This window comes from Tamandua tetradactyla, chromosome 24 (assembly GCF_023851605.1).
Source record: "Tamandua tetradactyla isolate mTamTet1 chromosome 24, mTamTet1.pri, whole genome shotgun sequence".
In the NCBI taxonomy this organism is placed as follows: domain Eukaryota; kingdom Metazoa; phylum Chordata; class Mammalia; order Pilosa; family Myrmecophagidae; genus Tamandua; species Tamandua tetradactyla.
In genome coordinates this window covers 25,517,570-25,589,658 of record NC_135350.1, presented here as the reverse complement: position 1 = coordinate 25,589,658, position 72,089 = coordinate 25,517,570, and the positions used below count along the sequence as shown (strand labels likewise).

Genomic DNA, 72,089 nt, shown 5'->3' with positions numbered 1-72,089 from the left:
AAAGGCATTTCTTGGATCCACCATCTTATTATTTTTTTGAATTTTATTTGTGAAAACTATATATTCTTTTCCCTCTTTCTGTTTTTATCCTTTAAATTGCCCTTATTGGCCCTCATCCATAATTCCCTCTCCTGTCGTTTTTTCAGCTGGCAGAACTCTTTTTAGTGTTTCTTGTAGGGCCAGTCACTTTTTGACAAATTCTTTCAGAACCTATTTGTCTGTGAGAACTTATAATCTCTCCCTCAGTTTTGAAGGACTGTTTGGCTGGGTACAGAATTCCCGCCTGGAAGTTTTTCTCTTTCAGGGTATTGAAAATATAATTCCACTGTCTTCTCATCTCCATGGTGCTGGTTGAGTAATCAGAGCTCAGTCTATTTTGGTCTCCCTTGTATGTAGTAGATTGTTTTTCTCTTGCAACTTTCAGGCTTTTCTGCTTCTCTTCAACATTTGACAGACTAATTACCATGTGCCTTGGGGAAAGCCTATTTGGATTTATTCTGTTTGGAGTTCATTGGGTTTCTTGGCTTGTATATTTATATCCTTTATGAGGGTTAGGAAGTTTCCCCCCATTGTGTCCTCAACTACTCTTCCTAGCACTTTTCTCCTCTCTTCTCCTTCTGGAACACCAGTGATTCTTATATTTGTGCACTTTGTTTTGTTAATCATTTCTCTGAGATCCAATTCAAATTATTCAATCTTTTTTACCATTTGCTGTTTTGAGTCTTCAAAGTCTGTTATCCTGTCCTTCATATTGTTTATTCTTTCTTCTGTCTCTTCAAATCTGGTGCTGTGTGCCTCTCATGTGTTTTTATTTGGTCCACAAAGTCATAAATCTCCATGAGATCTGTTATTTTTCTATTTATTGTTTCAAATTCCTCTTTATGCTCTTCTTCTGTCTTCTTAATCTCCTTTATGTGATTTGCGATCCCACTTGATTAATTAAGTAGATTTGTATGAACATCTTTGATTAATTGCTCCAAAATTTGCATCTCCTCTCGTGTTATAATTTGGTCATTAATCAGGGCTATATCTGTCTGCATTGTGATATTCTTAGTGATCTTCTGTTGTTTTCATTGCATGTAAATATCCTGATTGATTTACACTGGGAGTTGATTTCTTTCAGTGATCTAGTGCCTTGTGTTTTGTAGGATGGTTGTGTTGCATAGAGCACAATACTGGGTGGGCGCTCCATGAAGTGATTTGTTTCAGGGAAAGTGTAGGCCCAGGTTGAGGATGTTATGCTGATGCTTGTGAACATGGGTGCCCATGGCCAGGGAGGATATAGCTATGTGGGTACACTGGTCTGGGGGGTGTAACCCTGGTGTGCACTGGTCTAAAGCGTGGGACACTTCATGTGCATGTGTAGAGCTGTGGCAGCAGGTCAGCATTTACCTTCATCGGTAGAGGGCAGATGTTATCCAGCAGCAAAGGTTGATAACACTTCAGCCCTTTTTCAGAGCTAGAAAATGTGGCTGAGGGCTGTACACACACACACAGTTCTAGGACTGCTATAAATGGAAATTCCCAGGGTGAAATGAAGGGATTAGATGCCTGAGCGCATGCACGGCTCTAGGTGTGTTGTAAACTTAGGTGGCCAGAGCTGAAGGACAAGACTGGTAGTGGTGGGCATGTGCAGGAATAGGAGAGTTGTAAACTGATAGGCAGAGCAGAGGGTGGGACAGAGTGTTGCTGTGCGACACTCCAGGGTAGCCTGGGAATGGAGGTCAGTGCCTGCAGCCTTTATACACTGGCAGCAGCCTGCAGGAAACAGGGAGGGGGAACTAGTGCTCAGAAAGGGTACAGGAGAGGTAGGTTGTTCTGCACTTTGGGTTGGTTTGTGGGGCAATTACATGCACTGTGGTTGGTGGGGCAGGGGTGCCCAAGCATGGGGAGTGGGAGCAGGTGATGTGGTTCAGGTGCATGGGGTGTGGGATGAGTCGCTGGTCACTGGGCTGTGCTGGTGAGGGCAGCATGCCCAAGGGACTTGGCCTGGCTCAATTCCTTGTCCCCAGCTCCCTTCCTAGCACTCCCGTTGGCTCCATGCCTCTGTGCCAGCTCCAGCTTTTGGCCTCTCAGTTCCTCGGCTCTGCTTATTGGCCATTTTTAAAAATGTTTGTTTATTATATTCATATTAAGAAAACTCTCTTTCTTAATAATATGTCTTCCCAATATTTCAAAAAATACGTTCAGTATATTGTTAAACTCTATATCCCTCTTTGAGACATTTGATTTAAATATCTCATGAGAAGTAAGGAAGTAAAGCAACAGATTTTCACACGCTATGAACATTTTGAACCTTGTCCCTTCACCCTGGTCTCTTGCTCCCGTAATTCTTTTTTCAACATTTATGACATTTGTCCAGCTCTGCCCTTAAGCTTTGGAAATTAATGATTACCGACATAGCCAATAATTTGGGTGCTGGAATATCTTTTTAAATAAAAATATATGCTCTGAGATTGACCTCTCATCAATAGTTAGCAACAGATTAGGCTTCATGTATAAAACTTCAGGGAACTCAATTCTCTGAAGACTATCCCAAGACACGGAGCAGTGGTAACTTTGTTAAAGTCTTGGAAGACTGAACTTGGAACAAGTTCAGCCACACCTGGACTTTGACCTGCAGAGACTGTGAGATAATAAATGGCTAATGTTCTAAGCTGCTAATTTTGTAGTAATTTGTGTGTAGCAATAGAAAACTAATCCTATGTATACTTCATTTTCATAGTTTCTCCTGCTACACCAGCTTGGAATGATCAAGAATCTCCTCTGACATCTCAGACCCGAAGTCCCATGGTTGCTTGATGGATATCTGTTCAATGACCACGTCTTGTTAAAAATCCATATTTTGAATACCTGATCAAATTGTTTTCCTTTTGAAAAATTTTCTTTTGATGTTGTGCCTATGTCAATAGTGTTTTCTTCCTCAATTCTTCAATGACCTGCAGAACTATGGACATCTTCAACTCCTCTCATGTGACAGGCACCAATGTTGATGATTCTTACTTGATGGATTTTTGCTTTTAATTTTGTTCTTAGGTCTGGACATCCCTTTAACTGATGTCTCATGGAAATTTTTTTCCTTGTTGGACTCTGCCCAGCCAGTTTATAAACCTTTACTTTTATTCTAATTTTCCAAAAAGGCACATATGCTACAACCTCTATGGTCTTGTATGGAGGAGAGAACAATATCCTGAACTGAAATTCTCCCAAGTCTGGCAACTCTCCTTGTCAATCATATCTCCTCTTTTTCAAGGAACTTTACTCGCAGTTCCACAGATAATAGTGTGAACACTTCTTTAGGATTTTAACCATTGCCATCTCCATCACTGAAATGCCCCTACTTTTTGTACTTTATTTATATTCTAAATTTTCTTCAAAGCCTTATCACATTTTTTCTCCCCCTTAGAGTCACTTGGACCAAACTGTGGATCTCCTTTCTTACACTCCTCAGAATCTTCTATACTTACCACTATAGTACTTGGTTGATTGTTATCCCAATAGATTGCAATCTCCATGAAACCAGTTATCTTGTCATCGATCTTTTTATTCCTCAGAATGAAAAATGTACTTTGTATATACATACATTACTTAAATGTTTATCAATGATCATTAGGTTATTAGGCAGTGAAGAAGAATGACAGAAAATAATCTTTTTTCAAACATATTCTGCATGACATAGCATGGGTGACCATATTTTCTAGACTATTGTGGTAATCTCAGCATCATTTTAGACTATTAAGCAGGAAAGTACAAATCATTAAGGGAAAAATAATATTTGCAATATAATTTCATCTAGAATACAAAATGAAATCTCCATGCATATTTTTCTTGTTAAAATCACCATTAATATTTTGTTGCCAAATTCAGCAAATTTTATTTTTGTGCTCACATACTTCTATGAAGTGTTTGTCCCTGGTGAGCATAGTTTCATTTTGAAAATATTTGTCCTTGAGTGTCATCTCTCTTTCTTCTCCTGTTACTTTTTAGATCATTTGCATTTCCTTGTCTCTCTTTTTTATTTTAATTTTTTTAAATATCAAAAAAAAACAAACGCAAACATTCTTAACTTTTGTTCATTCTCTTCTACATGTATAATCAGTAATTTACAATATCATCACATAGTTGTATATTCATCATCAAGATAATTTCTTGGGACATTTGCATCTATTCAGAAAAAGGAAACAGAAAAAAATTCGTACATACCATATCACTTACCCTTCCCTTTCGTTGAGCACTAGAATTTCAATCTGAATTTATTTTATCATTTGTTCCCCCTATTATTTATTTTTATTCCATATGTTTTACTCATTTGTTGATAAAATAGATAAATGAGTATCAGACACAATTTTTTCACCATCACACAGTCACATTGTAAAAAGTATATCATTATATAATCATCTTCAAGAAACATGGCTACTGGAACACAGCTCTACATTTTCAGGCACTTCCCTCCAGCCTCTACATTATATCTCGACTAACAATGTGATATCTATTTAATGCATAAGAATAACCTCCAGGATAACCCCTCAATTCTATTTGGAATCTCCCAGCCATTGACACTTTATTTTGTCCCATTTCTCTCTTCCCCCTTTTGGCTGAGAAGGTTTTCTCAATCCTTGATTCTGAGTCTCAGATCATTCTAGGATTTCTGTCCCATGTTGCCAGGAAGGTCCACACCCCTGGGAATCATGTCCCTTGTAGACAGAGGAAAGGTGGTGAATTTGCTGGTTCTGTTGGCTGGAGAGAGAGGCCACATCTGTGCAACAAAAGACGTTCTCCTGGGGGTGATTCTCACCCCTAATTTTAGGTAGCCTTGACCTATCCTTTGTAGGGTTAATTTTCATATGAACATACCCCAAGATTGGGGGCTCAGCCTATAGCTTTGGTTGTCTGCACTGCTTGTGAGAATATCAATAATTCTACTTGGGAAAGTTGAGTTTCCCCATCCTTTTTGATGAGATGTCCTCCAACTATTCCGATCTATCTTCTGAATTCTTCTTCCAAGCTAAAATACTCTCACCTTGGACAATTTATGAATGTCCAGGTTTTCAGTGACACCTGGTAGTGTTCAAAGTTCACTATTACAAAGAACATAGTCTTCCAAACTGATTTGCCCAAAGTGATATACTGAAGGATGTATGTTGTGCTGGTTTGAAATGATGTATATCCCCTAGAAAAGCCATGTTTTAATTATAATCCCATTTTGTTAAGGCAGCCATTTCTCCTAATCCCTATTCAGTATTGTATGTTCGAAACTGTAATTAGGTCTTTTCCCTGGAGATGTAATTTAATCAAAGTGATTGTTAAAATGGATTAGGTAGAGGCATGTCTCCACCCATTTGGGTAGGTCTTGATTAGTTTCTGGTGTCCAATAAAAGAGGAAACATTTTAGAGAATGAGAGATTCAGAGATAGCAGAGAATGCTGCAGCATGTCGAAGGAGAGAGTCCACCAAGCAGCACTTTGGAGATGAAGAAGGAAAATGCATCCCTGGGAACTTCATGAAACCAGAAGCCATGAGAGAAAGCTAGCAATTGACACCGTTTTGCCATGTGTCCTTCCAGGTGAGAGAGAAACTCTGACTGTGTTTGCCATGTGCCTTCTCACTTGAGAGAGAAACCTTGAACTTCATCTGCTTTCCTGAACCAAGTTATCTTTCCAAGGATGCCTTTGATTGGACGTTTCTATAGACCTGCTTTAATTGGGACATTGTTTCAGCCTTAGAACTGCAAATGAGCAAGTTATTAAATTTCCCTTTTAAAAACCATTCCATTTCTGGTATGTTGCATTCCAGCAGCTAGCAAACTAGAACATATATGTAGCTCACAGAATCTCTGAGAGAGTTGATATAACAGTCTGAACTGAAATTTGAAGAATAGAAGTCAGCACCTGGTATGCCGAGTGACCTCAAGATTGATTACTGGACTGCTCTTGATAGCATCTGTCTCAGCAGAATGGCGGCTCTATCCCTCACTTATTCCAGACAAGAATGGTTCTGCATCATGTTCTCTCATGGGTGTATTTGATGGGAGGATTTAAATGACCCTTTGGTCTTGGGAGCTTTTGTTTTGCATTTCACTGTTAGGAAAACAGGATTTACACTATGCAGAATTATCAGTTTCAGAATGATTCAAAATCTATATATTTGATCAAAAAGTATTGCTTGGCTCTATACTTTGTATAGAAAGCTCATTTAAACAATAAAAAAAGTGATTTCAAATTTATCATTTTCTATGTTTAGATTAACATATTCATTCTCATTTAGCTCCCAAATTGGTAAATGTATCTATCATCTTGCCCCAGTGGTTTGGATAAACTTAGAAGAATAAGACTCATTTCCTTCAACTCCTTCTTGTCCATGTCACTCATATGATCTTTATGCTAAATCAAATTTGTGCATATCCAAGAATGCCTCATAGATCTACTGGTCTTCTTGCTCATCAACATTGCTCTAATTCGGACTGAATTCTCTCCTGCCTTACTGAGCTAATACCTCATCACACTCTGTGTTTGTTCCCTCACCTCTAGAGCAAAAACCCCCAGTGCTGAAAGAATGTGTATGAAAGTTAACAATCTGATGATACTACTAATTTTCTCAAAAAAAAAAAATTAACAATACTCACATTCCCCAGGGGATAAAATCTAAATAATGTGCATGGAATTCAGGAATCATTTACCTTAGCCCAGAAATTTCTCATCATACAGTTTATGTTGCACCAGTACCAAATGCTGACAATTTTCTAAACACAATCTGTGCCTTCTTGAGGGGCCTAGTATATCCTCCCCCAATTTACTTCTGTCAGACTCCTCCTCGACTTATAAAATTAGGCATACATCTCCATTTGTAGGTAGTAATCAACATAATCACAGAATTCCAGGTAAAAATTTAGATTTTCCCATTCAGTTGTTAAATTTAGATGTAATTGTTCATTTTTCTGCTACTTCTACATTGCCATTTTTTCTAAGAATATTGAAGATGAAGACTTTTATTATAGATGTTGTAGATTTATAGGAAAATCAGGCATAAAATACAGTGTTTCAACATCCCTTCTTATTGTTAACACCTTGCATCAATGAGGCATATTTGTAAATTCATGAAAGAATATTTTAAAAATTATACTATTAACTATAATCTATCCTTTATGGCAGGATTTTTATCTATGTTGTTCAGCCCTATGTTTTCATTCTGTTTGATTTTAGAATCAAAAATAGAACAAAAAAATTTCACTTAATCCTATTCATATATATAATCTAGTGCTGTTCATTACATTCAGACAATCGTACTTTGTGTATCCACAGTCTAGCAGCAGTGTCCCAACTGAGAGATGCTTGCCCTGCCTCAGGTTGCCTCTTCCTACAGAGGGTAAAGCCTTGAGTCCTCTGCATGCAGCTCTACTTTGCTAAAATATGTGTAGTAAAATTTCCATCTATTCATTATCAAAACTTACAACCAAGTCAAGTAGAATCCATGTAGAGTAAGCATTACTCCACTTTCTGTAACCACACCTTGTCCCCTGGTAAACTATATTCTAGATTGTGACTCTATAAGCTCACTTATTCTAATTATTTCATTTTCATGAAATCATGCAATATTTATCCTTTTCTGTCTGGCTTATGACATTATGAATGATGTCTTCAAGATTCACCCATTTTGTTGCGTACATCAAAAGTTCATTCCTTATTCAGGCTGTGTGCGTGAATTAATTTTTAATTAATGGTAATACTTACATACAATGTTTTGTACTTACATACAATGTTTTATTTATTCATTCATTGCTTGATGGAGAGTTGGGCTTGCTCTGCCTTTTGGCAATTGTGACTAATGCAGCTATGGATACTGGAAGTGCAAATATCTACTGGAGTACTTACAAGTCTTTGTGGCATATACTTAGAACTGGGATTGCCCCGTCATATGGTAATTCTATATATAACTTTCTGTAGAACTTTCAAACTGTCTTCCATAGCAGCTGCATCATTTCACATTCTCACCAATAGTAAATAATTATTGGTATTTGTCCACATCCTCTCCAATCAGGTCTTTTTTGATGGATTCTGGATTACTGTCTTCTTCCTTTGGATGGGCCATCAATTCATGTTTCTTTGTCTTGTACTCTGTTGTTGCATAATGCACATTTAGAATTTTAAAGTGTTGACTCTGAAATTAAGTTCCTGGGCTACCCCTTAAATTTGTATCCAACTAGATATAACTGAGATGTTCAAAAGAAAAAAATACAAGAAAGGAGATTCTTTTACTCTCTGAAAATTGCCCTGTTTTGGCTGGTATTCTCCTCAGAGCTTAGCCTTCCTACCAAGCAGATCAGCTCAAGGTAAATGGGATATGCAGGTTCCTCCCAAGGTCTTATCTGAACTTGCTTGGAGTGGGAGCTGTTGGGGCTGACTCTTCTCCTGGGCCAGTGCTTGAGAGATGCCTAGGAATTCCTCATGTATAGCTCATAGGAGTACAGGTGACTTTCTCTTTATTGCATTTTGAAAAGAGCTCCTAAGCCTCCTGGATGGTCTTTGCAGTGATTTAATGCAGTCAGTCCTTTGACCCATGCCTTTTTCAACTTAATCGTCTCTCACACTGTGGCAGCTCTTGGCACACAGCTTCACAGCCTTCACGTCAAACTCTAGGAAGGCTATCAGAGTCAGGATTGATGGCTCAGTCTCCCAGATACCCCCAGTGCACACACAAGGGCCATTTGACTCCCTGTGCATAACGTCAGAGACCTACGAGGCAACCACATGTTTCACAGACCCATGTGGTAGAGAAGGTGAGAAGGGGGCCAAAAATTGTCCCAGGAATTTCTATAGCTTTTGCAGCTCAATTTTCTTAACTGACCATGTGTCCAGTCAATGCAGCCCTTTTACTTTTTTTCTGTAGTTTGAGGAATGTTACTCTCTTTAAAATTCCTCTGTAGCCTTTGCTAAAGTGGGTTCTGAATAATGGCCCCTCTCAGAACCAGCCCCCAGCAATCTGAAGTAGCTGATGAAAGTACAGACACAACATCCCCAGTGTTGGGATGATGAGATCTTTAAGTCCCAACCTGGCACAAAGAAGATGAGCCAGGAGCCAGATGTCTAGTCAGCACTGCTGTCAGCCATAGGGCTGGGGGAGGGAGTAGTTCGCTGGTGTAGGAAACATAAAAGTCACAGGCCTTTAAGACAATTTGCCAGCCTCTTCCTTTTCCTCATCCCTGGGTGTGTACTATGTTCCCATAGACTCCAGAATTTCAAAGTGTTTGGTTCAGATAGTTCCTTCCAGTTCAATAGCTGTTTTTGCAGAGGGACTGATTCTAGGGGCTTCCCAATCTTCCATCTTCTCACATTGCTTGTAATCAGTATACTAAGTGTCCTGCTTTTGGATTGTTCAAAAGGGAGGAAGAGGAAGTGAGTTGAAAATAAATGGTCAACAACTACTCTGAACCCTTCCTGCAGTTCATTACATTTTAAAATTTTGTAAAAATAAAACCAAATGCCTTCAATTTTTCCTTCTATTAATAAAAGAATTCCCTTCATCCCAGCTTTTCCTTGATAATCAGTCTCCAGAAACTTGAATTCAGAAAAACTGTCTTGAAAGCTGTTCTAGTATGCTAGCAGCAGGAATGCAGCATACCAGTAATGGAATGGCTTTTGAAAAGGGAAATTTAATAAGTTTCAAGTTAACTGTTTTTAGGCCATGGAAATGTCCCAATTAAAGCAAGTCTATAGAAATGTCCAATCTAAGGCATCCAGGGAAGGATACCTTGGTTGAAGAAGGCTGATGAAATTCAAGGCTTTCTCTCTCAAGTGCAAAGACACGTGGCAAACACAGCATCATCTTGTAGCTTCTTCTCCAGGCTTCCTGTTTCATGAAGCTCCCTGGGAGGCATTTTCCTTCTTCATCTCCACATGTCGCTGGCTTGTGGACCCTCTACTCCTTGTGGCTATGTCCTTCTCTGCTTTTACAGACTCACTTGCTTTCTCCAAGATGTTTCCCCTTTTATAGGATTCCAATACACTAATCAAGACCCACCTTAATGGGTCTTAACAACCACTCTTGATTGAGTCATATCTCCAGGGAGATGATCTAATTACAGATTCCACGATACAGGACTGAATAGGGATTAGAAGCAACGACTGCCTTTACAAAATGGGATTAGCATTAAAACATGGCTTTTCTATGGTACATACATCCTTTCAAACCAATACAAAGATCTTTCTCTCTTCTCTCTTCCACCCCACCTGCAGTATGGTGTCACAGATAGGATATTTATTATGATCACTTAGGAAAAAATATATTGAGAACATTATAGATTTCTTCTTTCTGGGTGAGTGGTAGTTTTCAAATGTTGTAATTAAATAAGAAATATCTGGGGCTCTTCTGACTTGCTTTCTTTCATCCTAAGTGTACCAAGTTTCTTTTTTTGACTGCTACCAACCAAAGGACAAGTCTGGGTAAGGACGCTAGATATTTTTTCCTATTTAGTAAACTTTGTGTGTAGGTAGTAAAGAGTGTCTGAGCATTTTTGATGTTTGTAATATTGCTTTGGAAATGGTTTTCTGCACCATGAGTCCTGAGTGAATGAATTGATCAAACCAATTCCTTGTAACTGGCCTTTAATCTTATCAAAAGTGTGTTTCATCCCACCTATAGTTCTCATTCTATTTCCATTTTATTTTTGTCCCACAAACTTTGGCATCTCTTTTTAATGCAATAGTCCACTCCCAAATATTGTGAGGCATTTGATGGGCAAAAGAAATTAATTCACATCAATATAATTGTTACTTTAATACCTTCAGAGGATACTGAGGAACTATTGCACTAGTATTTTGTGTAATAATAATTTGTTAATTAACTAAATGCTAGATGTTTTGGTATCTGACTATCAAATATAGATTTTTTCCCACCCTTTAGCACAATTTCTGACTACCTTTTTACTGATTCTCCCAACCTGACTTTGTTTTCTAATCCTAGAGAAGTTTCTGTGATTTGTAAAGTTGCCAAGGTCAGTCCAGAGTTTTCCTGTATTTTTATTCCTTGTTTATTTACCATTGCTATTATTATTGGAATTTAGCCAATGTGTCAGACCTGTTAGTTAAACTATCAACCTGAAATACTTAATCTTCACACTTTGAAAATTTTATTTTTTCTGGCTAAGTTTTCCAATGACTGCTAAGAGTGCAAGCTTTATGTACATTCACAGAGTTACATATTTTGGGGGTACACTGGTAAATATGAAAGTTCTTGTTTCTTGAATGAAATAGAAGTTACAAAATAGAATAAAATTTCTGGGAGTTACTAAGATACCCTGCCCATATATGCCATTATAGGCTATTCTTAATATAAGCCACTCTGGAGTTCCCCTTTTTCTTTGACTTTAATCTGCCTCCTTCCCCAACAATGTTAATGACAATGGAGAGCCATGTTTGAGTTCAGAAAGCTCCTGTGCCCTCTGTCTACACCCCATGTAGGCCTTTGTGAAAAATCTGTGAGAACACTGACAGTGTTCACTCCCTACAATCAAGAGGGAGGTGGGTTGAAGCTGGATGCAGCCTGTGTGCAACCAGAGGGATGTTATGTCCACTCTTGTCATGTGCATTTAGAAAATCTCTTCTTTCCTCTGGATCTTACACCATTAACACAAATATAAAATTCGTGTAGATCTCAACAGCAGGCAGCCAGCCAAGCTTACTTTCAAGGGAATTCCTAAGGCTACCAGGACCCTCAATATATTCTTCATATCTTTGACAACATAATTAAACTGTTCCCAAATTTAAATGGTGCTTTGTGTTTATACCACCCTTCCACCATCATCATCTCCATAATCTTAATAAAGTTGTACTGGGTTGGTGGAAAACAGAGGCTAAAACAGGCTGAGAATGGTTGAGTTACTTACTGATGGTCACACAGTAAATAGTATATCATTTTTACTAAGTCTGAAGTCCACTCAACAACATCACATAGATAGGAGATAAGGCAACAAATAGTATATTTGGAAACAAATACATAACTATAAATAAGCTTTCATGACATCGTAAAGGTAAAGTTCAAAATGCACATCATCACTGAAAGTGGGTAAACAATGTCAAAAAACTACCTTAAGTTCTATATCTTTAAATCAGCCAACTAACTCCAGGGTTATAGAATGATGCAAGACATGGTGGTAGTCTATAGATTGAAATTATAACAATGTGCATCTGTGTATGATTTATATTATGTGCATCAGATGTTTTGTCATTTCTTGGTAACTCATTTTTCATGATGAATTTACAGAGGTTTCAGTATTATCCCTGTACTTCAAGCCACCCCCAGTTCTTAGCTACTTTTAATCAGAAAGACTAATTAATCAATTAATCTCTTAATGAGCAAAGCATATTATTATTTTGAGTCTGATGCTAATAGTTTAGCTTTTTCTTTAATATCTGAACCTCATTTTATCACATGTTGAACAAAAACTGCTTGTATTTTAAGGGAAAATTCTATATTCACTACAGGTATAAAAATTAAAAAACAATTCCCTTCAATCATGGAAATGGGTGGTATTTCCCTGAAGTTACTAAAAATTTCCTGCATTTATAAGATCTGGATCTTCTCTGCTTATAAATCTAAGTGTACACTGTTTCATCTCTAGTTTTCCCCTAAAACTTTAAACATTTTATCAGAAGGGAATACAGGTAATGACAACACAGAAGTCCATGACTGCAAGCAAAATGGCCCATCCTGTGTGTGTTGGGGACACAAATAATGAAGGATCCCTTCATCAGGTCCCATAACTAAGGGAAGCAAAGGCACAAAAAGGGTATGAAGTCACAAGAAATACCTTTGCTCAAGGGAGAAAGATATAACGTATGGAATGACAAAGAACAAAAATTTACTGGCCTCAAATATTCAGCTGATGTTCACCTTTTCATCTTTCTCACACTTGGCATTTAACATTTGCTTGTGAATATATTTCACAGGGCATTTTAGACAGTGAAACCATTCTGTTTGACTGCATGGTAGATACATGAAGTTATGCATTAGTAAAGGCCTATCATTCTTTGACAAACACAGAGTGAAGCTACAGTAACCCATGAACTTTGATTAATGAGAATGATATAACAATAAGATATCACTATTGAGTCATAGGTTTATTGAAATGCATCATTAATGCAAGTTATTCTTAATAGGTGAAATTTTCTTTAGTGTTGGGGGAGAATGAGTATATGGAAAGAAGTCTGTGCAATTTTCAGAAAAACTGATTGTTGTACAAAATAAATTCTATGTAGATGGTCAGAAAACAGTATTCACAGAAATTTCTGCTTCTTATGGAATGTTCACGTATATTTTTTGATAGCATCTGGTAAGGGAAAAGTTAATGCTGTTGTTTTCCTGGTGTTCTGGATGAGGAGGGCATGGAACAGTCAGAAGATGGTATAAGTGAAGGTGTCACAGTGTCTCAAAATTTGAGTACAGTACGGATGCTGAAAGTGAAAATGAAACATATTAATAATCTTAACACAAGAAATTTGATATTCTTCTTTATAGAGTCTGAGGAGGATAGGATGTGCCTCAGTGGAAACTTAGTTTTGTATCTAGCTAATCCGTTCCTATCCCTATATATTTAAGCACAAACAAGTAAAAAAGATGATCAATTTTAGTGATTCTCTCTCATGCTCTTTTCAAAGTTAAGCTCAAAATTACATAATAATATAGCTTCTCTTTAGATTTCATTCTATCTTAATATCTGCATAAAAGAATTTTTATAATTCTTAGTGCTTGTCCTAGTAGTAACATGAAACAAAATGGGTAATTACTTGTAATGAACTCTTGGCATCTGCCATTCACTTTTAGATACCTTTCATGCATTGTGTCATTTGGACTGCCACATAAACCAAAAAACACTGTGAGATGATGGTTAAGATTGGCTCACTATTTTGTACTAAATTATTTACTTATTGTTTATTTATATTTGTTTTATCTTTGTACATATATGTATATTTATAGGTATGTATATATGTTTGAGTTCTTTCAAGCCAGAGCAGTATAATAGGAAACAAAAAAGCTTGCTTACAAAAATGTCTAAGTTAGAATTCTAGCTCTGTTGCTTACCAAGTGCATGTCCTTTCTGAGTCTCATGTTCTCTATCCTTCAATAGTGAAATTCAATCAGTATTTTTATAAAAAACTGTTCCTAAGATGTGTAACTGCAAAAATCACCATAGAGCTCTACCTACCCCTACAATGAAAGTTTTGGGATATCCTGAATATTATCTAAATTTCCATCCATCAGTGCCCAGCCTGTATTATGGGGCCAGGTAGAAGCTGAGGGGCTCCATGGTCCTATTATGACAGTGTGACTCTGATCCCCTTGCCTTTCAAGGGTGAGTGTCCACCTGGCAAGAGACTGAATTGCTGATGATTTCAGATTTGTGATAAAGTTCACAAATTTGTATTTAGCAGAATAGAAAATGCAAACTAACTGTTCTCAGCTTCTCATGATAAGATGAAAATATTGAACATGTAAATGAAGTGGTAAGGAAAAACTAAGCACTCCAATATATTTCTCATTCATCTATCTCCTCACAAATATGTCAAATTTCTTAGTAAAAAATATCTTTCTTTGCAAGTCTAAACCCTACTGTTTACAGAGATGAAAATATCTACCTTTTTCCATGGTGAAGCAGGTCAAATCCTTCATTGATCTTTTCAAAAGGTAAAACATGGGTTATTAATAGATCCACTGGAATCTTGTTGGCCATAATATCAGCCACAAGTTTTGGAGCATGATCTTTAAACTTAAAGCCTAGAAAAAAGAAGACATCACTAGTAGATTCAGACAGGGGTAAGTAAAAGAATTGAAGAGGAGACTTTTCAAATAGAATTAAAATTAAAGTGCATAAAATGAGCTACATTCTACAAACTGCCATTAATGGGGTTAATAAGAGTTAATGTGTTTAATATCCTTTTGCAGCAATTTGCCTGTTTTTTTTCTTTGCAGTTTTGTTCACCTCATGCACCCTTCCCCAATAAACTAGGGCCCTTCATTATCAGGTGTCTTCTAGAGACATTGTAGTGTAGATGACTGTGGCCAAATCATGTAAGCAATTGAGAAGTTGTCTAAATTTGGGTAATGAGGGCAGATGTGAACAATTTTGATGGATTGTCTGCCACTTACTGGGTGTTTAAATGTCTTATCTCTTCACCAGTATCAGAAGAGCTTTTGCTATATGTCTTAGCTATTCTACTGTGTCATAAAGAAATGTGTTTAAGTAGCTTCCCTCTATATTAGTTACACATCTAGTGGAATTTGACACTAAAGATCAATTAAACTTTTAACTTATCTTTGACTATATTGCTCAGCAAAACTTGACTTTATGTACTGTAAAATGGAACAAATCCTGAGGTTAATAAGAATTTGATCTTTAAGTACATACCACCCAAAAGTGCCCCTTTCCAGGTGCGACCAGTCATTAGCAGCATAGGGTTCACCGAGAGGTTTTCAGACCTTGGAGGCACCCCTACCATGACACATACACCAAATGCCTCATGACAGCATGATAGAGCCTCAAGCTGGAATGAAATTAATATTTTGCATTTTAAAATAAGCACTCTCATAGTTGCTCCTCATGATAAACTCTAAGAATTCATGTACTATAAGCTTAGATTATGAGCATTTATAGGGTAGAGATTTGGTTTTGCTTCTTTGTTCTCCTTTGTGTATACATGAGTGCTGTGGCATTAAAGAAGGTTCAGAAAACACTTTAGGATGTTTGAGAGAATGCATGTATGTAGTTGAGTGTACCTATTTTTTAAATAAAATATTAAAGAGGGAAACATTATTAAAAATAAATAATGGCTCCTTAAAAGATGGAAATGTTTCATATCACATATATTTTAACAATCCACGTGTCAGTGAATTGTTTCTCTTTTATTTCTTTAGCAAGTATCTGAATATCATGCTAGACCAGGTATTTGCTGGCAAAAAATAATATAATGGTGATTACATCATCAAAAATTGTACCTTGTCCTCTTGAGGCTCTTCCATTTAATAGATCTGCACTTATTATCCATCTTTAAATTGTACATGACAGGGATGTTACTTTTATCTCCCCAAAAAAGGACATCAATTTAACTATACCTCTTTTCTGGAATCTCAAAAGACACTCCAGAAGCTTTGTCCTCCCATGAGGTTTTGAAAGATAACAAGAAAATGGAGTAGGATTCCAAAGGATTATATAATCATTTGTGTTTAGAGTCTGATTTGGACAATGTGATATCCATAGAACTTGTGTTTTACAGTCAACAAAAAAAGTAACAATCTAGTCTACGTGAAAAAAACAAGAAAAATAACACAAAAGAACTTAAGGCAAAAACTGATCTTGTAAATATTAGAAATCTCTTGGATTGTTGGTGTCTTTTGGATACGGTCCCAGAGCAAGGCTGGAAAACTCATGGCTCAGGGTGCTACTTCATACTACCAATGAAGCTTGGACTTCCTGGGGAATCTCAACAATGGGGATTTATTGTTCTGGGGACTTTTTCAGTACTGTTTTAGAGAATTCTAATTAGTGGGAATGCAGCTGGAGCTTTGTTTGCTAGTCATGCCAATTGATGATATTTGTGTTTATTTGAAAGTAATATCATGGATATCCCAAAGATAATGTAGGCACTTCACGATTGGAAATAGTCTTTTATTATAACACAATAATCAGCTGAAGTTCATTGAGTGTTTATCACTACCAGCTGGCTCTATGATAAATATTTTGTGTGTGTGTAATAGTGTATAATACTATTTTATGCTTGAAATGCTATATGATATGGATACTCTTTAATGCATTTTATATTCATGTAATGCTTCAAGTTGCATTGCCTCAAGTTCGTGTGACAGTAAAATCAGTCAATCCTTCACGTGCTGTTAATTACCAGGCACCAGGCTGCACACTGTGAGGAAATCTTGTAAAACATTAAAACACTATGTTCTTTAGGGCAAGTTTTTGATAAAATGATTTTTGGAATAATATTGATGATATTTCTTTTGATCAAAAAATTACATGTGAAAAGAAATCTGAACTCATTAAACACAATAAAAATTGTTTAAATATTTGCTAAGAATGTTGGAAAATAAAATTTTCTCAGTTTGAGAGTAGAAATTGTATTATTTATTTGTCCTTCAGTTTGAATTTTGTACTAAAAGAAATCAAAATAAATTTATACATCCCTAATATTAAGCAGCCTGTAATGGGGAACTGTGTCTTGAGACATGTTTGCTGAACTGACAGAATGGAAGTTTCTTTACACAAATGTATAAAATAATCATAAGTAAGATACAAGATACAGAATATCATAATTCATTTACAAATAGTCCTTATATACAACATTTATATCCTACTTTTTCAAACATACCCTCGTTAAAGAAGCATGAATCAGGGCATGTCATGGTACCTACCATGGTGTCGATCTGACCAATGACTTCAAACGAAAAGTCCACACCACCCCCAGTCATTTCCTTCAGCACCTCATGGATGGGTTTCTGGAAGTCCTGAGGGTTGATGCACTCAGTGGCCCCCAGCTCTTTGGCCTTTGCAAATTTGTCCTTGTTGATATCCACCCCAATGATCCTGGCTGCTCCAGCTGCCTTACAGCCAATGACAGCAGACAAGCCGACTCCTCCAAGGCCAAATACAGCACAAGTGGAGCCTGGGGTGACCTGCAGTTCAGAAAGGACAAGAATGAATTAATTAATGATTGTTAGCAGTAGTCCAACTTGCACAAAGTGGTAACTGTTGATCATCATAAAGAAGTATTTGGATTCCTTTCCCCAAACTGCTTAAGTATCAGTAACTTGTTCACGCTGATAAACTGATGAATTTCTATAGCACATACTTTCAATTCTTTCTGCGGCCATATTCTACCCATACTCACTCCACATTCGAGTCTATCAGGGCTATTATGGTAGCAGGGAAAAGTTATCACTTAAATTAGATAAATGATCCATAATTCCTGGGGAAAGCATTTTCTTACAATCTGAGCATATCTGGAGTTTTGCCTGTGGTCATTCTTACCTTGGCAACTTTGACTGCAGACCCATAACCAGTAGAAAATCCACAGCCAATGAGGCAGACTTTCTCCAGTGGTGCTGCTGCATCGATCTTGACCACTGAGATCTCATCCACCACTGTGTACTCAGAGTAGGTGCTGGTGTGGATGAAGTGGTGGATGGGCTTCCCTTTGCAGGTGAACCTGGTGGTGCCATCCTGCATGGTCCCCCGAGGGTTGGTCAGACTGGTCAGTGTAACAGACAGAAACAGAAGGGCTGAGGTGTAGGAGCCAAGGGTTAATAGAAAATCTGCGGTATTTATTGGGAATGACTGACTTCAGAGTGTCATCAGCAGTTAACTGTGGAGACAGTTATCTGCTTAACTGAAGGACAGCCTGGGAGGGAGAGAATGTTTGTTTTTTCTTAAACCCCGAGGTCTTGTTAGCTATCTCTTGTATGTAAGAAGTAATATGCCAAAAAGTAGGCACTCTTTTATCACGAAATGTATGCATGCTTTTAGTCATGTAAACCCTGCAGTATACAAGCAGAAACTAGTTAAGAATAAAGTTGTCTGTTGTCTTTACTGATAAAGCTTCAGACCCCCTGATCCCAGTCTCTCTCTCGCTTTACTTTAACATTCCTTAGGGTCATAACAGCGGCCAACAGATGGCGTAAGGAAGGGACCCTATGAAGGGACTACTCCGCTTTCGTGGTTAAGTATCCAAGAAAATTGAGTGTCTCTGGACACTGATGATTCACCACAGGAACAGACCCATGTCAATTGTTGTAAGTCTTTTGAAGTTTAAAGTAATTTTAATTTCCTTGTAACATCAGGGTAATGGGAAATCATAGCGGGCAAATGGAGGAGTATATTTGTGTGTTGAAAACATTGTTAGAAACTACAGGGGTCTCAATGAAGACTTCAGAGTCACTAGAGGTCTTTTGTTTTGTACAGAAGTATTGTTATTGGTTTCAGCCTCAAGGCCATATGTTTTCTATTATTATGATAGATTTAAAAGATTGCTTCTTTACCATACCTTTAGCAGAGCAAGAAAAAAAATTAATTTCTGAGCTTGTTCTTAATGAGCTGCCTTTATATAAAAATTCATATACACCTGAGTCAGAAAATATTCAATAGGATCAATGCAGAACAAGAGTCAGTACTCATTAATGGTTCCTATGGAATTTTAACAGATTGGTCCCCTAAGGGGTATGCAATTCAGGATTGTAGTTTTGACTCAAAGTGTTCTGTTAAATTACCTTGGTTTAATCTAAATAATCATTCTACTGAAATTTATACCAATGCTACAAATAAAATCTTGTGCAAGAAATGGGAATGGCAGACCCATTTTCTTTTGTTAACTTAGATCCTTGAAAAATAGCGATTTGGAAACTGGCCATGAGTTTAGCTCCTATTCATATTTGAAAAGGAAATATATTTTCAGAACTTTAAAATGGAAAATTCTTGTTAAAAACTATATATTGATGTTTCAAATATGCATTAACTAAAGTATTTTAAGTATTTAACATTATTCTAACAAACCTAATTTTGATGGTAATTATGTGTGGTAAAATATTTGTTTAAAATAATGACTTAAGCATGAAAAATATAAAAGATGTATTTTTATTAATAGAAAAAGTTGAATAGTTTTATCTTAAGATAAAATGAATAACTGTTACAAAATGAGAAAAATATAGGGCAAAACCTAAACTAATATAATTATTGCTAAAGGTTTATAAAAATAGAAATTATAGTCAAAATCAAGAAAGATTTAATGAGTCTAAAATGACAATGTTTTCTTGGACTCTTATCCTGTTCTAATGAAAAGATATAAAAATTTTTTTCTGGATAATCAGTGTAAAAGACAAAGAGTCTGTGTTTTATCAAAATAACTTATGTTAACTTTTATCATGTCATTATCTGTATGAAAAATACTGATTTTCTCCTGGATATCATTATACTGGCAAGAAACTGTTTCTTTTCTTGCCACAAACCAGGTGGCTTAATCTATTAATCTAAGTAATACTGCTATAAATGAATCTATTACTGGCTAAATAATATTCAAATCATATAAATACCTAAATTCCTTTAAGCCAAAATATTTTAAAGCCTTATCCAGTGTTTATATAAACTACATATCTATAAACTAAATTTATCTCAAAATAACCATGGCTTATGTTGGGAGCAAATCAAATTCAAAGGCTAAACACAAGGAAAAAATATACTTGTGGAGTCTGTTATGTTCACCTGATGTTGCCATTACGTGCAATTAATGTTGCTATCACATGACCTTGGTAAGAAACAATAAAAATGCGCACTCTAGCTGGGAGGACTGGCTATCCTCTCAGAAGGAGGTGTACTTTAATAAAGATATCTAAGTCCCAAGAAGCTCCTCTTGGTCTCTAGCCAGTTCCCAGAGGACCTAAATGGGCCTGGTCATGTAAGCAAATTGGAATTTGGTCACTATTTTGGGAAAATATCATAAAAACTGCATGCAAAAAATTTAAAATTAACAAAAATGCAAACCAATTATAAAAAATCCTCATTTCTGCATTCATTTTCAATCAATCTAATGAATTCATTTTACAAAATCTGGTCATTTACTATGGGTACATGTCACTATTGACACTCTGCTTTCATTTTTGCTACCTGCCACCTTAAGGATTCCTAATTATATGTTACAGAACTTGTTTGATATTTTACAGGGAGATTCTGATTTATTAAGCAAAAGGCAGTTAGCAACTGCAGATGGACAAGAATTAAAGTTAATTGAACTACGCATTCAAGAAGGACAGCTTGTTCAAATAGATTTAGAAAAACCTGTTGATTTTATTATTTTCTTTACCTTGCAATCTCCCACAGGCCTATTTTGGCAAAATGGGGTTTTAGAATGGATTTTTCTACCAAACAATGGCCAAAAACGTTTAAATACGTATTTGCAAAAAATCATTTCTTTAATAGCCAAGGGTCACCAAAAATATCAATTAAAAGGTCACAATCCTAATCACGTAGTGTATAAACCTCACAAAAGAAGAGGTTCAAAGTCTATCTTCAATACCTCTTGGCAAATAGCATTTAGTGATTTTAAAGGACAAATTGATAACAATTTGCCTATATCAAAACTTTTAGAATTTCTTAATCATGATGATGAATATGCAACTATATGATGATATTATGAATTACTGATATATGTATAGAATGGAATAGTTTTATGTTAGAAATGTTTTTGTTCATTTGTTGTTAAATTTTTTTAAATAAATAAATAAATGTTCACAATTTCTAAAAAGAACATAATGGATTTTGTCTAAAATAGATTGGGCTTCCCCACTAGGAAGAGCCATTACTGGCTTTACTCATGGTAATAATAATGGGCAGGCTGCATATGTCACCCCAGGGAAAAACAAAAGTTAGAAAACACCTTATACCTCAGCCCAATGTACTGAATTAGCAGCTGTAATTCAGGTATTGCAAAATTTTTCACAATCTCTTAATATTCTTTCTAATTCTAAATATGTCTGCCAAACAGTCACTCACATTGGGACAGCTTCTTTGTTTGAAGCAGATGAACTGTCCCAAATGTTTTTACATTTACAAACATTAGCCAAAAGTCAAATTATCCTCTTTTCATCATGCATATAAGAGCTCATACTAATCTTAAAGGTCTTTGTCATTACAAAATCAGCAAGCAAATACCCTTGTAAGGGTAATTATGAATCCCACGACATTTCACAAATTAACTCATATTAATAGCAAAGGGCTGCAAAAGAAATTTCTGTCTTTATCTAAGCAGCAAGCTCAGGACATTATTAGAACTTGTCCAACAAGTGAACCTTTAAATGCACTCCCATTTGCATCAGGGATTAATCCTTGAGGTCAAAAAGCAAATGAATTATGGCAAATGGATGTTACTCATATTTCACATTTTGGTAAAAGGCAATATGTATATGTTATCGTAGATATGTGTTCTCATTTCATCTGGGCTACTGCACAATCTGGAGAACGTTTCTGCCATGTTCAATCACATTTATTTAATGCTTTTGCTGTTATGGGATGCCCTCAATCTATTAAAATGGACAATGGTTCTGTTTATATGGGAAAGCAGTTTCATAAATTTTATACTACTTTTCATATTACTCATATCAAGAATTCTACATAATCCCTCTAAGCAATAAATTATTAAATGAACAAACTGGACGCTAAAATCTATGCTCATAAAACAAAAAGGGGGAGATCAGGAGGATGATGTTGTGAAAATAAGTACACCAAAAGATCAATTATCAAAAGCATTGCTTACTTTAAATTTTTTAAACATTTATGATAATTCATCACAGACTCCTGCAGACCAACATTTTAGTAATTTGGAAAAGAAAAGTGATATGACTCAAATAGAACTGCAGCTGTAGCTGATCTATTGGAAAGGTGTTAAGGATGATTTATAAAAACCAGACATGATAAAGGTGTGGGGCAGGGAATTTGCTCTTGTCATTGCAGATGGTGGAAACCCGGTTTGGATTCCCTCGACAAGAGTAAAACCCAGACATGTCGACCCTGATGAAAATAACTAAATGGGCAATGTACATTATAGGACATACAACTTTAATTGCTAAAGGACAGGGACATAATTATACATATTGGGTTTATATTCCTAACCCACCTCTGCTGTGGGCCCTAACATGGGAAGATACAACTTTGCCAATATATCTGAACACTAGTTTAAGATTCCCAGGTCCAGTAGATTCAAGGCTTCCAAAATTACTTAAGGAAGAAGGAAAAATGGTGTCAGATTTAACTCTTCCATTTTTAGAAGGACCTATATGTATAGGTAATGAATTACCATGTATGACAATAAAAGTAATCAAACTACATGGTTTAAGAATCAGAATGATTCTCATAATTACTTATATGTATATCTCTCTTTTAACTCTATGGAATCAAATGATACTTGCCTGTTAGATGAGAGAGAAAGTTGGAATGGATGGCAGTTATGCCATATGGATCAAGCAGTTATCATAATTAATGATTCCTATGGAATTGTAATAGATGCAGCCCCTGTGGGGCCTCCCATCTCTAACTTGGAGATAAGAGAGACTATATGGACAGGCAAGCTAAATCAGAGTTTAATACATAGAGGACAATTTGTGCCAAATCCATGGGATGATAAATATAACAGCAGTCAGAGAAATTTATGGAAAATTTTCCTAGGACTGTGATCAATTTTTATAGCAAATTCTAGTACCTATAACTTCTCTTTAAATAGCAGCCATAAACATTATTTGCAAATATGTACTAGAGATCCATATGTATTTGTTAAAATTCATATGCATATAAGAAATCAAACTTTTAATTGTGAGGATTGTTCTCTATTCACTTGTCTCCAAGCATTTATGTTGCAGGAAAATGAGATGATTGTAGCAGCAAGGAGAAGAAGAGATATGCTGCCAGTGTAGATTTCAAGATCCTGGTAATCTTCTCCAGAAACACAAATCTTGATCCATTTGGCAAAAGAATATCTGAAAAGGACTAAGAGACTAATTGGACTCATTAGTGCTGCTGTCATTGAAATCGTTGGAATTATCACTGTGACTGTGGTCGCTGGAACTGCATTGCATCAAACTATACAGACACAGCATTATGTTAGAGAATGGCATAAAAATGCCAGGGAACTGTGGCATAGTCTATCTTATATTGATGAGCAAATTAATATAGACTAAATGGTACAGAGACAGCATTGGTTCATACTGGAGATCAAATGTATAATTTCAATTTTTTAGGAAGTTTAAAATGTAACTGGAGGGCGGGCCGCGGTGGCTCAGCGGGCAAAGTGCTTGCCTGCTATGCCGGAGGACCTCGGTTCGATTCCCGGCCCCAGCCCATGTAACAAAAACGGAGAAACAGAATACAATAAAACAAGAAAATGTTTAAAGATGTTTCCCTTTCTTCCTTCCTTCCTTCCTTCTATCCTTCCTTCCTTCTCTCTGTCTTTCCTTTAAAAAAAAAAAAAAAAAAAAAAAAAAAAATGTAACTGGAATGTGAGCAATTTTTTGTATTACCCCTTTAGGATATAATCATTCTAAAATAGAATGGGAAAAGGTAAAAAGGCATCTTTTGGGGCATTCAGATAGTTTAATTCTCGAAACTTTAAAATTACAAAAGTGGGTACTAGAAATATCTCAGAATAATTTACATATAGCTGATGGAAATGATATTATACGATCACTTACCCAAGAGCTAAAAAATCTTAATCTTGTTTGTTGGTGGAAATCTTTTCATTTTATGACAACATTGGGAATAGGAATTTTACTTTTTATACTACTTCTTTTCCTCTTTAGTGTCTTGAAGCACCATTTGCAACCTTTCATATCTTCTAATCATAAACAAGCACAAGCTCTCAATGTATTGTTTGCAAAGGCTCTGAACTCCTCTCCTAAATAAATTATAGCTCTTGACTGGTAGCCAATGATGGGTAAAACCCTTCCTTCAGAGCTTAAGGGCAACCTAGGACAGGCACAGTCACTGAGCAAAGCCAAGCTAACAGTATGATTCTTGCAAAACTCTTGGCAACCCTCTGGAATCAAAGTCAGAGCACTTCACTGGTGGCCAATGATGGGTAAGACCCTGCTTTCAGAGCTTAAGGGCAACCTAAGACAGGCACAGTCACCTCGACTTATAAAATAAAAAGGGGGAAATGTAGGAGCCAAGGGTTAATAGAAAACCTGCAGAATTTATTGGGAGTGACTGGCTTCAGAGTGGCATCAGCAGTAAACTGTGGAGACTGTTATCTGCTTAACTGAAGGACAGCCTGGGAGGGAGAGAATGTTTGTTTTTTCTTAAACCCCAAGGTCTCATTAGCTGTCTCTTGTATGTAAGAAGTAATATACTGAAAAGTAGGCATCTGTTTTATCACAAAATGTATGCATGCTTTTAGTCACATAAACCCTGCAGTATATAAGCAGGAACTGGTTAAGAATAAAGTGGTCTGTTGTCTTTACTGCTAAATCTTCAGACCCCCTGATCCCAGTCTCTTTCTCATTTCACTTTAACATTTCTTAGGGTCATAACAGTGGACAACAATGAGGCAGGAGCTCCCTGTTGTGAAAACACATTCACTCCATCTGTAAAGTATCACAAACATACCTCATTTTCACACAGTTGTTGGCTTCTGGGTGTTTACAAGTGATACATTCCCCACACTGGGGAACACACAGTGGGATGACTTTATCACCTGGAAGAGGACAATGCAAATTCTTTTTAAATTTCTATCCAAGAATTAATAGAGCAAGAGCTAAGATATTAGGTGTATACATAAGAGGCATAGGTCTTGGAAAGTTCTCCCAAAAAATAGAGTGCAGTCACCACTATGTCATTGGTGACTGCCTATCCACATTGTTTATCAGCTTCATTTTTTACAGGCCTGGAGACTCCCAAAGAAGAAATGCAAATATGGGAACAACATAAATTTGTGTTATTTCTACTGTATTAATAATTACCTTTTATCATGTTTACATTTTTACTGGTGCTGTAGAAACTTTGTCTCATTTAATCTGTAGTTCATTAAATCTAAGGTTTCTCACTGTAATCATCAATATATATTTTAGTTGCAGCAGACCATCATAATGGACATGTGATAATTGATAATAATCAAGGTTACAATAATGAGAAATTTGTTCATCATGATTTATAAAATCATTCGCTTGTCTTTATTATGAAATTAATTCCTATATTTATGAAGCTTCGTTCCAGAAAAACTGAATAGAATGGGAGAAAGGAGATAAATTCAAAAAATTTTTCTGAATACTCAAATATTCTGAAGGTAGGCACTCATTTAGTATAAGAAATTCTCACTTAAGTAAATTTAGGCAGTTAACTTGAGAATATGTATTTTTCCCCTATCACAGAGGAAGCAGATGTGTACAGTATGTGTTATTACTATGTAATTTTTTCAGTTGCAATGAGAAATACTAAAATTTCAATTTCAAAACAGAAGACATTTTTATTTTGTTCACTGTCAGCTAAACATTTGGTAAATTGTGTATACTAGCTAAGGAGAATTTTTAGAATTAAAAAAATTTAGCTTTTTTCTTTATTAAAGAAGTATGGGCTTACTGAATACTTGTGCATAAAATACAGGGTTTTACTACACTTAGTATAAAAGTGGAACATTTGTTACAATTGATGATAGCACATTTTTATAATTTTACTATTGACTAAAATCCCTGGTTTAAATTAGGTTCCCTTTTTGTGTAGTATAGTTCCATGGAGTTTGAAAATTACAATGTTGTTCTATTAGCACAATGATCCATCACCAAAACATTCCCATCATTCCAAAGAGTAAGTCCTGTATATTTTATTTTTAGGCTGCGTGTGTGTGCATATGAGGGGAACGACATGGGCCAAAAAATGAATGTAGGTCTCCCACATGGCAGATAAGAATTGCCTTGTATAATATAAATTCTAACTTTCCATTTTCTATCCCATGTTGTCTCCTGGTAACCTATATCCTAGATTCTGACTCCTTAAATTTGATTGTTCTAGTTATTTCAAATCAGTGAGATAATACAATATTTTTCTCTTTGTGTCTGACTTATTTCATTAAGCAAAATTTCTTCAAGGTTCACCCACATTATCGCATATATGATGAATTCATTCCTCTTTCCAAATGAATAATATTCCATTGTATGTGTATACTACATTTTTTATCCATTCATCAGTTAATGGACACTTGGGTTGCATCCATCTTTTTGCAATTGTGTATAATACCACTATGAACATTAGTGTGCAAATATCTGTTCAAGCCCCTGCTTTCAATTATTTTGGGTATAAATCTATTAGTGGGACTGCCTGGTCATTTGGTATTTCTATAATTTACTTTCTGAAGGAAATGCCATAGGGTTCTCCATACAGCTATAGCATTTTACATTGCCACTAGCAGGGAATGAGTGTTCCTGTTTCTCCATATCCTTGCCAACACTTACTTCCTTTTTTCTAAATATCAGCCATTCTAACGTGTGTGAAGAGGTGTCTCATTGTGCTTTTGATTTGAATTTTCCTGACTGTTATTGATGTTTGACTTCTTTTCATATGCTTTCCGGCCATCTGTATATCTTTTTTGGAGAGATGTCTTTCTAAATCTTTGCTCGTATTTTGATTCTGTCGTTTGTCTTTTGTTTATAAGTTGAAGGATTTCTTTATACTTTCTGGATATTACTTTTATCAGAAATGTGATAAGTACTTTCTTCCATTATGTAGGTTGTTGTTTTACATTCATAATAAATTCCTTTTAGGCACAAAATTTTAAAATTTTGTTGGAGTCTCATTGCTCTATTTTTTCTTTTATTGCTTGTTCTTTGGGTGTAAAGTCTAAGAAACTGTTGTCTAGCATAAGGTTCTGAAGATGTTTTCCTATGTTTTCTACTAGGAGTGTGATAATTATAGTTCCCATATTTAGGTTGGGTCCATGTTGAGATGGTTTTTGTATAAAGTGTGAGTTAGGGGTTCCTCCATCTTTTTACTTTTTGCAAGTGAGGATACCATTTTGCCATCCCCTTTTGCTGAAGAGACTATTCATTCCCACTGAATGGTTTTTGCTTGCTTGTCAAAAATCAATAGACCAGGGTGGGCCACGGTGGCTCACTGGTAGAGTTCTAGACTGCCATGCCAGAGACCTAGGTTTGATTCCTGGTGCCTGCTTATGTCAAAAAAAAAAAATTAAAAAAAACCTAACAGGCCACAAATGAGGGTTGATTTCTGAGATCTCAATTCAATTCCATTGGTCTAACACATTGTCTTGTCTACTTAAGGTAAGCATTTAGAGCTATAAATTTTATCTCAGTCTTGTATTTTCTGTATGCCAGAAGTTTTGGTATATTTTATTTTCATTTTCATTCACCTCTCACCTCAAGATATTTCCTAATTTGTTTGTGATTTGTACTGTAACTCATTGGCTGTTTGAGTACATTGTTTGATTTCTTCATATTTGTGAGTTTTCCATTTCTGCTTTGTAATTGATTTCTAGCATGTTTTTGACATGTTCAGAGTGTATATGTTTTATGACTTCAATATTTTTGTTTTGTGTCTTAATACATGATCTGTCCTGGAGAGTGACCCATGTGCACTCAAGAAGAATTTGTATGTTCAATGATCCATGTTCAAGAAGGGAGACCATATAGGAAGAGGAATCCACTGCTGGATATAAAAGGTTTTGGGTGATTTAGCCATAGCCTCACAGCCCCATGCTGAGAACTCAGCAAACCACAATTACCATATAGTAACTGAAAGTCTCAGGACATAGACATCTTTTTGTTCCTCAACTCAAATAGTTTTTCCTTTGTCCCATTTATGGTTCTGTTTTAGGCCCAAAGGAAGACAATGCTCATCAATTCTAAAATGGCATTATTTGAGTGTGAACCACAGGATGCAGTCACTCTTTCTTCTTGGTCTACCAGCATCCCAGGATCTAACCTGGTGCCCGACATCCAGGAGGGGCTCCATGCGTCACTGATGAAGGGCAGAATCATGAGGTCTGTCCTGGGGACCTGCCTGGACATGTGAAGGAAGTCAGGCAGGGAGAGAGGAAACATGGACATCCCTGTCTAGTTCCAGCTCCACCATTGGCTGCTGCTGGGACCTGTGCAGGTCTTCCATGTCTCACTGACTCAGTTTCCTTCTCCAAGCTGCTTGACCTTAGGAGGCCTGAATGGAGACACATCCCCTGAGTGAATCCTGTACCTGGTTTGACTGCAGTCACCCCCTCACCAATGCTCTCCACGATGCCGGCTCCCTCGTGGCCTAATATTGCAGGGAGTGTTGTGACTAAATGCCCATTAACCACATGGTTATCTGAGCCACAGATTCCTGTGGCCACCATCTGTGAGGGAAAGGGGAAATAATCACATTCCAGAAGTTATAGCCATAGATAGACTTAATGCATCCAATTCCCTGAAGTCAGACTTCTAAAGAGTTGTAAAAAATGTCTCTAATTACTAGTCTTCCTGAATTAAAAATTCTGTTTACTCCTGGGAGTACTCAGTTTAAAATCTTCCTGCACTTTCCTTTCCAGAATTATACTATCTGGAATAATCTGCAAGGCAATTCTTTCTGTAACATGTAAATCTTACATAAAATATGATAATGCATGCTCTCTGTAGAAATAAAAATGGTTCATTAGCAACATTATTAATTGGTTAACCTTATGGTTAAAGCAATATTAACCATAAGGTTAAATATTCTAACGTCAACTGGTAATTACATTTGAAGTCTTGATAAATTTCCTTTCGCATTGTGTTTCTGTACAAACACATACATTTTTTATTTCTTGGGATTTTGCACTATAATTTTACTGGGATTACTTTGATCACTTTACAAAATTTAACAATGAATGCCATTCGTATCTTTTCTTCACAAACGTTGTAATTAAATTGTACTTATTACCATACTTTATGTTACAAGCTTCTTTTAGTGGATTTCTGGTGATTCCCACTTTTTAATATTTGATTTGTAAAACCAAAATGAAATAAGGGTAGAAACAATTTTCACCTTAATGCGAACTTCATAGGCCTTGGGGGGTGCGACCTCCACCTCCTCAATGGAAAAGGGTTTTCTTAGCTCCCAAAGCACAGCTGCTTTGCATTTTATTACCTGGACAACCAAAGCAAGATAATACATGGTTTCATAATCTTGAAGTCAGGATTTTTTTTTCCACCTTTGTAAGTACAGACCTTAGCTAGTACACACAACTGCTATACTGAAATATAAAAGCTCTGGTTTGGAAAACACTAAAATTATTTTTTTAAATCCTGAAAAGCAATAAAATAGGGAAATTGAAGCAGAAACAGACAATATGAGAACTTGAGATAAAGTTGAATGCATTTTTCCAAGTCATTTTTACATATTTTTTTTCCTTAAGAATATTTATTATTGATGCATTCTAATGCTCTCCTGCAATAAATTGTGGATTTTTAAATGTAATTTAAGGCCATTGGACTACAGTTCAATAGTTTCAGGTATTTCCTTCTATTTCTTCTAATATATTAAAAAGTAAAAAAGAATAGCTATATAATTTATAAGAATAAACTCCAGAATACCTCTCAACTTTGTCTGAGATATCTCAGCTACTGAATCTTATTCCTTTTCATTTCTTCCCTTTTTGCTAAAGAAGGGCTTCTAATCCTATGAGGCCAGGTCCAGACTTGCCCCTGGAGTTTATGTGTCACATTGCTAGGGAGATATACCCCTGGGAGTCATGGCCCTCAAGGGGAGGAGAGCAAGGAGTTTATCTGAAGAGCTGACTTAGAGAGAGAGAGTCCACTTCTGAGCAAAAAGAGATGGTCTCTGGGTGACTCTGGCATAATTATATGTATGCTTAGCTTCTCCTTTGCTGAAGTAAATTTCATAATGGCAAGTCCCAAGATCGAAGCCTTGGGACTTAAACTGCTATTCCATAATGCTTATAAGGGTATTAGGTTTTCCCCAGGTGGGGAAGTTTAATATTTCCACATTTTCCCCCAGTCCCTCAAGGGGACTTTGCAAATAATTTCTTATTTTTGACTCTGGTTACTCTGGGATATACAAGGCATCATATTAGCCTGTGTAAACTAACAACATTTCACTCCCTAATCAAGTTTCCATATAATTATAATGTTCAAATAAACTGGCCATACAAGTTAAATTAGATAGTGTGCTATAGAAAATAAAAATGTTTCACCTAATATACATCTCTTCCTTTAGTTTCACACAGAAGTTGAAGTTTAAAATGCAGTTAATATAATCCTCTACCTTTTACTCTCTTTTACCTTGGTCCTAACCAGATCACCTTTATTCATATCTGTAAAAGAAGTCTGACCTCTTTTTCAGCTTTTAAACAGTTGCTGTATGGGGTAGTAGGGCTGATTTACATAGCTGCTGTACTCTAGCTCTTCATGTCAGGTGTCGCACAGATAACTGAGGTTCCAGGGAATGACAGGTTTTATGCAAAGAGCTCAGCATGTCAGAATTTAGAAGTAATCATTACAATTTGGGAATAGATGTAACTGCTGTAAGTGCCTACAGTCTGGTAACATTTACAATAAGTCTCCTGCTGATAACCTATGCTCTTGAATTCAATTCTCAAAGTTTTCACCTTATAGTTGCTTCATTTAGGTGAAGGGGTATAATGTTTGTCTTTTCATTTATGGCTTATTTCATGCAACATACTGTCCTCTAACTTCATTCAGTTAGTTGCTTACCTCACAGCTTCATTCCTTCTTGCAGCTGCTTAATATCCCATTTTATGTATACACACATTTTGCCCTTCCATTCATGAGTTAAGTGTTCCCTTAGGCCACCTCCATCCATTGCAAATCCTGAATAATACTGCCATAAACACCAGTATGCAAATGTCTGCAATGGGTTGTTGACCCACAGCTGTGGGCTGGTAGGTGAAAATCCCTGTCACTGTCATTTCATTAATTCTTACAAAAAGATTGGCCATTTTAGTAAAACCTAGTGCCCTCTTGCTCAAATTTTTCCTTAAGTGAAAGAATCTGAATTTGTGATACCAGATACTATTGTTTCCTGCCTAAGAAAACTTTTCTTCATCTCTTTGTTTCCTTTCCTTCTTTCTTTTTTTCCCTTCCCACCATTTCTGTTTGCATTAATAATTTGGATCATTGCTTTTGTACATCTCTTTTATTATCTAATTATGTGTAACATCTCTTTCCAGAATGCATTTAAAGCTAGAGAGTGAAAAATACAAAGACGTACTTGGACAAGAATAGATGTATAATTTCAAATCAGGAGAACTGTGTTTATGTATAAATTTCTAGCTCAGTAGTTTAACCATAAGTCTTCTTCTAAATAAGAGTGAAACTCTTATTAAAAACCTATTTAAAACTCTTATTTATCTTTTCAATATTTGAGATTGAAAACCCTATTTTCAAGGTCACAAAGCTTGTGCAGTAAAGAGTGCTTTTATAAATAGTGAAAATGCATAACTGCAAGTATGATAAAATCAACTCAATTGAGGTGTTTTTTTCTTTTCTGGCATGTGCAAGCTCCAGGAATTGAACACAGGTCTCTGGCATAAGAGATTATAATTCTATTGCTGAGCCAACATTGCACTGCCCCAATTGAGTTTCATTACTTTGAAATTTATTTCCATTATTTATTTTTCAAGTCTTTTCAATTTTTAGACTTTTTGCTAGAGCCAATATCCTGATAAATATTAACGTACTTGGGAAATGTACACTGATGGCAGTGGTTTCTGAGTGTTGGTGCCTGTGACTGACAGGAACACCAGGTCCTGTCCCAGAAACTTTCCATGCTGATCTTTTACTCTTACAGGAATGCTACCAGCGGCAGCTATTGATTCTGGCGTTATTTTACAGATGCAAATATTGAGGCTTCGATTGACTAAGTAGTTTTTGTAAATCGCAAATCTGGTTGTTTCAAAAATTCAGATATATTCATCATTATCTTTTCATTACCACATAACACATTTAAATTACAGCTTCTGAATACGAAGATAATCTCTTGATGAAAATATCTCTAATTTAGGTTTACAAATTAGTCATAAGCTTGGATAAATGATCATTCTAACTAGTGTGCATTTATTTCAAAGAAGGAGAGAAATATTAACAGATAGAGATGATATATATTCTGGTAAAGATAAGTGGGATTAATATATTCCTTCACAGTTTAAGATGCATTGTATCTTATAGCATAATTGTACATTGTATACCAGTATTTATTTCTAATTTTGAAACAAAACCATTATATTTGTTAAAACTGTATCCATATATTTATTATACAATAAACTTAAATTTTTATATTTATTTATCATATAATGTGAAAATATATCAGAAGTAAACTTGTTTTTTTTTTTTTTTGCTTACTTTTCCTGCTGTGTTCATGTTGTTTCTGTCTTCTCTGTGGGCCAGGAGACTATTGAATTCTTGTGGACTTCCTTCCTACTTGAGGACGCAGAACATATATAATGTCAAACATTTTGTTTGCACGAATAACGTCTATTTCTACCCATGTGATCTTGGGTTTTTAAGCCCCACCCACCAGTTTATTTTTAGCCTAAGTTGAATCACTTATGAAAGGATCCTGTAGCAGGGTACTGAAGTGAACTCTGATTGCAACATGCCAAATTCACATACAGTATCATGATTTCATTGGTCAAAATATTTCTACACACTTAATGTAAATCATATTCTCTATTTATTCTATTTTGTATTTCTACTTCCTCAATCTCCCACAGCAATTCAGTTTGGAGTCTCTATGTCTGCATTAAACTACAACATCCCTCCATTTGCTGCAATTAGAAATGAGGAGAGAAGAAGCAGGACAGATGAGACAGACTCCAGAGAGCACTACCAACTAGAGGAATGTCTTAACTCAGCACTTTTAGCACTCTACAGAGCAGGTCAGACACCCCAAAGGTCATAGCAAGGTGTTCACTGTCCCTCGCATTTCTGGCTGACTCTATACCAGTCAGTCGTGACTGCAAACCTCCCCACATCAGGCAGTCATCTAGGTAGCATGGGGATGGCCAAAGTGAGTAAGAGATGGGCTCTCCCTAGACCAAGAGTCAGTACTGGGCAGTGACTGTGTTCACCTTTGGTTCTATGCAGACCTGTTTTCTTAGTGGCTGTGTGAACCAGGACACATGATTTGTTATGGTTTGTGTCTTAGTTTCCTCATGTCTGGATGAGCTTGAATAATAGTACCTATTGTGCAGGACTGGGGAATAAATGAGAAAATCTGTGATGTATGTTCTGAAGATGGAAAAGGCTCAGCAAATGGAGGCCATACATATTATTAAAAAAAAATAATGTCACCATCTGTGGTGGCAATAGAGACAAAAAGGCAAGCAAGACATTTTCATGTCAACCTACTGAGGAAAGACTGTACTTTAGGGACAAGATAGTCCTGGGAGCAGGGCTGTGGTAGGGTGGCATAGTGCCAAGGATGGTAGAATCTGACTCTGAAAAGGAGGATTTTGGGTGGACCAGGCATTTAAAATAAAATTTAAATTATTTGGAAAATAGAGATAAATACTCACATTTTAATTTCTGTTGTCTTAGATTGATTGTATCTAGGTATGTGTAGGATTCCCAGGTAATAAGAATTTGATTTTTCTCTTATCCACACTTGGAAGTCCTGTAAGCCATAGTGCATATTGTTATTTGATTAGATGCAATCTTTCTCATGGATGTTATAATATAAAGGGCATATCTCTGTAGAATTTCTTAGGTTGCAATCTTACTCACAATGGCTCATGCAGTGTGAATAATGTTTTATGATGTAGTTGTGAGACATAACAGGGCTGGAAAGCATTTTCTCAGCAGAGAAGCAAGGGAGGTCCTTTGATTTCAGGGTGCTAATAGTTAGGAAAGATTTGAGGAGAGGAGAAAGTCCCAAATCTTTTCTCTTTCTCTCCAGGCCCTTTTACAACTTATGTCAAACTCCAAGCATCTCATCTACCTCCTCCATTCTTAATATCCATGCTCTTTCAAAATTTGCATCTCTACCATCCTCTGAATCTAGTCCCTTCCTCATTCAAGCCCTCTCTTACCAGGATCTTCCTCCACTTTTCCAGGTCTTGGCTTTGTCATCTTTGACCCAAAGTGAGACACATATCAAATCCTTGCTTGTGGTGATATGGTCACTCTGTCTCAAAGTCATCCTTGGCTCCCTGCATCCCATTTAGTTCTCACATCCCTTCTCTGGCATTGGGCCTCATACCCTTCTCTCATTCCCAGTTTTCAGTATGGAGATCAACCTCTCATACTGTACAGGAAATTTATGCTCATAGATGTATTTTTATTTCATTTATTGTCTCAATTGCATCTAGTATTGTAGCGCGAAAAGCAGGAATGAGGCCACAGGCCTCCAGGAACATTTCATGAAGTTAGAACAGGCTGAGACTAAGGATCCATAGTTTCAGGAAGCAGGTTTTATTTGCTATGGCCATAGGGCTCAGCTGAGTAGCCTCTGAAAGTCTGAGCCCCAAACAAAAGGCAACCTTGGCTTTTATAGACTGTGTCACAAGTCAAAGACAAGGCAAACAATTGGCTGATTTAAGTTGAGAATGGCCCAGAGCTGAACCGTTGAGGAGCCCCCACCCCAGGAATGTCTTTGCTTGCCTACATGCATCTTCACCAGTTTCTGAAGGCTGGGGGAGGGGGTTTCTATCCCAGGAATGTGTCTTATCTCACTTGCCTGCAAGGAGAGGGGATTTGGGGATTTTCCACAGACAGCACAGCTAAACCAGAAAGAGGGGGAGGCCTGCCTGCTACGTTTCACCCCTTTGACGCTTATCCCAACTTTTAGGGAGGGGTTATAGCATCATTTATAGTTCATTTTATTTATTTATTTGCTGCAGGTATTGGTATGTTCCAATCTGAGCTTGGCATGGGAAACAATGTAGCCATGCAGGGTTTAGGCCCCTGTGAAGTAGGGGGGTAAAGGTCTGTGTCCTCCCTCTGTTGGCCTCAAGTTTTCTCCTGATGGCCCCTTTGTGACTGCACCTGTCTTAGGTTGTTCCTCCCCTGAGGAATCTTACCCGTCTTTGGCTAACCAGCCATCTTCTGGCACCAAGCAGGGTGATATGAGGTGCGCAAGTGAGGGAGCAGTAACAACCCCTAAGAGGTCTGATCTGTCTCTTTGACAGCCTACACCCCCTGGCCTCTATGCCCAGTACCTGCTTTGGGGTTTTTTCACCTGCTGGTGGGGCATTAGCTTTGGTTACAGGCTTTTGGGAGCTCATGGTTTTTTCTTTTTCTTCAGTGATCATAACTTTGGGCAAGAGATAAAGTTAATCATCAGCTCCCAGGAGGCCTTCTCAGTTTTGCCATCCTAGAGTAATGAAAACAGCATTATTGAACCTGGTGAGGTGGGATTATAGTATACTGGGGAATCTTTCTTTAGGGTTTATATAGAATAATTCAAGCTTGAGAACAGCCCTGGCATGAATACTGGTTATAGTTTTTAACTTTTTCCAACATGTCTGGCATGCATTATTTCCCTTGGAAGGGCTTTATGGACATTCCAAGCAGAAACAGAGGAGTGAGGTGCATGGTACTGGTGATGGGGAGTGCCACCACATGAATGTACAATCAGCCTCAGGGAAGGAATGGAGGCACACACTCTGAGCAGCAGCTAGGGAGGGGGAAGTTATCCAGGTAAGAGGGATTCCATCAAATTAGAGTAAAGTTGGATCAAATTAGAGTAAGTTGGTTTTCAGGATGAACTCCAGGAGACCTATTTCCAGGAGGGCTGAAACTGCTAAACAAAAGACAAATACAAAGAACAAGAAAAGATAGTTAGTCCATAGACATGGCAGGCTAGGATGTCCATGTGTTGATTTTCTAATTTTTGGCCATGCATAGATCAGTCAGCTTCTGGGGTGACTGAGGCAGAGCTCAGATGGCTCCTCAGGCTTTGGCTGTGCATTGCCTAGCTGCTTCCAGTGAGCTAGAGCAGGGCAATGATGGTCACCCCAGCCTCAGTCACAGACTGGTCAGTTCATCTCAGCTTCAATGGAGAAGCACACAGCATCTCCCAGAGGATGGTGAATCTCAAGTGTTCAGGATCAGGGGTGCACCTCCAAGGGGTGGTCTGCAGTGGCCCTTTTGACCTGAGAGTGGTGAATTTATAGGATGACAGCTGTTGAGGTTACTAAAACAACATGGTAAGGACCTTTCTATTAAGACTGGAGGGAGCCTCTTTCTTATTTTTTTTTTATTTTTTCCTCTTCAGCTTTTTACCCATACCATGTTTTCTGGTTTGACCTCAGGTAAGGGAGGGTAGATGCTAAAGAGTTTGGATACTGTTTTTAATACCTCTCCTTTTAGTTCATTTAAAACTTTTTTTAACTTTGACCATAACTTCTCCTTTACAAACCTTTGATAACTTACTATATTCATTCAGGCATTGTCCCACATTTTTCATTCTGCAATAGCCATTCATTTCATGTTAGGACAAAACTATTCTCTTCTTCTTCTCAGCAAAAATGTATCCTTTATATCCTTTAAACTTAAGTCAGCACCTCAATCAAACATTTCATCATACACAGTTATTATTAAAACTAAATTTGTTAGAATAAGGTTTAGTACCCAAAACGTTCCAGTTAATGCACAACCAAAATTCCAACATACAAAAATTTTTGTTGTCTGTTTGTTTTGGCTTTTCCTTTCCCTATATTCCAGTCTCCCATGTTTTCCAGCTTTGCCATTTTATGAAGTATACCAGAGTTGATTGTTTTATAGCCACAGTGTCAGCAGGGTATTGCTTATTACACTTTTGTGCAACCGATGCCAGAAAGATAGAACTTTTTCCAGTTTGCTGATGAAACTCTTAAAAAACAGTCTATATGATGGGGTTGGTGCCAATTTTTATAAATTTCATACAATCTGCATAGTCCAACACCACTCCTTCAGCCTCCGCATCAGCAATTTTGACCATCCAGATAATGTTTCTTTCTTTTCCTGACAAAACTTTTTTATTTAAAATATTTCTATTATCTGCTTTTTTCTATACATTATCATCCCATTTATCAGGGTTCTAATCACAGTGACAGTGGCTAACACCACATGTACTTTTCCTTTGTTTATTTTACCTTATCTTTCTTATATTTATATTTGACTATATGGGCCGTGGCCCTCTCAGCTATTGATTGAAAATTAAAACAATTTCTTCAAAAACTAAATTTTGATTCTGCAGTATTTACAGTTTTTCCTGTAATTCTGCCAATTCCTTTTCATAATTCACTTTTCTTTTTTCAGAGATTCTTCTATTTTTCTGTGTATATACATTTCTATATTATATTAACATAGCTTATTCTTTTTTATACATTCCAATTTTTTTTTCTTTTTTTAATGGTATGCTTTTTAGGTTCAGAACCACCCAAATAGGCTTTTGCAGTTTTATTTTATTCTCCTAATTTTTTTACAGGGTCCTGTGCTTTCTGCTCATTCCTGTGCAAGTGAGGAGTAAGGTAAATAATCTCATCCTGGGATTTCTTGTTTTTTTTTTTATTTTTAGCTTAAAGGATCTTTTTCCCTAAAAAAAATGACATTATTTCCTATACTATGTTAAAAATCCATGGTTTACTGTTAATTCACTTTAAATAAACTTTGAAGAGGGCCTACTGACCTAAAAATTTCCAAATGCTTTAAAGCACCAGAAAGTATACCCCAGGGAGACACAATATTTAAATTTAAAACAATTCTGCATGCAAAAAGACAAGAAACCAGTAATTTTAATTTATCAAGAATGGTCCTAATAAAGCATCACAATATTTAGAAGAACATACTCCACAATTTCTGCTAAATTTTGAAAGCTTGTCTCATTGACCTCTGCTATTATGAAGCCATGCTGAAATGCAAATCCTACTCCCAGTGCCAATTTTGTGCATGAAAGACAATGTGATATTTGGGGCCATTTAATTTATAGGTTCATATTCGTGGACAACACTGACTTCAGTGACATAAAAATAGATTTTATCAGGAAAGTAAGTAAAGAAAATAGTTAAAAGATAGCAACTAAAAGTCTTCAAGAATAGAGCATAGTTACATCACCAGGTAAGATGGCATTACCACCTGAAGAGAATTTCAGAAGCAGCATTATAACTCTCAGTAAAAATCCATAGCAATTTTGTGAACAGTATTCAGAGTCTCCTTAGTTGAGATACATAGCAGAGCATAAGATTTTGATGAGGTGCTGTCCCCCTCTCATAAGATTTTTTTTCTCTTTCCTCTTTTTATGATATCTTCACATAGTAGTGGCCAAATTCCAATTAGCTTGTGTGACTAGGCCCAGTTTGGTCCTCTGGGAACTGGTTAGGGACCAAGAGGATCTTCCTGAGACAGATATTTTTATTAAAGTACACCTCCTTCTAAGAGGATAGCCAGTCCTCCCAGCTAGAGTGCACATGTTAACTGTTTTGTTTGTTTTACCAAGGTTACACAATGGCAACATTAATTGTACAGAACAGATTCTTTTCATGAAATCAATTTTAAAACCTTTACATAGATGTTTTCCTTTTACTCTGAAATGTGTAGGATTTAATTTATAAGACAGAGCAATAATAAGCTGTAATACAAGAATATTTCTTCCTTTTATTCTTCCTAAAAGTGGTCCACTTTAATTCATATAGTTTTTTAAGTCAGTCAGGGGTCAGCTTCAATCCCCAGTCATTAGTAAAAGCTTTTTTAAAATTAGAAATCATGCATTTTAACTGAGTCTTACTGACTCCCCCTCTCACATCTGTGGCACCAATGATTAGTGGGAGGGTTTGCAGACAAACAGCAAAGGGTTTTGAATAAACTGTCACTTCCTTCAGTCTGGCATCTCCCCCATGGGGACATTGGGCACCTAAACCCCCAGCCAGCCCCTCCTTTCAGGGTTGCTCACCCTGAGTCATATGAGGATTGCCACAAACTTGCAGAATCTGAACTCATTCCCAGTCTGCTGTGCAGCCCAAGACTTCTTTTCAGTCACACAATTCCACACACACGCACACACACACACACACACACACACATTCCAACACCCCCCTACACCACCCTTTCCAGAACCAAACCTGAAGACTTCTGTTTCCCCTGGTCCTCCAACTGGAAACCAGTACTTGGACAGTCTGGGAGTTGATCGGGCTCCCCTTCCACTCAGGCCCCCCTAGCCTTTTATGAGTGGGCTGAAACTGCTGCACCTGGGTGCTTACCAGACAGATGGGTGGTGGTCCCAGAAACCTGCTTCCAGAAACTGTCCTGGATCCATTGCCGCTCTGGTAGTGACAGGCTTCCCATCCAGGGAGTTCAGGAATCTGAGAGATGGGGAAATGCCCCACTGCTGGCACTGGATTCTGTTGGGTCTCCAGTCAGGGCAGCACCACTGCCTGTAGGTGGGGAGGTGAAAGTACACCTGCTTCATATCCTGGATGAGACCCCAGAAATGTAGTGCAAAAACCAGGAATGGGGCCGCAGGCCTCCAGGAATGTTTCATGAAGTTAGAACAGGCTGAGATAAGGATCTGTAGTTTTGGGAAGCAGATTTTATTTGCTATGGCCATAGGGCTCAGCCGAGTAGCCTCTGAAAGTCTGAGCCACAAACAAAAGGCAACCTTTTTATTTGCTATGGACATAGAGCTCAGCCAGTAGCCTTCGAAAGTCTGAGCTCCAAACAAAAGGCAACCTTAGCTTTTATAGACTGTGTGACAAGTTAAAGACAAGACAAACAATTGGCTGATTTAAGTTGAGAATGGCCCAGAGCTGAAATATTGAGGGGCCCCCACCCCAGGAATGTCTTCTCTTACCTGAATGCATCTTCACCAGTTCCTGAAGGCTGGGGGAGTGGGTTTCTATCCCAGGAATGTGTCTTATCTCCTTTGCCTGCAAGGAGAGGGGGTTTGGGGAATTTCCACAGACAGCACAGCTAAACCAGAAAGAGGGGAAGCCCTGCCTGCTACAGTATGAGGCCATGTATACAAAAAGTATTAAGTTATTGTTGATTTGTACTCATTTATCTTAAGAGAGGAATATATAGTAATATCATTATGAGTAAAATCCAGGGTGTTCTTGTTAGTGTTTGAAGATTAGCCATGGGTTAGGAAAGTTCAGGTAAACAGCACAGAAAACTCTCCTATGATGAATGAACTGGTCAGTGCCAAGAGATTTCAAAGTGGAGTTCAAAGGAGGTTCACACCAGCTTATCTGTTCATTTGAGATTTCCCAAAACTTGTTTCAATGGCTGGCAAACTATGCATGCTCAGATATTGATTCACACAATTGATGGAGTGACTTCTACTTTTTCCAGAAAGCTTGAAAGAAAGTAGGAAATTTCTTAAAAATTGTCTCAAAATGTGTGTTGGAAATGAGAAGTATAGATAGATTCAATAGTGGGGATAAGGAAATTTGAACAAACCACATTATTTTAATCCTCTCTTTGACATGATCCAAAGGTCTCGGGCTCTGTTTGTTTTGATGACTCAGTTTGCTCCTAAGTGTTTTCAAAATGGTTCCCTCTTAAAGGGCTCCAGTAAGCAACCCACCTTAAAAGGGTGGAGATGCATCTCCACAGAAAACATCTAATCAAAAACTACACCCACAATTGTGTGGGTTCCATCTCCATGGAAACAAGAAAGAAGATCCCTCCCAGCAATATTGAATGGGAATTAAAGAACACGAATTTTCTGGGGTAGTTAGTAGCTTCAAACTGGCACACAAGGCAAAAGTGATTTTGTAGTTGTGGTTATGTTAAGGACTTTAAAATAAGGAGAGTATCCTGAATTACCATGATGAACCCAGTCTAATTATATGCATCTTAAAATTGGAAGACCATCCCTGGCTGTCTTTAAAGAGGCAGATGTGATTTAGAGAGCCATGTTTGCTTCAGTTTTCTATTGTTGCTGTGACAAATTACCACACACTCTCTGTATAGGTTAACAGGGAAACAGGAAATGGCATCCATGGTTTTCACATCTAATACATTTCATAGAATTAATTATGAGATAGATATCATCACAATCACTTTGTCAATGTAAACTCTAAGGCTTCAACAATTAGTCCTAAATTTCTCAAAGTAACACAGCCAGTGGTAGAGCCAGAATTCTAGGAGGATCTGTTGCATCTCCAGAATCTATGAATCTTCCATTAATCAGCACATCAGCAGTATCATAATAACCAATATTCTTTTCACTTTTACTATTGCTAGGTGGAATTCTAATTGCTTAATATATCAACTAGTTTATTCCTCAGCATAACTTTTTGAGGTAGTAATTACAATTATCCCTACTTTTCAGAAATGTTTTTCATCCGACTTGATCTTTTTTTTCTAAACTGTATGGCAGGATCACATTTCATTATTTTTCCATGTGAGTATCCCATTATTTTAGAACCATTTGCTGAAATTCTGTTTGTTTGTTTGTTTTGCTTAGTTTTCTATTTGTTTGTTTTTTGGGGAACTGCAAGGACCAGGAATCGAGCTCCAGTCTCACACATGGCAGGCGAGGTTTCTACCACTGAACTACCCTTGCACACTCCACCTTGATCATTATTAAAGCTACTTTTTGGGTCTCCTAGGACAGTTCTCCAGAACAAATAAACATTTCTTCCATCTATGTTGCTTGTAAAACAGCCAATTCTATTGAGAGTTGATGTACTTATTGGATATTGTATGCTCAGCCAAGTATTCTACTTTATTTGACTTTTCCAATACCAGCTGTATAGGTTCTAATTATAATTACCTGCCATTCTGCGAACTTCTCAACCTTGTCCTGAGGAATCACTTCATTCTTTCTAGGGTAAGAACCAACATTTTCCCTGTCCCATGTCTTTCTTTATAATGAATATATTTACTATATTGTGTAGGAGGCATTTCAGTAGCTAGATTCTGAAGAAAAGGTTCAATGAGAGGTAAATATCTTAAGATATTTTTGGGTTCTATTAGGTTTCTTTCCTATATGATAATTTTCGTGTATATTTCAGCCTTGTTAATTACTTTCACAATGTTGTGTTTTGATCACTCTGTGCATTACCAAAGAATTTCCATCATTACAAATAGGAACCCTATACAATTTTGTTTTCAGCATGGGTGGGTTCCGGGAATTGAACCTGGGTCTCACTTGGCAGGCGAGAATTCTGCCACTGAACCACTATTGCATCACCCACAGATAGGAACCCTATATATTTTAAGCCTTAATTCCTATGTTCCCTGCTAAACTATATTCTAAACTGTGAGTCTATGGGTTTTCTCATTGTAATTGTTTCAAATCCATGAGATCACACAATATTAATTCTTTGTGCCTGGATATTTCACTCAACATGATGTCTTGAAGTTTTATCCATGTTGTCATGTATCAAGACTTCATTCACTTTTATGACTGAACAATATTTCATTGTATATATATGCTACATTTTGTTTAACCATTCATCAGTTGATAAACAGTTGGGTTGTTTCCATCTTGAAGAAATTGTGGATAATGATGCTTTGAACATTGGTGCACAAATTATATGTTTGAGTGGCTGTTTCAATTATTTGGAGTATATATTGAGGACTGAGGAGTATATATTGAGGCAGGTCTTATAGTATTTCCACAATTAACTTTCAGAGGAACAGCCAACGTGTCTTTCACAGCAACTGCAATATTTTACATTGCCTCCTGCAATGATGAGGGTTCCCATATCTCACACCCTCTAAACCCTTGTAATTTTCCATTTTTTTATGGTAGCAGCTTGCAATATGTGTGAAATGGTCTCTTGTGTTTTTTGTTTTCATTTCTCTGATGGGTAATAATGCTGAGAGTGTTTTCTTGTGCTTTCTAGCCATTTGTATATCTCTTTGGGAAGATGTCAATTTAAGTCTTTCATTTGTTCTAAAACTTGGTTGTTTAGCTTTTTCTAGTTTAGTGGAAGGATTTCTTTATAGAGTACATAAAACTTTTAACGTATGTATGGTTTCCAAATATTTTCTCCAATTGTGTAGGTTGTCATTTTATTTTCATGGTCATGTCCTTTCAGGCACAAGTTTTAAATTTTGATTAGATCCAATTTATATATTACTTTTTGTTGCTTTTGTTTGGGGAGGGGTGTAAATCTAAGAAACAAATGTTTCAGACAAGTTCCTGAAGAATGCTTTCCTGTGTTTTCAGCTAGGAGTTCAATACCTCTAGCCATTATATTTAGGCCTTTAAAAGAGTTTTGGTTGATTTTAGTATAAGGTGTGGTAGGCATCCTCCTTCTTTTTTGTGGAATGGAGATCTTTCTTTCCCAGAACCATTTGCTAAAGAGTCTATTCTTCCCCAATTTTGTTGAAAGTTTGAATAAGATTGTGTCGTAACTGTATATCCATTTGGTAGTATTGACATCATAGAAATATTTAGTCTTCCAAACCATGAATATGGCATAGACTTCCATTTATTTAGGGTTTCTTTGATTTCTTTCAGCAATGATTTGTAGTTTTCTTTATACAAGCCCTTTTGCAACCTTGGTTAGATTTATTCCTATATATTTGTTTCTTTTAGTTGTTATTGTGAACGAAATTATTCTCTTGATGTCTTCCACCAGTAGTTCATTGCATGTGTATAAAAACACTACTGATGTTTGGATGTTGATCTTGTACAGTACCACTTTGTGGAACTTGTTTGTTAGTTCTAAGAGCTTTGTTATGGATTCTTCAAGAGTTCCCATATATATAACCATGGATTCCTCAAGATTTTCCACATATATGTTCATGTCATCTGAAAATAGAGAAAATTTTCCTTTTTCTTCTCAAATTTGGATGCCATTTATTTTTCTTGCTTAATTGCTCTTGCAAGAACTTCATAAAATGTTGAACAGCATTTAGTCAGCAGCCTTGTCTTCTTTTACATCGTACAAAGTTTTCCGTCTTTCACCATTAAGTAGTATTTTAGGTGTGTACTCTTGCAGCATGCCCTTTATCGCATTGAGGATAATTCCTCCTATCCTAGTATTCTAAGTATTTTTATCAAGAAGGTGTGCTGGATTTTGTCACATGGTTTGCATTACTTGTGATCGTGTTTTCCTCTCTTCACTCTGTTAATATGGGATATTACAGAGTTGTGGAGTAAAGTAGCAGGCTCCCTTTTTAATACCCACATTCTGCCTGCTGCTGGAACACATCAATTTTATCTTCATCCTCCATTTTCAACTATGCAGGTGTGACGGTTACATTGCTTGGCTGCCCATCAAATCGGAATCTGATCTGCCTCATTGACAAACCCTGTCATTCACAATAGGCTTTCGTTAGTTTACTAAGTGGTGTATGCCTCTTCATCTTAATCTGCACCACAGAACCATCTTGCCCCACCACCTTCAAATTAATATGATCATGGTTCTCAGTCTTTACTCCTTCCTTGGACGTTTTGTCTCCCACGGGGAGAGTGGGTGTCTCCTCAGCTACTGCTACACAAAACAGGTACCGGCTCTACACCCTATGAGCACACAAGCAGCACCAGGAGCGGCAGAAGAAATAGGTGGCAGTCCTCCAATGCCTTCTCAATATCCTTTATGTCATTATGAACAACCTTAATTCGTTGTTCCACTGCTGTGCCTCTCCATGTCATTTAATTTTGTCATTTAGCTGAGTCATATCTGCCTGGCTCTTCTGTTTTAGACAGGGCATTTTAATGTCCTAATGAGGTTATCGTGCAGCTTTGTTTCCATCTCTCATGTAAGATTTTGAGTGTACTTGAAGATCATCTTTTGCATTTGTTTTGTCAGTCCTTCACTTTGAAACCAAGTCACTAATGTCAGTGGAGAATTGAAGTGCTCGTTTGGGCTTTATTTGAGAACCAGGCAGATATGCAATTTGTCAGACTGTATTTTCCACTTGCCCCGGGCAAAAGACTCTCTTGAGTCTTCTTGGCCCCATAGGACCACCTGTCCCTGACTGCAGGTGCAATGTCTAGGAGCCAATCAGTGCGTTCAGCTGGCCCTGTTCTCTCAGCCTCACCCCTCCATCTGGACATACCTGTGTTCTCTGGGCCCCCGTGAGAGAAGATGAGTAGCATCAGGACCCAAATAAGTCTCTATTGCTGGTTGGATATCGGACCGGCACAATCCTACATCTCCCCCGCCTCTTTGGAGGCTCCCCGTCTTTGCTGATAAAAAACAGCACCCACTGCAGTGTGCCGCAGGGGTGGGAGTAGGCGCTACATCTGGACTAAATGGAGTCTGTGCACAGGAAAAACACATCTGTTGTCTTCCAACTTTACCACAGGAACTCCCAGTTATAGAGCCAAAGGGAAAATCGTCCCAAGCCAGCTACAGCAGTAGCAGAGTTGTGACTAAGTACATTCACCCTGTTCTCTCCTTCCCTATTTTTCCAGTTTTTCTCTGAAAAACTCCCTCCCTATATATGGTAGAATGCTCTCCCTCGAACCACTGTCCCCATCATTTTTCTATGAGCTGAGGTGAACTCAGCCATCTTGCCTGAAGTCCTGATTTTCTGATATCTTGTGTGCAGCATAAATATTCAGCTGCCATTAAACACACTAGAAGATATAAATATAAGCCACTTGAAAGAAAATACCAGAAACCAGAATTACTCGCATAAACTCAAAACATCTCCTCCCTTGAACTCTCAAGAGTATAAATTGAAAACCTGATTAAGCTTATGATAGTCTCATGTTAATAGCTCAAAATATGTTAAGTCCTGAGAAAATTTTCATATATCAAGCCTTATATGGTTGTCTTAGATAACCTCAGGTTCTTCTACTGTCAACTAATAAAATTAACATACCTAGAACTCTAAGTGCAATATAGGGAAAGAGGTTTGAAAATCTTTTCAAGGCTATAGAAACTACTGAAGTTAGTTTGTTTTAATTTGGAATTTCTTTGGTATTTAACCTCTGAACTTTTTTTTTTCAAAATAATGAAAAGGAGTTTCTCATTATCTTGAAGTTATTTCACAATTACATATGAATTTTGGCTATGTAAATTTTTATTTCATTTCTTTGAAGATCTTTATAGTTTAACAAATAATGAAATAAAATGTTAATTATAAAGATCATTGATAAAATGCTAATTATAAAGATCATTGAAAGTGATACAAAAATGTTGTAGTTATAAATTTCACATTGATCATTCAATCCCAGTAGTCCCAAGAGCCTAATTCAAATGGCCTGTTTGGTGCATTTCTACACTTTACTTCATGCTCAGACAAACTTCTTTACAAATAAATGGGAATTTAAATTTATTTTTGGAGTTATCAAATACTGGGGCATATAATTCATATTACTCTCAACCTTGATATTCATGCTGGATACATCATATTCATTCCTCTTTAAAGATATAATCTGCTCTTCAAAATGTCCACTGACAATACCAAAATAGTGATGCATTATTTTTTACTCAAAAGATGTGAAAATCATTTTGATTCTTAAAGCTTTTTTTTTTCTTCTCCAAACAAGACAGCAGTGAATGGCCTTGTCTCTGTATCTTACTCAGAAATACTACTATTTCTGATGAGCAGGTTGCTGAGAGTGGTTCTGCTGGGGAACAGGTTATGTTTGTCTCAAAGTTTTAATACATATGTCCAATTGATTCTCAGAAGCATGTAATTCATATTTTCAGTAGCAGTGTAAGCTAGTAGGTGAGTGGTGTTATCTGATGCTTTAAAATGCTCTTTCATTGACCATTAACAGTGGAACTCAGCACTTTTTTATATGCTTGTTGACTATTTTTTCTCTGGATTTCCATTATTTTCCAGTTTTCTATTCACTTTTATTTTTCTTATCAAGGTATTAAATCTTGGCCAACCAGGTGACCAATAAAAATTCCTCCTTGACAATATTTGTCAGCATTTTCTTTGTTTGAATTTATATGTCCTATGAGAAGTTACAGAATGAAAACAATATATTTTCATATGCCTTGCACATTTTATCTTCTGTATACATTAGTTTCATTTAGTTGATTTGGAACCTAGAGATAAGATAAGAATTTTAATTCATTTTCAGCCATGTTGCTTTTCAAATGTTGGTTTTGTCACTTGTAAAAGGGAAAAAATTATCAGGTAATAAGAAGTTGACAACATCATGTTGGAGGTTCTAGCCAGAGCAATTAGACAAGAAAAAGAAATACAAGGCATCAAAATTGGAAAGGAAGAAGTAAAATTATCACTGTTTGCAGACGATATGATACTATACGTCAAAAACCCAGAAAAATCCACAACAAAACTACTAGAGCTAATAAATGAGTACAGCAAAGCAGCAGGTTACAATATCAACATTCAAAAATCTGTAGCATTTCTATGCACTAGTAATGAACAAGCTGAGGGGGAAATCAAGAAATGAATTCCATTTACAACTACAACTAAAAGAATAAAATACCTAGGAATAAATTTAACTAAAAAGACAAAAAACCTATACAAAGAAAACTACAAAAAACTGTTAAATGAAATCACAGAAGATCTAAATAGATGGAAGGGCATACCGTGTTCATGGATTGGAAGACTAAATATAGTTAAGATTTCAATCCTACCTAAATTGATTTACAGATTCAATGCAATACCAATCAAAATCCCAACAACTTATTTTTCAGAAATAGAAAAACCAATAAGCAAATTTATCTGGACAGGCAGGGTGCCCCGAATTGCTAAAAACATCTTGAGGAAAAAAAACGAAGCTGGAGGTCTCGCGCTGCCTGACTTTAAGGCATATTATGAAGCCACAGTGGTCAAAACATCATGGTATTGGCATAAAGATAGATATATCGACCAATGGAATCAAATAGAGTGCTCAGATATAGACCCTCTCATCTATGGACATTTGATCTTTGATAAGGCAGTCAAGCCAACTCACCTGGGACAAAACAGTCTCTTCAATAAATGGTGCCTAGAGAACTGGATATCTATATGCTAAAGAATGAAAGAGGACCCATATCTCACACCCTATACAAAAGTTAACTCAAAATGGATCAGAGATCTAAACATTAGGTCTAAGACCATAAAACAGTTAGAGGAAAATGTAGGGAGATATCTTATGAAACTTACAATTGGAGGCAGTTTTATGGACCTTAAACCTAAAGCAACAGCACTGAAGAAAGAAAGAAAGAAATGGGAGCTCCTCAAAATTAAACACTTTTGTGCATCAAAGAATTCATCAAGAAAGTAGAAAGACAGCCTACACAATGGGAGACAATATTTGGAAATGACATATCAGATAAAGGTCTAGTATCCAGAATTTATAAAGAGATTGTCCAACTCAACAACAAAAAGACAACCAACCCAATTACAAAATGGGAAAAAGACTTGAACAGACACCTATCAGAAGAGGAAATACAAATGGCCAAAAGGCACATGAAGAGATGCTCAATGTCCCTGGCCATTAGAGAAATGCAAATCAAAACCACAATGAGATATCATCTCACACCCACCAGAATGACCATTATCAACAAAACAGAAAATGACAAGTGCTGGAGAGGATGCGGAGAAAGAGGCACACTTATCCACTGTTGGTGGGAATGTCAGATGGTGCAACCACTGTGGAAGGCATTTTGGCGGTGCCTCAAAAAACTGAATATAGAATTGCCATACGACCCAGCAATACCATTGCTAGGTATCTACTCAAAGGACTTAAGAGAAAAGACACAAACGGACATTTGCACACCAATGTTTATAGCAGCGTTATTTACAATTGCAAAGAGATGGAAACAGCCAAAATGTCCATCAACAGACGAGTGGCTAAACAAACTGTGGTATATACATACAATGGAATATTATGCAGCTTTAAGACAGAATAAACTTATGAAGCATGTAATAACATGGATGGACCTAGAGAACATTATGCTGAGTGAGTCTAGCCAAAAACTAAAGGACAAATACTGTATGGTCCCACTGATGTGAACCGACATTCGAGAATAAATTTGGAATATGTCATTGGTAACAGAGACCAGCAGGAGTTAGAAACAGGGTAAGATAATGGGTGATTGGAGCTGAAGGGATACAGACTGTGCAATAGGACTAGATACAAAAACTCAAAAATGGACAGCACAATGATACCTAATTGTAAAGTAATCATGTTAAAACACTGAATGAAGCTGCATCTGAGCTATAGGTTTTTTTGTTGTTGTTTGTCTGTTTGTTTGTGTCTTTATTATTATTATTATTTTTATTTTTTTCTCTATATTAACATTCTATATCTTTTTCTGTTGGTTTGCTAGTTCTTTTCCTAAATCGATGCAAATGTACTAAGAAATGATGATCATGCATCTATGTGATGATGTTAAGAATTACTGATTGCATATGTAGAATAGAATGATTTCTAAATGTTGTGTTAATTTCTTTTTTTCTTTAATTAATAAAAAAAAGAAAGACAGTAAAAGACTCAAAGAATGAGGAATGCTAACTTCCTCCCACAGGTGTAATTAAAAAAGATCCCAAGATCCACTCAATTTCTGGCAGGAATAATCCCTATTTGACATTGTTTAGAGTATTAAGGTCCCCTGGGATACCATTAGCTCTCACTGCTAAACATTCCTAGGTTCAAGAGATCTTCCTATGTCTTCAACCTAAAATAGTAATAACTAGAACTTTAATAATAATAATAATTCCTTACAGTTTGATTCAGTAATAACTCCAAGTTCACACAATAACAGTCATTTTTTAGGGCTGGAACCCCATAAATATAACACACACACACACACACACACACACACACACACACACACACACAAAGAATAAAGTTGTCTGATGTAAACTTCAGCTTCAGACCCCTGAGCCCATCTGTGTCTTTATTTTTCTTTCCTTCTTTCTTTGTTTCTTTATTTGTTTGTTTGTTTCTTTCTTTCTTTCTTTCTTTCTTTCTTTCCTTCTCTCTCTCTTTTTCTTTCTCTCTCTCTCTTTTCTTCCTTCCTTCCTTCCTTCCTTCCTTTCTTTTTTTCTCATCATTCCTTAATATCCTTTCAGCTTCATTTCATAGGAGGCAACATCTGGTTGAAGAAGACTCCAAAACAATATTAAGGAACCAAGGAAAGGTCTCATTAGAGGTACGTGTGTCCAGCTGATAGAAGAAGACTCGAGTCATATTGGTAAGTAAGTAAGCATTTTCCTTGGAGCATCAGGGTAATGGGTAATCACAATAGGCAGCTGGAGGAGTATGTATGTATGTATGTTTGTGTGTTGAAAACATCATTAGGGTGCCATTACTAAAATAAGGTTCTAATAAAGTTTAAGAGTTATTTGTATTTTAAAGAAAAAGACTTTGTGAATAAAGCAGAGAAGAGTCTAAAGCAGACTCACCATAGTGAGATGGGAGACATTGAGGGAAAAGGAGTGAAGGAAGTTCTGAATTGAAAACATTTTTCCATAACAATACAGTGAGGCCACATGGAGCAATAACAGGAGGGAGTTTAGGAAAAATAAAGAAACTATGTTCTTGTTGTTAGGAAGAAAATAGTAATGGGAAATAGTAATAGCATAAGGATGACACAGCCAGGAAATAATAGCCAGGGACAAGGTAACTGTAGTTGGGAAAAAGAGGTTTAAAAAGCTTCTTCAAAAAAGAAGCTATTTCTAAAAAAAAAAAAGATAGAAATATTGAGAAAATATTTGGAGTAATTAAAGGAGAGATAGGACAAACAAAATGAGGGTATGGAGACTGTGTTAGAAGATCCAGAGAAATCTTCAAAATAGAAATACAGAAGTGTGAACTTGAGGCAAGGGAAAAGGACAGCAAATAAATAACTTAAGATGGGATGCATAATTATAAAAATTTTACATCAATATGAGCTGCCTTTATATAAAAATTCATATACACCTGAGTCAGAAAATACTGATTGTAGTTCTGACTCAAAGTGTTCTGTTAAGTTACCTTGGTTTAACCTACTTAGATGGCAACAGGCAGCAATTTGGAAACTGGCCAAATTATATATTGATAGTTATTGCATATTTGAAACATTAACTAAAGTATTTTAAGTATTTAACATTATTCTAACAAATTTAATTTGGTTGGTAATTATATGCCATAAAATATTTGCTTAAAATAATGACTTAAAAGATATATTTTTATTAATAGGAAAAACAGAATAGTTTATCTTAAGATAAAATGAATAGCTGTTACAAAATGAGAAAAATATAGGACAAAGCCTAAACTAATATAATAATTGTTAAGAGTTTGTAAAAATGGAAATTATGCTCAAAATCAAAAAAGATTTAATATTGCTGTAAATGAATCTACCTAAATTCCTTTAAGCCAAAATATTTTAATGCTTTGTCCAGTGTTTATATAAACTACATAAGTATAAACTAAATTTATCCCCAAATAACCATGGCTTATATTGGAAGCAGATCAAATTTGAGGGCTGAATGCAAGGAAAAAATATACTTGTGAAGTCCGTTTTGTTCACCTGATGTTGCCATTACATGCAACTGATGTTGCTATCACATGACCTTGGTAAAAAATAGTTAAAATGTACACTCTAGCTAGGAGGACTGGCTATCCTCCCAGAAGGAAGCATACTTTAATAAAGATATCTAGGTCCCAGGAAGCTCCTCTTGGTCCCTAGCCAGTTCCCAGAGGACCCAATTGGGCCCGGTCATGTAAGCAAGATGGAATTTGGCCACTACTGTGAGAAAATATCATAAAAACTGCATGCGATAAATTTAAAATTATCAAAAATGCACAACCAATTATAAAAAATCCACATTCCTGCATTCCTTTTCAATCAATCCAATGAATTCAATTAAAAAAAATCTTGTCATTTACTATGGGTACACGTCAGTATTGACACTCTGCTTTTATTTTTGCTACCTGCCACTTTAGGGATTCCTACTTATATATTACAGAACTTATTTGATATGTTACAAGGAGATTTTGATTTATTAAGCAAAAGGCAGTTGACAGCTGCAGCTGAACGAGAGTTACAATTAATTGAACAATGCATTCAAGAAGGACAGCTTGTTCAAATAGATATAGAAAAGCCTGTTGATTTTATTATTTTCTTTACCTTGCAATCTCCCACAGGCTTATTTTAGCAAGATAGTGTTTTAAAATGGATTTTTTTACCAAACAATTGACAAAAATGTTTAAATACATATTTGCAAAAAATTATTTCTGTAATAGCCAAAGGTCATCAAAGATATTATCAATTAAGAGGTCATGATCCTAATCACATAATGTGTGATCTCACAAAGGAAGAGGTTCAAAGTCTATATATTTTCAATACCTCTTGGCAATTAGCATTAAGTGACTTCAAAGGACAAATTGATAATCATTTGCCTAAAAAGTACTGATTTTTCTCCTGGGTATCATTATACTGGCAAAAAAACCTGTTTCTTTTCTTGCCCCAAACCAGGTGGCTTAATCTATTAATCTAAAAGATGTCAAAACTTTTTTTGCCTAAAATAGCTCAGCCTTCCCTGCTAGCTATTACTGTCTTTACTTACGATAATATTAATGGTCAGGCTGCATATGACACCCCAGTGGAAAACAAGTTAGAAAACACCTTATACCTCAGCCCAGTGCACTGAATTAGCAACTGTAATTCAAGTATTGCAAAATTTTCCACAATCTCTTAATATTGCTTCTGATTCAGAATAAGTCTGCCAAACAGTTACTTACATTGAGACAGCTTCTTTGTTTAAAGGAAATGAAATGTCCTGAATGTTTTTACATTTACAAACATTAGTCAGAAGTTGATAAAGAGCTCATCCCAATCTTCCAGGTCCTTTGTCATTACAAAATCAGCAAGCAGATACTCTTGTAGGAGTAATTCAGGATCCCACAGCATGTCACAAATTGGCTCATATCAGTAGCAAAGGGCTGCAAAAGAAATTTCCATCTTTATCTAGACACAAGCTCAGGACATTGTTAGGACTTGTCCAACCTGTGGACCTTTAAATGCACTCCCATTTGCATCAGGGGTTAATCCTTGAGGTCAAAAAGCAAATGAATTATGGCAAATAGATATTACTCATACTTCACATTTTGGTAAAATGCAGTATGTACATGCAATCATAGACACTTGTTCTCATTTCATCTGGGCTATCGCACAATCTGGAGAGCATTTCTGCCATCTTAGATCACGTTTACTTAATGCTTTTGCTGTTATGGGATGCCCTCAATCTGTTAAAATGGACAATGGTTCTGGTTATACAGGAAAAAAATTTCATACTACTTTTAATATTATTCATCAGAGGAATTCCACATAATCCCTCTGGACAAGGAATTATTGAATGAGCAAACTGGATGCTAAATTCTATGCTAATAAAACAAAAAGAGGGAGATGATGACCAGGAGGATGATGGTATGAAAATAAGTACACCAAAAGATCAATTAGCAAAACTACTGTTTACTTTAAATTTTTTAAACATTTCAGATTCCTGCAGAACAGCATTTTAGTAATTTGGAAAAGAAAAATGATACAACCCAAACAGAAGTGCAGCTGCAGCCAATCTATCAGAAAGATGTTAAAGATGATTTATGGAAACCAGAATGGTAAAGGTGTGGGGTAGGGGATTTGCTCTTATCATTGCAGATGACAGAAACTAGGTTTGGATTCCCTTGAAGAGAATAAAACTCAGACATGTTAACCTGAAAGAAAATAACCAAATGGGTAATGTGCATTAAGGACATATAACTTAGTCATACTTATTGGGTTTATATTCCTAACCCATCTTTGCTGCAGGCCCTAACATGGGCAGAGCCAACTTTACCAAAATATTTGAATACTAGTTTAGGATTCCCATGTCCAGTAGATTCTAGGCTTACAAAACTACTTAAGGAAGAAGAAAAATGGTGTCAAATTTAACTCTTTCATTTTTAGTAAGACCCGTATGCATAACTCTATGGAAACAAATGATACTTGCCTGTTAGATGGGAAAGAAAGTTGGAATGGATGGCAGTTATGTCATATGGATTGAGCAGTTATCATAATTAATGAATCCTATGGAATTGTAAGAGATGAGGCCCCTGTGGGGTCTCCTATCTCTAACTTGAAGATAACTGAGATTATATGGACAGGCAAGCTAAATCAGAGTTTATTACATAGAGGATAATTTGTGCCAAAATTTGGGATGATAAATACATTATTCAGAGAGATTTATGAGAAATTTTCCTAGGACTGGGACCAATTCTTGTAGTGAATTTTAGTAACTATAACTTGTCTTTAAACAGCAGCCATGAACACTATATACATATAGAAAATCAAACTTTTAATTATGAGAATTATTCTCTATTCACTTGTATCCAAGCAGTTATTTTGCAGGAAAATGAGACGATTGCAGCAGCAAGGAGAAGAAGAGGTATTTGGCTGCCAGTGCAGATGTCAAGATCCTGGCAATCCTCTCCAGAAACACAAGACCAGATACATTTGGCAAAAGAATATCTGAAAAGGACTAAGACTAATTGGACTCATTATTATAGCTGTCATTGGAATCATTGGAATTATCACAGTGGCTGAGGTCACTGGAACTGCATTGTTAGGTTTGAGGCTATTTATACTTTTTCTCTTCCTCCTCAGCTGTGTTTAACAACAAATAATCAAAGTCAGAAAGCTTGACTGGTAGCCAATGACAGGTAAGACCCTTCCTTCAGAGCTTAAGGGCAACCTAAGACAGGCACAGTCACTAAACAAAGCCACACTAACCATGTGATTCTTGCAAAAACTCTTGTCTCCCTCCCAAATCAAAGTCAGAGAGCTTGACTGGTAGCAAATGATGGGTAAGACCTTTCTTTCAGAGCCTAAGGGCAACCTAAGACAGGCACAGCCACCTCAGCTTATAAAATAAAAAGGGGGAAATGTAGCAGATAGGATTAACATAAGACCTGTGGAACTACTTGAGAATAGATGGCATTAGGGTGGTAGTGGCAGTAAGCTGCTTTATGTTATTTGATTTATGTAAGACAGTCTAGGAGGAAGAGAATGCTTGTTTACCTCAAATGGTTATTTTAAGTATGAAGAAAGAAGACTGAGAGATCAGAACTTTGTTCCCTCAGGAAATGCATGCACACCTAATGCCATCCTGCAGTATATAACAGGATCTGGTTAAGAATAAAATTGTGTGATCTAAAATTAAGCTTCAGACCCCCTGAACCTGTCTGTGTCTTTCTTTCTTTCTTTCTTTCTTTCTTTCTTTCTTTCTTTCTTTCTTTCTTTCTTTCTTTCTTTCTTTCTTTCTTTCTTTCTTTCTTTCTTTCTTTCTTTCTCTCTCTCTCTCTCTTTCTTTCTTTCTTTCTTTCTTTCTTTCCTTCCTTCCTCCCTCCCTCCCTCCCTCCCTCCCTCCCTCCCTCCCTCCCTCTCTCTCTTTCTTTCTTTCTCATTGTTCCTTAATATCCTTCAAGCTCTGTTTCATAGGAAGCAACAGGCAAGTGCTGGTCTGTTTGTTGTGATGAAGACATTTCATAGAATTAAATCATGATCATGTCAGTACATGCACAGCTGATTCCATTTGTAATCAGACAAAGGGGAGTGTCTTCTGCAATGAGTAATGCTTAGTGTGATCACTGGAAGCCTTCTAAGGAGGATTCAGAAGAGACAGGATCTTTCTGTTTCAACTGGTGAGCCTCTCCTGCAGAGTTCATCCAGATCCTCCATCGAAATCATCAGCTTCACAGCCTGTCCTGCGGATTTTGGACTTGGCATTCCTGTAGTCACATGAGACTCTTTTATAAATGTTATATTTGTGATTCTGTTGATTCTGTTTCTCCAGGGAACCCTAACTAATACAATCTCATTCATTTTTCTGTTGAAGCAAACCTGTAAAACTTCCTACTCTGCAATTTTGCATCTTTAATAGTAAATTGTGTCTGTATATAAAGATAACTCCTTGGTTAAAGACTTTTTGAACATCATATTTCCAAATTAATCATAGTAGGCATGGAATTGATTATCATCCAAATACAGTGTATTTATTTAATAAAAGTTAGAATTATTTTAATAACACCAGTGTTATACATTCTTTTTTTTATTATTAATTAAAAAAAACTAACAAAACATTTAGAAATCATTCCATTCTACATGTACAATCAGTAATTCTTAATATCATCACATAGTTGCATATTCATCATTTCTTAGTACATTTGTATCGATTTAGAAAAAGAAATAAAAAGACAACAGAATAAGAATTAAAACGATAATAGAGAGAAAAAAAAACCTATACCTCACATGCAGCTTCATTCAACGTTTTAACATAATTGCATTACAATTAGGTAATATTGTGCTGTCCATTTCTGAGTTTTTATATCCAGTCCTGTTGCACAGTCTGTATCCCTTCAGCTCCAATTACCTCTTCTCTTTTTTTTTTAATTAACGGAAAAAATGAAATTAACCCAACATTTAGAAATCATACCATTCTACATATGCAATCAGTAATTCTTAACATCATCACATAGATGCATGATCATCGTTTCTTAGTACATTTGCATCGGTTTAGAAGAACTAGCAACACAACCGAAAAAGATATAGAATGTCAATATAGAGAAAAAAATAAAAGTAATAATAGTAAAAACAAAACAAAATAAAACAAAACAAAAACCTATAGCTCAGATGCAGCTTCATTCAGTGTTTTAACAAGATTACTTTACAATTAGGTATTATTGTGCTGTCCATTTTTGAGTTTTTGTATCTAGTCCTGTTGCACAGTCTGTATCCCTTCAGCTCCAGTTGCCCATCATCTTACCCTGTCTCTACCTCTGGCTGGAATGTGTTACCAATGACATATTCCAAATTCATTCTCTAATGTCCGTTCACATCAGTGGGACCATACAGTATTTGTCCTTTAGTTTTTGGCTAGACTCACTCAGCATAATGTTCTCTAGGTCCATCCATGTTATTACATGCTTCATAAGTTTACCCAGTCTTAAAGCTGCATAATATTCCATTGTATGTATATACCACAGTTTGTTTAGCCACTCTTCTGTTGATGGAGATTTTGGTTGTTTCCATCTCTTTGCAATTGTAAACAACGCTGCTATAAACATTGGTGTGCAAATGTCCATTTGTGTCTTTTCCCTTAAGTCCTTTGAGTAGATACCTAGCAATGGTATTGCTGGGTCGTATGGCAATTCTATATTCAGCTTTTTGAGGAACCGCCAAACTGCCTTCCAAGTGGTTGCACCATTTGACATTCCCACCAACAGTGGATAAGTGTGCCACTTTCTCCACATCCTCTCCAGCACTTGTCATTTTCTGTTTTGTTGATAATGGTCATTCTGGTGGGTGTGAGATGATATCTCATTGTGGTTTTGATTTGCATTTCTCTAATGGCCAGGGACATTGAGCATCTCTTCATGTGCCTTTTGGCCATTTGTATTTCCTCTTCTGATAGGTGTCTGTTCAAGTCTTTTTCCCATTTTGTAATTGGGTTGGTTGTCTTTTTGTTGTTGAGTTGGACAATCTCTTTATAAATTCTGGATACTAGACGTTTATCTGATATGTCATTTCCAAATATTGTCTCCCATTGTGTAGGCTGTCTTTCTACTTTCTTGATGAATTCTTTGATGCACAAAAGTGTTTAATTTTGAGGAGCTCCCATTTATTTATTTCCTTCTTCAGTGCTGTTGCTTTAGGTTTAAGGTCCATAAAACTGCCTCCAATTGTAAGATTCATAAGATATCTCCCTACATTTTCCTCTAACTGTTTTATGGTCTTAGACCTAATGTTTAGATCTTTGATCCATTTTGAGTTAACTTTTGTATAGGGTGTGAGACATGGGTCTTCTTTCATTCTTTTGCATATGGATATCCAGTTCTCTAGGCACCATTTATTGAAGAGACTGTTCTGTCCCAGGAGAGTTGTCTTGACTGCCTTATCAAAGATCAAATGTCCATAGATGAGAGGGTCTATATCTGAGTACTCTATTTGATTCCATTGGTTGATATGTCTATCTTTATGCCAATACCATGCTGTTTTGACCACTGTGGCTTCATAATATGCCTTAAAGTCAGGCAATGCAAGACCTCCAGCTTCGTTTTTTTTCCTCAAGATGTTTTTAGCAATTCGGGGCACCCTGCCCTTCCAGACAAATTTGCTTATTGGTTTTTCTATTTCTGAAAAATAAGTTGTTGGGATTTTGATTGGTATTGCATTGAATCTGTAAATAAATTTAGGTAGGATTGACATCTTAACTATGTTTAGTCTTCCAATCCATGAACACGGTATGACCTTCCATCTATTTAGGTCTTCTGTGATTTCTTTGAACAGTTTTTTGTAGTTTTCTTTATATAGGTTTTTTGTCTCTTTAGTTAAATTTATTCCTAGGTATTTTATTCATTTAGTTGCAATTGTAAATGGGATTTGTTTCTTGATTTCCCCCTCCACTTGTTCATTGCTAGTGTATAGAAATGCTACAGATTTTTGAATGTTGATCTTGTAACCTGCTACTTTGCTGTACTCATTTATTAGCTCTAGTAGTTTTGTTGTGGATTTTTCCGGGTTTTCGACATATAGTATCATATTGTCTGCAAACAGTGATAGTTTTACTTCTTCCTTTCCTATTTTGATGCCTTGTATTTCTTTTTCTTGTCTAATTGCTCTGGCTAGAACCTCCAACACAATGTTGAATAATAGTGGTGATAGTGGACATCCTTGTCTTGTTCCTGATCTTAGGGGGAAAGTTTTCAATTTTTCCCCATTGAAGATGATATTAGCTGTGGGTTTTTCATATATTCCCTCTATCATTTTAAGGAAGTTCCCTTGTATTCCTATCCTTTGAAGGTTTTCAACAGGAAAGGATGTTGAATCTTGTCAAATGTCTTCTCTGCATCAATTGAGATGATCATGTGATTTTTCTGCTTTAATTTGTTGATATGGTGTATTACATTAATTGATTTTCTTATGTTGAACCATCCTTGTATACTTGGGATGAATCCTACTTGGTCATGATGTATAATTCTTTTAATGTGTTTTTGGAAATGATTTGCTAGAATTTTATTGAGGATTTTTGCATCTATATTCATTAGAGAGATTGGCCTGTGGTTTTCTTTTTTGTAATATCTTTGCCTGGTTTTGGTATGAGGGTGATGTTGGCTTCATAGAATGAATTAGGTAGTTTTCCCTCTGCTTCAATTTTTTTGAAGAGTTTGAGGAGAGTTGGTACTAATTCTTTCTGGAATGTTTGATAGAATTCACATGTGAAGCCGTCTGGTCCTGGACTTTTATTTTAGGAAACTTTTGAATGACTGATTCAATTTCTTTACTTGTGATTGGTTTGTTGAGGTCATCTATGTCTTCTTGAGTCAAAGTTGGTTGTTCATGTCTTTCCAGGAACCCGTCCATTTCCTCTAAATTGTTGTATTTATTAGTGTAAAGTTGTTCATAGTCTCCTGTTATTACCTCCTTTATTTCTGTGAGGTCAGTAGTTATGTCTCCTCTTCCATTTCTGATCCTATTCATTTGCATCCTCTCTCTTCTTCTTTTTGTCAATCTTGCTAAGGGCCCATCAATCTTATTGATTTTCTCATAGAACCAATTTCTGACCATATTGATTTTGTCTATTGTTTTCATGTTTTCAATTTCATTTATTTCTGCTCTAATCTTTGTTATTTCTTTCCTTTTACTTGCTTTGGGATTAGTTTGCCGTTCTTTCTCCAGTTCTTCCAAATGGATAGTTAATTCCTGAATTTTTGCCTTTTCTTCTTTTCTGATATAGGCATTTAGGGCAATAAATTTCCCTCTTAGCACTGCCTTTGCTGCATCCCATAAGTTTTAATATGTTGTGTTTTCATTTTCATTCGCCTCGAGGTGTCTGCTAATTTCTCTAGCCATTTCTTCTTTGACCCACTCGTTGTTTAGGAGTATATTGTTGAGCCTCCATGTATTTGTGAATTTTCTGGCACTCCGCCTATTATTGATTTCCAACTTCATTCCTTTATGATCCGAGAAAGTGTTGTGTATGATTTCAATCTTTTTAAATTTGTTAAGATCTGCTTTGTGACCTAGCATATGGTCTATCTTTGAGAATGATCCATGAGCACATGAGAAAAAGGTGTATCCTGCTGTTGTGGGATGTAATGTCCTATAAATGTCTGTTAAGTCTAGCTCATTTATAGTAATATTCAGATTCTCTATTTCTTTATTGATCCTCTGTCCAGATGTTCTGTCCATTGATGAGAGTGGTGAATTGAAGTCTCCAACTATTATGGTATATGAACCTATTTCCCTTTTCAGTGTTTGCAGTGTATTCCTCACGTATTTTGGGGCATTCTGATTCGGTGCATAAATATTTATGATTGTTATTTCTTCTTGTTTAATTGTTCCTTTTATTAGTATATAGTGTCCTTCTTTGTCTCTTTTAACTGCTTTACATTTGAAGTCTAATTTGTTGGATATTAGTGTAGCCACTCCTGCTCTTTTCTGGTTGTTATTTGTATGAAATATCTTTTCCCAACCTTTCACTTTCAACCTATGTTTATCTTTGGGTCTAAGATGTGTTTCCTGTAGACAGCATATAGAAGGATCCTGTTTTTTAATCCATTCTGCCAGTCTATGTCTTTTGATTGGGGAATTCAGTCCATTGACATTTAGTGTTATTACTATTTGGATAATATTTTCCTCTAACATTTTGCCTTTTGTATTATATATATCATACCTGATTTTCCTTCTTTCTACACTCTTCTCCATACCTCTCTCTTCTGTCTTTTCATATCTGACTCTAGTGCTCCCTTTAGTATTTCTTGCAGAGCTGGTCTCTTGGTCACAAATTCTCTCAGTGACTTTTTGTCTGAGAATGTTTTAATTTCTCCCTCATTTTTGAAGGACAATTTTGCTGGATATAGGAGTCTTGGTTGGCAGTTTTTCTCTTTAGTAATTTAAATATATCATCCCACTGTCTGCTAGCTTCCATGGTTTCTGCTGAGAAATCTACACATAGTCTTATTGGGTTTCCCTTGTATGTGATGGATTGTTTTTCTCTTGCTGCTTTCAAGATCCTCTCTTTCTCTTTGACCTCTGACATTCTAACTAGTAAGTGTCTTGGAGAACACCTATTTGGGTCTAATCTCTTTGGGGTGCGCTGCACTTCTTGGATCTGTAATTTTAGGTCTTTCATAAGAGTTGGGAAATTTTCAGTGATAATTCCTTCCATTAGTTTTTCTCCTCCTTTTCCCTTCTCTTCTCCTTCTGGGACACCCACAACACGTATATTTGTGCGCTTCATATTGTCCTTGAGTTCCCTGATACCCTGTTCAAATTTTTCCATTCTTTTCCCGATAGTTTCTGTTTCTTTTTGGAATTCAGATGTTCCATCCTCCAAATCACTAATTCTATCTTCTGTCTCTTTAAATCTATCATTGTAGGCATCCATTGTTTTTTCCATCTTTTCTACTTTATCCTTCACTTCCATAAGTTCTGTGATTTGTTTGTTCAGTTTTTCTATTTCTTCTTTATGTTCAGCCCATGTCCTCTTCATGTCCTCCCTCAATTTATCAATTTCATTTTTGAAGAGGTTTTCCATTTCGGTGTTCGTATATTCAGCATTAGTTGTCTCAGCTCTTGTATCTCATTTGAACTATTGGTTTGTTCCTTTGACTGGGCCATATTCTCAATCTTCTGAGCGTGGACCGTTATCTTCTGCTGCTGGCGTCTGGGCATTTAGTCAGATTTCCCTGGGTGTCGGACCCAACAAGGTTGTAAGATTTTTCTGTGAAATCTTTGGGTTCTGTTTTTCTTATCCTGCCCAGTAGGTGGCGCTCGTGGCACACGTTTGTCTGCGGGTCCCACCAGTAAAAGGTGCTGTGGGTCCTTTAACTTTGGAAAACTCTCGCTGTCCAGGAGGTTCGCTAGCTGAAGCAGCTTGGAAAAGTGCCAACCGGCCCGGGGTCCAAACGCGGGGAGGATCGCTGGCCGCCGCAGCCCGGGAAAGCACCCGTCCGAATTTCCTAGTCGGCCCGGTGGTGGGAGGGCGCCAGCCGCAGCGGCCCACCCGGGAGAGTGCACGTTCCCGGGGAGTAACGGGCTTGAAAGGGGCCCCCCTGTCACCGTTCTCCGCGGCCTGGGGATTTCCAATCCAATTCTCTCAGTTGGTCCGGGGGGCCGCTCGTGGTGTTGGCACCAGCTGCCGCGGTTTAAGGGGACCGCCTGTCCAATTCTCCCAGCTGGCCCGGGAAGGGGGAAGGAAGTGACTCCGGCCGCTTGCCGCCCCACCCGGTGAATCCCGCGCCCCTCGGCGATCTCACCAGAGGGGGTTCTCTCGGCCAGCCAGCCGTTCCCGGATGGGGTACGCTGTGTTTTTTATCTCTGTCATGGATTTGGGAGCTGTTCTGTATCGTTTCTACTCCCCTAGTAGCTGTTCTGGAGGAGAAATTAAGATCCGCGCTTCTTACTAAGCCGCCATCTTCTCTGGAAGTCTCGTTATACATTCTTATACAAGGTACATGAAAATAACTTGTCTCCATGTATACATTGTACACCCTATATGCTACATATTGTGTGCATTTTATATCACTACACATTGTACTCTGTAGCATATATTGTATATGTTATTTTACTGTAGATTGTTTATAATTTAGATTTCCATTTCAAATTATTCACTAACTGTTGTATTCACTTATTGAATTAATGTAATATATTTCATAAAATAAATTACTTTTGCTTATATTTCCTAATCTGTTTTGTTGATTCTGATATCTTTGCATACTAGACGACTGATGAATTCTCTAGGAAACCTCCTTTGCCAGAGTACACAAAGCAGATATAGTACATGGTTTTTGGCTTTTGGCTTGAATAACACCCAACACTACACTTGTGATATGGGTTCTTTAAGCCACATCTACCAGATTAATGTTAGAGGAAGTCAAATAAATAAGAAAAAGACCCTGAATCAATATGCAAACTAGTCTAGTATTCAAAAGCTCTCATTGGAATGACAATGCCAATTTCCTTTTTTCATTAGGTTAAGTATTTCCTAATATTTAACATATACATTTTAATCTCTCTATTTTTCCTAATTTCATGTTTCTCTTTCCTCAATCTCACAAACATACTTCAGAGTCCTGTTCTCTCTTTGTGTTCTAATATCCAACTTCTAATCAATTTGCTGCAGTTGTGCAGAAGGAGTCAAGCAGCAGGACAAAAGAAGTAAGACAGAGAGCTAAAGTGTAGAAGAAGGCATTTGATTCAGCACGTTCCTCTTCACAGCAGAGAAGTCAAACACCCAAATAGTCAAGGCAAATCAGCTCAATGTCCCAGGGACTTCTGCCCACTCAATTCTAGTCAGCCTTGACAACGTCCTTCCCTGTGCCAGGGAGTAATTTAGATATCATGGGGGTAGAAAGATGAAAAAAATGCAGAATCTACTTAGACCAAGAGTTAATATGTGGTAGTGGCTATGTCATGATATTTGGGTCAAGCAGACATGATCTCTTACTAGCTGAGACAACTTGGACACATTATTTAACTATTCTTTGCCTTGGTTTCCTTATCTGTAAGACAAAGATGAATAAATTTATGTACCTCTAAGGGCTGCCTGGAGAATAAATGAGATAATCCATGCAAAACCTTTATGGAGATTGACAAAGAATAAAACCCTCAACAAACATTAGCTGTATACTGTATCATCAAAAAAGAATTTCTCAATCTTTGAGACATAGCCACACACAGGTGACTAAATCAGCCTTGATCATGGCTGCACCAAGTCTGAGGGAAAGTGTACTGGTTGAAAGACTCAGAGGAGGCTTTGGAGAATACCAGATATTTGGTAAAGAAACTCGAGACTGATTGTCCTGACAAGTAGAAAAATAAACCTCTCCTGGGCTTTCCTATCATCCTCTCTGCAGTGTCACCATAGTGTGAAGGAGAATAGAAGTTTAATTTTTAATAAATCTTAAGTTATTTTTCCATAATTGGGGCCAGGACAACACACAGCATATTAAAATATTTAATTGGATGTAGTCTGTAACCATGGATCTATTAACACAAAGGACATGCTTTTCTAGAATCATCAAGGAAAGTTAACCACGGTTGTTTCAAACTTTAACTCTGTAGGTGAAGAGTCATGGCAAGGCTGCACTACAACTATCCAGCGAAGAGGCAAGAGTGGCCTTCCCTGTGCTCATTGTGGTCTTGTAATCACGGGGTGGCATCATTTGCAGAGAATGGAGACCCCACGCTGCTATGCCTGCCCACCACCATGTACTTCCAGAGAGCAGTGCAAAGGAAGGGAATTTGGCTACTTGCCAGAGTCCTGGTCAGTGTCAAGGAAACTCACTTGTGCCAATCAATTGAAAAGTCTCACTGAATTGGTGTGTTTATAACATGATGGATGGACATGGTGGAGAAGTAATAGCATATTCTTTTTTTATTATTAACTTTTAATTTTTTTTAAAATGAAAAAACCCCACACAAAGGTGAACATTCTTAAGCTTTGACCATCCCTTTTTTTAATCAGTAATCAGTAATATTTAATCAGTAATTCACAATATCATCACATAGTTGCATGTTCATCATTATGATCATTTCTTGGACAATTGCATCAATTCAGAAAAAGAAATAAAAAGAGAACACAAAAATTCATACACATCATAACCCCAACCCTCCCCCTCACCAATCACCAGCATTTCAATCTAAATTTATTTTAACATTTATTCCCAGTATTATTCATCTTTATTGCATATGTTTTACTTATCTGTCAATAAGGTCGATAAAGGAGCATCAGACACAAGGTTTTCACAATCACACAGTCACATGGTGAAAGCTATATCATTATACAATCATCTTCAAGAAACATGGCTACTGGAACACAGCTCTACATTTTCAGGCAGTTCCCTCCAGCCTCTCCATTTAATCTTAACTAATAAGGTGATATCTACTTAATGTGTAAGAATAACCTCCAGGATAGCCTCTCGACTCTGTTTGGAATCCCTCAGCCATTGACACTTTATTTTGTCTCATTTTACTCTTCCAACTTTTGGTAGAGAAGGTTTTCTCAATCCCCTGATGCTGATTCTCAGCTCATTCTAGGGGTTTTCTCCATCCCTTGATTAATAGCATATTCTTAATAAATTATTGGTTTATTCATGAAGTATCAATATTCAGGGTGTTAATGGACACAATTTTATAACACCTATCATGTTTCCCAAATTCTAGTAGGAGTTTGCCATAAATTGTCATCCAAAATTCTCCCAATAACCCTGTAAGGAAGGTAGCATTACTGTCCATTTTCCAGATGAAATAAAAAGCTCAAAGAGTATAGTTCCCTGAATGTTCCTTCTGAGAGTTGTTAGTTTCACCAACATTAATGCAGGCTTGTGTTAATTACAAATTAATTGTGTGAAAGTAACAGGCAATCACATGAGCATCAAAAGACAGAAGTGGATGAAGGGAGTGCTACCACAGCCTGTGAACAAATAATGGAAAGTCAGGAACTAACTAACTAAAAAGCATCTCTGCAATGCCTGTTGGGTGTTCACACACCCAGGATGTGAAGGCATTATAAAATTATTCAATATGTGTATGTGGGTATTATAAAAAATGAGGTGATGATTTTAACTGGATATGAATGAGTTTCTTGAAGAAAAGTTTTAGGCACAGGGGCATTATTCAAGAAAATTTATAGTAGGAGTTGAAGACATGAAGAAAAACCTGAGAATTATGTGAAAATTTTTATAATTTAGACTCATGAAGGAGAAGAGAACACTGAGGAAAACAGTTGGAGGAAAACACAGAGTAGTCATTGGAGGCCCTTAAAAAGCTTTCATGAAGCAGTGATCTTTCTGGGGAAAGTAGAAAGTGATAGAGAGACCATCAAATTATTCTTTACAAAAGAAAAGAAGGACTGGGAAAACAAGAGAGTGGCAGTAAGGAACAGTGGAGTATTGGAAGTTCCATTCATAATGGTTAGTGATCTGTGCAAGAGCTGAGAAAGAGGGGAAGGGCTAGTGAGAATGGAGCCATTCTTTAAATGAAGAATAAGAAGATGTACATGAGAAAATCTGATCAAATGAAGGACTCTTTCAAGTACAATATTCTCTCAATCTGGTACTAACATAGTTTACAAGATCAAGGATATGAAAATTGATACTCATGAAACATGTATGAAAATAACTGGCAGCAAATTTAATACTCAAGTTCAATTACCATATTTCAAAAAGTATTAAAAATTGGACACTGACATTACCTTTCCGTCTTATTATACTAACAAAAGCTTCTCTGAAATTTAGAGTATTTGAAAGCAAATAATGTAAAACTGAGACAAAATCCAGCTTTATAAATAAGGACTTCCTACTAGAAAATATAAGCATTTTGTTATTAGAAAACATAAGACAGCAAAAGCTTTAGGTCTTGAAACCAAGCTAAAATCATTTATCAAAATGTCACAAATCTTAATCTAAAAGATGAATAAATCATTGCCACCATGAAATTTGATTTGACCTGAAGAATTTTTGGTGCTACTGGGTCATATAATACAGTCAAATGATTCTTTAGAATGATGAAGTTTTAACTCATCATATGAATTGGAAGGAAAAAATCTGGATATTATGAAACAGTATTTTGCAACCTCAATTTAAAATTTTTACTAACAATTATAGTCAGTTTTGATGACATTCATTTATGTATTCTTTAAATAAATCAATATGTGGTTAGTACTTAAAGAGTGCTTCTTGCCCCAATGTGAAGTTGCTCCATTTGGAGAATTACATATTTTATTTCATGCCCTGGTAGTAATCACCCCAGAGAAGCTAAAGAAGTTTGCCAAAATGAATGACCCACTGACCCTTTCAATCTTTCACACTTAATACAGTGTGATTTTAAAGCATGCTGTCATCTAAATCTAAAAAGTGTCTTACTTATCCTTAGTGTGCTCCAAAGACCATTTGTTATCAGAATAACTTAGGTCCTAAGGCTATATTACCAAGATTTAGAATGAAAAATACTCACCTGAGGCTTCTAGAGCCTACTGCTAGGGTTTTTGATTCCATCTTGGATGATACCCAAGAAATGGTATTTCTCAGTTCTCAGGTGATGCGTATGCTGTTGGTTGGGACCACAACTTTAAGAAGTAGTGCCCTGTGCACTCTGGTAAGAAGGCATACTCTGTTGTCTTATACTGGATTCAAAATTTCTGGGATTAGGGGGTTGAGATCTCATTTTACGAAGCTCCTTGGCAAAAGTGTGAGAACCATGATGTGAGAATCATTATGGCAAATTGGCAGGTAAATTTGGCCAATGCATCAAATATTTTATATAAGTGTAAATGAAATAATGTTAAATGATTAACCCTAAGCCTGGCATGATGCAAAGAACACACAAGGCTTTCAGGTGGAAGTCCTAGCTCTATTACTTGCTTGCTTGGTAACACTAGGAAAATTACTTCAGTTCACTGACCCTGCTTGCGTGTCTATAATATGGGGAAAAAAAAAGTTTTGTCAGGATTCATACTAATACACATAAAGTACCTAAGTGCAGACAGGTGACAAGAGGTAAGTACTAGCTATTACTTATTAGTATTATAGGAAATGTATTAGATAGTCCTTCAGTATCATATTTAATCAAAGGAGATTTTTCATTCATTTAAACTATATATTTACACCCAAAGGACAGAATAAGTATGAAAACTTATATCAATTGCTCCCTATTCTGGGCCAGACAGTGTTCTAGAAATCTTACATACATTACTCATTTAATCCTCATGAAATTCCTGTGAAGTAAGTAGTATTATCTCTAATTTACAAATGATGAAGTTGAGTCACAAGGAGATAAAGTAAATTGCTCAAGGTTTACAAATTAGTAAATGATGCAGCAGGAATTTAAATCCAGGAAATGTGACTCCAGGTCCCAGAAGTCACCACAATGTTAATTTCCTATGAGCAGATTTGAAGGATTTTGGATGTTTACCATTGACAGCTATATAGCATATATAGACTGCAAACAGATGCTCATCCATAGAAAGGTGAAGAGTTGTTCAAAAATTGGAATGAATCCTTGACGTTTTGCAGGTCACACCAGCAAAGAAACTACAAAAAAAGTTTAGTAGGTAAATATTGGGGAGTTTTTTCACTATGTTGAAGGAGTAATCCATAATTAGCTGCTAAAATCATCATCTTCTCAAAAATCCCATCCAGAGAGGTCAAGGTTTTGACATCTATTGACACAGTAAATATAAATCACTCAGCTAAAAACATAGTAAATGGCATGGCAGCTATGTAAAACAAGCATAATGATAAACATGAGAAATGTAAATAATTATTAACATTGAAAAGAATCTTATACAAAGTCCGTAAATTATGTTGTTATGATATACTCAGATACTCCCACTAAGTCAATAAGAACTAAAATTTTTCTTTCCTTCTAGAAACTTTTTAAAGAGAGCATCACTAAAATTAGAGTGAAACATTTATAAATGTGCTTTTGAAGGCTGTTCTTGAATGGATTTCTTCTTTGTTAGGCTTATCCACTGCAAAACGTAATCATTCCAAGTTAGGAAAAGCCAGCATTAAGCTTCAGGTTGCTACTCATAAATAGTATTTCGTCTTTTAGTGTATGGTATCTTTTAGTTTGTTTAAACATTAAACAGTCCAAACATTAGAATTTTCTAATGTTTTAAACTCCGGTCAAAATTTTGCATTCCAACTGTTTTGCCAGTCTAATAGCCACCTCAGATCTGAAAAACAAAGAATTTTAAAAGTGTTTTAAACCAGTTATAAAAGGGACAAACAAGTTCTGAATTTTTTGATGGGACAAAAATGGAAGGAACTATAATTATGTAATTGGAAAGAGTTTTAAATAATTAAAAATGTTATTTGGTAATTCCTGAGTATGGTGCTAATATAAGGAAAGTGTCTCCAAGGAGGATTATATTTCCTGTTAGCTATCTATTATTAATGATGGGTAAATTTGGGGACAAAATATTTAAGAATGTATGCTTACAGAATGCTGCTAATGTTTGAGTAAATAAATATTAATAAAGGACCAAGTATATAATATAGTCAAGCTGACAATAATTTGAAAGTATGGTATTAATAATGCACTCTAGGATAAGTGTCGTTCATATGTCATCTCTTGCCAGAAGATATAATGCTGTCAGTAATCACAGGAAAATTTTCATAAGATAAACTACATGGGGGGTAGTGGACAGAGGGTTTTTTCATTTATGTCATACTGCAAATACCAACTCATATCTTGAGTTTATAAATGACACTGAACAACAATTCTTCTTCTAAAATTTCCTTTAGGCAGATATTTTTTAGCATTGTGTGTGTTACTAGCATTGTGCAGTGTACTTTTAGCAAATTTGACTATTTTGATTTCTCAGTGATAATAACACAGGTGGTCAGGAACTGGCAACAAAGTCTCTTTTCTATTTCCTCTACCTGGCCATCACTTTAAAAACATATATTCTTTATATATAAATATATAAGTGTATTAAAACATTTTAACAGATGAAAGATGACTAAAGCTTCAGTGTATAATTATTCATATGAAAGATTTCTAATATGGAAATTTCATTTAGAAAGAATTCCACACCAGGATCCGGTATTCTATATCAGAAATGAAGAAGTCCTTCTTCAGTGCCATGAAGACGTTTTATCTCTCTTTTTTCATGTTTTTTTTTTCCCAATGGTTTCCACATTTTAGTTTTGAATCATCATTTTTGTATTCCTCTCTAATTTCTTTAGTGTATGCTCAGGTAAGCGAACTTAATATCTGTATAAATAACCATATGGGCAAGGATGATAAAGGAGGTTTTCTAAATCATTAGTTACAAGGTCAACATAATGAAGAGAAATGGCAATATCAGCCTCTAGGACCCTCTAATGTGGGATAATAGTTATTAGCCAGTACCAAAATGTTTGGGGTAGACAAGTGATATTGCAGTATAAAGAGATGCATTTCCTTTTCCAGTGGTAGCTCTGGAATCTCCTGGTTCTAAATTTACAATTTCCATGCATCTCCCCAGTGCTAAGTCTTAAATGAAGGAATTATGTGTACATTCAACTGATTTAAATGCATCCACAAGTTCCTTCAAGGCTTTCTTGCTCAATGCACATATCGCTCCTCCACTCATGTAGCGCTCCTTTACGTGGGACTTAAATGTTCTTCCAAAGTAAATGGGGTCATTCGGGGTTATCTTTTGAAAGACACTATCTCAGATAGTATAGTATGACATATGCATCATCTGCTTTAATAAAACAATCAGCATCTTCTAAATAGGGGTCATAAACTTACCGAAAAGCATTGTTTTCCAGTTTAGTTCTTCGTTTTCTTCTTTGGTTTTTAATTTCCCAACAGGGAAGTCTTTATTTTCTTCTGAACTCATAACCCAAACACTATTTCAACATTGGGCCCACATAACTTTGATGTGTTTGGCCTTTTTCTCTAAGTTTTGAGGTCCTGTCATAAACCAGCAAAGAATTTTAAACTTCTGATAGAGTTTTTCAGTCATGTCTGCATCTTCATCTTTATGTTGGCTGGCATCTGCATTGAAGTCCATGAATATTTTTAGATGATTCCTGAATTATCTGATCATGTAGCCTGAGAATAATGATGAAGAATGCAAGTCTTGTTGTCACTTCATTCTTAAACGAAATGCTAAATAACTGAGAGCATTAAAAAAAATCAGATTGCTGTTCCACAGAGGAAGATTCCTAACAAGAATTCAGCCACTTTCCCACCACACTAAACAAAATTTAAATGCCGATGTTGAGGATGTAGTTACATCCCAATCCCTTGGAGGACTGTGTCTTGTTCTGCAAATCCTGACTGTCTTACCTTTGCCCAGATCCCCAACCACCTTCATTTTAGAAGGGGATTTGGAGTTGGATGAAGTCATTGAGAATTTTATGACCCTGATACTTTTACATGACCCTTAGTCTATCACTCCCTTTCTCTAGATCACACATCCCAGTAGTATTAAAGTATAATGAAACTGTACACACAATGCCATCCCAGGGGAATCCTGAAAACTTGCCTTGATCCCTACAGATCTCTTGTGAGATATTTGACATAACAATTATATATGGTATTTTTGTTTGTTTGATTGTTTTGGCATGGACAGGCATTGGGAATCAAACCAGGTCAAACAGCATGGCAGGCAAAAATCATAATAATTATAAATACACTCTTAAAGGAAATCACATGAGTTTCACCAACCTGTTTTCTTTTAATCTTTAGAGAATTGATGAGCTTAGCTGGGCAATGATTAGTTCATCATTATTTTCCAAATGAAGAAGCAAATCTCAGAGAGATTAAGTGACTTGCTTAAGTTCATACAGTTTGTACATGACAGATCCTTAATTTTAACTCCTGTGTCTTTTGTGTAATTAAAATAGGCTTCCATGGCAATTGGATTTAGTTGTATCTGAAATACCTTAAATGTACCAAGCCTTTCATTATACACACAGAGAAATATGAAGCATTAGTAAATTCACCATGAGAATCATAATTAACATCAAATGTTTTTCTGAAAAAGATGTATTTGTTATGATAAATAAAACAGAATTAGCCAAGTAACTTAGTCGAACATTAAATCCCAAGATTAATGAAAACTAAGTTTAACTACTTCACCATTTTTTTGGATTCATCCCTACTGGAACTTATACTTTGGCAGAAAGCATAGGGCTAAAGCAATGGCGCAGTTTAATATTACTTTTGCTGGGCATCTCTACTGTTGAAAACTGATTTTTAACATCTTGTTTATATTGTTTCTTCAGTCTTATTTTG

At 36.4% G+C, this 72,089-nt stretch overlaps 1 protein-coding gene and 2 pseudogenes across 2 annotated transcripts; all 3 read right to left on the bottom strand.

Moving 5' to 3' along the window:
- Window positions 1-12,800: 12,800 nt before the first annotated feature.
- LOC143668126 (all-trans-retinol dehydrogenase [NAD(+)] ADH1B-like) lies at window positions 12,801-40,435 on the bottom strand. 2 transcript variants are annotated; one of them, XM_077142733.1, is made up of 12 exons: window positions 40,295-40,435; window positions 39,705-39,878; window positions 34,044-34,141; window positions 32,869-32,946; window positions 29,534-29,635; window positions 28,727-28,865; window positions 25,136-25,223; window positions 18,026-18,245; window positions 17,410-17,670; window positions 15,398-15,533; window positions 14,628-14,766; window positions 12,801-13,445 (listed from the first exon to the last, which is right to left on the bottom strand). In XM_077142733.1, exons 4-12 carry the CDS (start codon window positions 32,884-32,886, stop codon window positions 13,421-13,423), a joined length of 1,128 nt encoding a protein of 375 aa, XP_076998848.1. In that variant the 5' UTR covers window positions 32,887-32,946; window positions 34,044-34,141; window positions 39,705-39,878; window positions 40,295-40,435; the 3' UTR covers window positions 12,801-13,420. The 2 variants fall into 2 exon arrangements, with proteins under 2 accessions (XP_076998848.1, XP_076998849.1); XM_077142734.1 differs by having other exon boundaries at window positions 32,869-32,943.
- A 4,148-nt stretch (window positions 40,436-44,583) lies between these two features.
- LOC143668158 (small ubiquitin-related modifier 2 pseudogene) lies at window positions 44,584-45,508 on the bottom strand (annotated as a pseudogene).
- A 24,469-nt stretch (window positions 45,509-69,977) lies between these two features.
- Window positions 69,978-71,069, bottom strand: LOC143668472 (glycoprotein-N-acetylgalactosamine 3-beta-galactosyltransferase 1 pseudogene; annotated as a pseudogene).
- Window positions 71,070-72,089: the final 1,020 nt, after the last annotated feature.

Bases quoted from the DNA above. Each gene is read 5' to 3' on its own strand.
- LOC143668126 (XM_077142733.1), bottom strand. The intron at 28,866-29,533 runs GTGAAAATTGTT...TTTCCCTCACAG, and splicing joins CCTATGAAGTTCGCATTAAG to ATGGTGGCCACAGGAATCTG. The intron at 14,767-15,397 runs GTATGTACTTAA...TCTTTTTTCTAG, and splicing joins GAAAGGGGCACTTTTGGGTG to GCTTTAAGTTTAAAGATCAT.